Below are 72,089 nucleotides of genomic sequence, written 5' to 3'. Positions count from 1 at the left end.
CAACTCCGAGCATCAGTTATGTCCCCTAATCATGCTTTTTTCTTTTGCCACTGACTGGTTGAAGGTGTTTAACAATTCCTACAAAATTAGACCTTTTGCTAGAGTGTAAGACCCTTTTTGTAAGTCTTGCTCTGAGGTGAGGTGAGTTGAGGTGAGGTGATTGTCAAAATCAGTTTAATATTCAGCCGTGACTTTGGAAAGAAATTTCAGCTGGCAATCTCTGACTCCGGTTTCCACCGTTGTCTTCCTGCAGTGACTCACCTCTCATAGGATTTCAGAGTGAGACTTCTCCTTGATTTGTGTTTCTGGTAACTTCTTATTATTCAACAAAAAGGTCTATCTGTGTTATACATGTACTGCATGTTTTAAAACCACTTTTTGCATTGTTTTCTCAGCCTCCTCGGGCAGTTTCTACAAATTCACTGGCTCATAGAGTAGTGATGTCCTCCGGTAACCTTCACCTGCCCTCTGTGAAAAGTCTAACTCAGTGAAACAGCTGGAATATTTTCACGATCTTTGCTTTCTTCTCCTTCAACAGATATTTCTTGATTATATTTTGATACTACACCAATCCAACCCTATCTACTGTGTATTTATCCTGTGCAGGGTTTCACAAACCATATTCACACCCCTGGAAAACCTCCATTATACCAAACCCACACAGGCACATGGAGAACATGAGCGCTCCACACAGAAGAAGAAGAAGACGGTGGTGCTGTCCTCTGGACAAATGCTCTGCTGATGACCATATGTTGCCTTTAGGATCAAAACAAGATGACACTGGATTTGGGCATGAGACAGTCCGTACTATTTGGGAAAACATGTTTACTGTTTCCTGGTGTGCTTATATAAATCCACACCAGATTCATTTGTCACCCATTTTGTTTTCTCCAATGCTGATCAAGTTTCTCATGAATTTCACACTCTTTGTGGCGAATCTTTTCCCTTTTATCTACTTTTTGTTTTTAATTTCCAAGAAGCCAGCTGGATTGAGTTGAAGGGTACGTGGAAGTGTGTGTGTGTGTGTGTGTGTAGTGAAGTAAAGTAAAGCTCTTCTCCTAACGGTGGTGTCACAGAGGGTTCCCAAATCTGGGCTGACCACAGCTGCTCACCACGCCACACTCTCTACATGCACACACACTTTCATCTGCAGCTTAGCAGCTTATCTCTGGTCGGGGCAACCACAGAGAGTCTGCCTCTTGGCAATGTGATACGCCTTCCTCTCACGAACACGGCTATTTGTGTACGCGAGGCAGTGTAACCCACAGAACTTGTATCATCATTACAAATGGTTTTCTGTCCGACCACATATATCATATCATTACTACACGTTTCTGCTATTAGAAGCTTAAGACGTACACTGTACATATCAAGGGGGTGTAAAGTGAGTGCTTACAATTACATAAGGAGAATATTTAATATAGCTGGTTGTCACGTCACAGAATCTAATTAGATTTGTAATGTAATTGCAAACTGAAAAAAATATGTGAGCTTTTCTTTTGATTTGATATATTGAGGTGTGTGAATGCAGAATCAACCCGTTAACATTAAGTATCTAAAGAAACATGATCAGCATATTGGCAGACTTCCCAGCATGCACTGTTTGACAGCTCAAACCCTCCTGAGGCCTTTCTTTTACATAGTTTGAAAAACAGAAAACCATATGTGTTGGAAACTTGTCTTTTTTACATTTAATGATAAGTCGTGATTGTTGGAAAAAATACTAACCATGTAAAAGGTTAGTGTTGAGTCTTTATCCCCACACTGATTTAAGCTTAATGGGAGAGTATGTACACCTTTGTTGTAAAGCTGGAGCAGGTGAAATTTTCACTACTGCAATTCCAGTTTAAAGAAATTGAGATAATGAATCAACTCAACTAAAGAAATCAGTAGGAACTGAGCTGTGATTAAGTTACATAAACTAATATAAGATTATGTTTATATGACTTGAAAAGCTGAGTTGTGTTGAATTTTCACAAATTTAAACTAAACTTGTCTTCTCAGATTCAGTCAACTTAAAACTATTTAAGTAAAAAACATATTTGTACAGTGTATGTGAGATATTTAAGTCAAATAATTGACCTATTATTGACTTTTCTTGCCTTAAAACTGTTTTTAATCAACTGATGATGTGACATGTTTTATGCTATGGCTTTTAAATGAAGCTTGATGTCTGCAGCCAACTGCAAAGCAATCCTACATGTAGAAGCCTTTAAACTATATGATTTTGATAGATCACCGCGTGGCCGACCATTTAAAGTCATTTTATACACTTTTAAAGGATAAGTTCACCTAAAATAAAAATGCATTAATTGTTCTAGTAACTTCAGGTTGTTTTTATGGGGAGTGTATTGTACTGTAAATTATACTGGAACACCAGGATACACAGAACTGGAAGATGTAATGCAAAGATGAGATCTTCCAGCAAAAGTCAATACTGAAAACTTAAGGTTCAATGTGGTGATTAGGTCTATTTCTCTGATGGGTAGCACGATTTCATGGTCGATTTCAAGTTCCTTTGCTGTTTAATAGACTTTGAGAGCCATTTCTTTATTGTTTGTAATTTGTACGTGATGGTACAAGTCAGACCGGCACTAAAAGTTGCTCTTGTGTCTTTGAAATAGAAAAATCTCCAGGATAAGCACAGGTGAGGCTTTCTCATCAAAGTTAGTGACTTTAAAGGACTAAAAATTGAGTCATGGAAAGTCAGGTGAAGTTTTGTAGTCATTTCTGGCGCTTCACAGCTTCTCCTAAACAACTGAAGTAGATGGGGACGTTTTAAAACATATAAAAACAACTGCAAATAAACACAAAATGTCTCCATATGACATAATCCAAGTTTCCGAAAGCTCTATGATCCCATGATTTTTTAAAAAGACAGGATGAATGCTAATGCTTTGAGCCTAGCAGCTGCAAATAAGGTCTTTTCAAATCAATTTGTGATCTCAGGATTTAAGGTGACTACACCTGAAGAGCTGTAAGAAGCCATATTTTTTTCAGTGTTTTTTTCTCCATCTACTTCAGTTGTTTAGGAGAATGCTGCAACACCGTTTTGCTGTGAAGCTCCAGAAATGTTTTATGGACTACGAAACCTCACCTGACTTTACACGACTGAATTTTCATTTTTTGGGTGCACTTATCCTTCAAAGTCACCAACTTTGATGAGAAAAGGCTTACCTGTGCTTATCCTGGAGATTTTTCTATTTCAAAGACACGAGAGCAAGTTTTAGTCCCGGTCTGACTTGTGCCATCGCATACAAATCACGAATAATAAAGAAATGTCTCTGAAGTATTAAGTCTATTAAACAGCAAAGGAACTTGAAATCGACTGTGAAATCGTGCTACCCATGACAGAAATAGACCTAATCACTACTTTGAGTCTTACAAAGTCTTCAGTGTCGACTTTTGTTGGAAGATCTCATATCTTTGCATTGCATCTTCCAGTTCTGTGTATCCTGGTGTTCCAGTATAATCTACAGTACAATACAATCCACACAGAGACAAAACCACGTGAAGCGACTCAGATCATCACATTATTCAGTGTTTTAGCTTCATTTCCTGCTCACCAAAACGTTTTCTTTGTCAGCATTGTAGAAAGTAGATGAAGATAGAAAAAAAAAATATTTGAAGCGATTTAAGGATTTCACAAGCGAGCGTCACTCAGTACAAAAAGAAAGAGCTCTGTTTCATAAGCACTTGGCAAGTCTGGCAAATTCCTCGCTTGCTCGACGTTAAACTGCTTCGCAATAATTTTTGTAGAACTAATGAAAGCCGTAAAAGCTTCACATTCTACAGGGAAAACGTGTAAGGTCCTCCTCTGACAAATCAACTCTGACACGTCGACGTGAAGAAACTTTATGAGATATAAGTTCACAAACCGCCAGCTCGTAAACTACGTCGGAGTTACGACCCTCTTTTTGCTCGACGCTCTCTTCCTAAATCAGAGGATTCTGACTGAGTGCGCGTTGAACTGGCGACACATTGTTTTGTTGTTGTGTGAAATGCAGATTGTGAACTACAAACCCAGCATTTCTCTTTGTCCTCTGCAGTGATCTTTGAAAAAAAAAAAAAAAAAAAAATAAGATATGCTCAGAAACTTTCTTCCCTTGCATCTTCATTGCACGTCTCAGATGCCGTATAGCCAAAGGGGCCATTTCCTACTGTATCCTCCTGCATCCTCTCTTCTCTGTAGCTTGGCATGAGACTTTTTTTTTTTTTTTTTTTTTTTACATTTTCTTCATTTTTTTTATTTTTTTTTTACTTTGACTTTGATCTGCACTCCTTTCAACTCTTCACATATGTTGGTAATAGCCTTGGTGTTCATGGAGATTTTCTTCTGCAGTGCAGAGTAACGGTTGGATAATGCATTCACGCCTTTTGAAATGACAGCACTGGAGACACTGTCCTCCCTCTCATCTGTAAGCCCGTCTCTGCTGCTCAATCTCTTCGGTTCGGGACTCTTCATAAGTGTGTCAGGTAAGAGAGTGACGGCTGTAGAAGATGTTTTACAAGTTTTTCAAACTAAAGTTTTGCTTTGGAGTTGTGAAGAAAGGTGGACTACGTGCTTACTACATTATAGTACAGTTCAGCTGCTATTAAATTATCGTATTATTTGCACTCTAATAAAGTGCATGCATGGTTTTCTAAAAGTCTTTTCTTTTTGTTATGAAGACAGCAAACAAAACTGTCAGATCACTCTTGCACATAAAATATTGTTATATAAATATGATAGTTTGTTCTTGCCATTACAACTGTTTGCCTTTCCCTCCTTTTGTCATGGCCTAAGAGCCGAGTCATGACATGTTATCCATTAATTGGCCTTTGTAATTAATTAATTGGTAGTTGGTCTTTGCTCTCTCTTGAAAAGCTTCATTATAATAGCCAACCCAGGTTGCCAAAATGTTGGCAATGCACTTTTCTGCAAACCACAGATATGTTACTTTAGGTTCAGTTTTCAGTTTCATGTGGTGACAATGCTGAACTTATATTGTCTGGTTAGGTTTTGGCACAAAAAGCACTTGCTTACGGTTTGGAAAAGATCCTGTTTTCAGCTTTAAAAGATCAACGTTGATCGCCACAAACTCTGCTGGGAATTGTCCCGAGGTCTCTTGAAAAATATCCAATGGTGTCACGCTTACAAATGTTGAAACACCATCCCCGCCTCCTGATACAGCAATTAAAGTCAGGTCATAAACATGTAATGTAAACATGTAGTGACTGAGTACAGATGTGAATGTGAGCCTATCAGTAGTTTACAGAGATGTTAACTGCCAACATTTTATTATGGCGACTGGGAGGTTTTAGCGCGCTATAATACATCAGTGGAAGCAAATTAATCATATATAATAATATAACACTCACAGGCTTCTTTCTTCATAATTAGTTCTCATCTTTTCTGATAACACTTACTTTTACCTCAAGCCATAATACAGTATTTTGTGTTACCTGAACTTTCAATAACTGTCCACTTATAAAATAACTGTATAAACCTTTTATATAAAACATATGAAATATAGATTAAGGCTGCTTAAATAAAGATCCAAGTTTATTGAAGATTATTGAAGTTTGAGGGTTTTTGCCTCGTGAAGTTTCAATCGCTCTCAAGGAGAATTTACAGGAGAATATGCGTGTTAACATCTGATGGTTGGCAGGAATTCATACTTTGAATTTCAAGCTAAAGAAAATGAACTCACGGAGGAATTTCTACCACAGAAGCAGATTGCACACACCACGTATCCCGACCTGATTTATTACATTACCTGCCAACTGTGAGATATGTTTTATTGCACTGTGAGACAATTCTTATGTAATTATTCAGTTAATCTTTTATTACAGTTAACTTGAAAACATTGTACATACCGTACTGTACAGTGTGAAGGTTCACTCGCCCTGTCTGTTATCTTCTATATACGTTTATCTACAAAGCCGCAACATAAACGAGAACGTACGATCTGTTGGTGTTGATGGATTACTTAATTTTCAGCAAAGGTGAACAAAGGTCAGCAGCTTTACGACATGTCTGGGTAGAAGTGATCATTTATAGATGAACAGCAATTACAGCGAGCAATTACTGTGGGAATCATCCTCCAGAGACGTGAACGCCCGTCTACACTGAAGAAAATAAAGAGCAGCACCGAGGGGAGCAATGCCGTCTCTGCACAGCACGGCGGTATTTAAGACTACAATCTGATAAATGTTCATTCACTTACTCTAATAACTGCCGGTGCCCATGAGGATATTCATTTGTGTTATGGTGCGCATAGACTGTGTAATTACAGGTGACTAACAAGTACATCAAGGCATGAGGAGTTCAGCATTAAAGAACCACATTTAGCATTTATCTTTACGTTATTATTTTATTTTATCAGACATTAATAGTCGTATCTCTGTTTTTTTTCCATTTTCTGAGCTGTGAACATCAGAAATTCAACAGTCGATGGGACTAAAATGGGATAAACCTTCCCTGTGCATTTAAAAACCGTGTTGTATTCGTGTTGTTGGTCTTTTTGGGTAGAGGTAAACCTCCGTGCTGCTGTTGGCGAGAAAGAAAGCAACGATATTGACTTGAATATGGGGAAATGAGAGGATGCCATAATATGTTCTGTGTGCTTTGTTTCCAGCAGATAGGCAGAGAGCTTTGAAGTGTGGATTGGCACAGCGGGGTGCTAGCTTCTGTAAAGGCAAGATGCTAAACGCAAAGGATGAGAAGGACATGAGGTAGTCTATTACCAATACAGGAGCAAAGAGAGAGAGTGAGAGAGAGGGGAAAAAAACAGGCAAATCCAATGATAATGTACATCTGTTCCAGAGAATTTATGAGCTTTGAACATTTTTTCATGTGGGATAAGTGGATCCTTTTTCTTACAGTAACTCAGAAACTTCAAAGCAGATTCGCTCTGGATAATGCAAATGATCGGAATATGCCGGTTCCCTCCTACTCAAGAGCATGAAAAGGAAGAAGGGGAAGGGGGAGAATTAAAGCTAATTGGCATGGCGGTCTTTTATGTGCGGAAAGAAGGGCAAAAATAAAACACTCCAATTATTGTCAAGTTCATTCAATTAGGAAACAAGCTGACAAAGTGCTAAAAGTTCAGTGTGCCCGACCCGGTAGCCATTTGCATTAAATGTCACTTTTAAATGTCGCCATTCTCCTTGTTATATCTGATGAAATTCTAATTAGCGGGATTAAATCCACCCAATAATCACCAAGCTGGCACCGGAGAGAGCGAGAGAGAGAGGCTGCTTTGTTCAGCTCTTGATGCAGCGATGGTCCGGGGCCTGGGGGTAGAACTTATTCATCTGTTGGTCCAATGTTTTCGCTGCTACAATTAATCTCGTGCCCTCCAAATAGTCACTGAGAAAGAAAAATGTCTCCATAAACAATGCAATGGAGCAATACATACGACCACCTTCCTGGGCTGAGAGCTACAGTTGTATGATGGAGATTCAATGTGCAAACACAAACACCAAATTGAGTTTTTGGTCTTTTTTTCTAACAATCCCTCAGATTAATGACAGGCAACTGAGCCTCAAAAGAGCCATTTGTATCCAGGAGAGATTTTTCATCTTGCTGCGTTTTCAGCAGCCATTTGTATCAGACGGCTGGGAAAAGCAAAGCACAAACACATTTGTCATCTGCAAAAAATAGGAACGGTTACTTCAAGACTGGGAAGAAAAAAGACTATAACTTTGAAGTCGATTTCTTTTAGATGGAGAAGTTGTGCACACGTCAGGGTGAGTGTGATTCATATCCAGAGACCAATGAAAATTTGACTTTGTCCTCTCTTTACTGTATCTCTCACAGTTATTAACAATTTTGTTGCATTTCCTTCTTTTGAAACCAACAATGACTTGATCCTACCACCGAGTATTATCTGTTTAGCCAAAGTCTGATATATTTTCTTCCTCTCTGCCAAACAGCAACACATCAGCCTGCCATACGGATCTGACACACCAGACCGACGGTTGTTCATCGACCAATGACCGGAGCGTCGGTGAACGCCTGTGGCCCCAATTGTTGTGATGTGTCTCGCACAGAATCGGTGGCAGAGCCCACTGGTCGAAACATATTCTTCATTAGAAGTGCCAATATTAGCTACAGTATTGTGGAGAGTTATTGTCTCTCACGCAGGCGCAGAACCCACAAGCTAGTTGGCCTTCGGATGCAGCAGATCCGTGATGTTGGTTTGATGTGTCTAAGTGTTTTTAAAATCCCGTCTCTACAGGAAATGACAACAACACCCTCCAAGCCAGCAACCTTCATGAAATGGCAAATAAGACCTGTGTGCAAAGGGTACAAATCTAAACAAGCTAGCAGCTTTTACCTCTTCTTATGCATCAGTTAGTCATTTTAATGCCAAGGCTCGCCTCCCTACATGCAGAACAAGTTCCCCTCCTGACACTATTCTGATCTGATCTGGCATGTTCATCCAGCCCATGTACTGCCCGGAATGATGGCACATGGGACCAAATAAACCAGAACTGGGCCAGGTCTGGGCCAGATCTGGTGGGCTGGGTCTAACCACGATTTGGGCCAGTTCTGGTTTATCTGGTTCGCTCCTGGCTGACATCTGTCCATAGTACAGCCTGCTTGTGGTAAGATCTGGCAAACAGGGATGGACCGCCCAAGTGCAATCATTCCACGCGGTGTGTGGGCTGGATGAATGTGTCTGGCACAAGTTTGCTATCTGGGTACAATTTAGTTTAAAATAATTAAAGGACAAGCTCGGTAGCTTGCCATCACGATGTGTGTGCACATGTGTGAACGAGAGACACGTTGGAAAGTGCTTTGGATTGAATGTTAGATCAAGTAGTTGAAGTTTCCTGCTGCAACCGTCTCTTTTTAAGCTTTCTTCCCACTGTGAACCGCTGTATTGATGTTTTGACCTCACGACTTTCCACAAGCTTTGAATTCTCAAAATCATGAAGTACATCATTGGCAGTGGAGGGGAAACCACCCTCTGCCCAACTGCAGTGCACCAGGATGACTTCTTCATGCCCCAGGATTAAATTGAAGTCGGTGAAGTCGGCTGTAAGCAGCATGATGCCATTTCTGCTCTGAGCATGGATGCCACGATGAGTATGATCTTTGCATGGTTCGAGAACCCGGTAAAGTTTGAGATATCTCTGTGGATGCTGAGATCGTCCCTAAGTCTGACTATAAGGAGGAGGAGGAGGAGGAGGAGGAGGAAACTCACATCCTTATTGTGGAGGGCTTCCTGCTTTACACCTATGGACCTTGATCGACGTGCTGATCCAGCGTTACTTTATTAGCCACATGAAGAATGCAAACAAAGTGGGTGCTATAGGAGCTACGCCACTACACATCTACTCTGGTCATACAATATTTATAAGTACAGTAAGTAGCAGTTTACCACAGGGCCTCCTTCTTCAGCCAAAGCCCCCTGGTAGCCTCCTCTGTGGCGCCAGTGACTGACTTGATGGTCTTCGTCTTTGTTAACCCCACTAGCCCGGGTTTGGTCATGGCTTTCAGTGTGATCAGCCTGCAGGTGTTTCAGCCCTGCTTCAAACATTCTCTGTCCAATGTTTTCATGCTTGCCGAATTAGACGATTTGACAAGCTTATTAAACGACTGCAAAAGCCACAGTTACTGGATTTTTGTCAGAACATTTGCTTTATTGATTGCCGTCGGGATGTCTGCAAACATAACATACAGTAAAATGCTTCTAGAGTCGCCCTAGCTTTAAAACTGACACGCGATGAGAATCCCCTTCAGCTTAATAACATATGACATTCACCATAGGACATGTGACGCCAAGAACACAAACCCACCATGGCAATATAAATGGCAGCAGACTGTCTTTTCACCAGTCGTTCATCCACTTCATTTGGCACAGATCAGGCGCAGTTCAACTTTTCCAAATCACGAATATGCCGTGTGGACTTCTAGAGACGGACTCCAGTCTTCCAGAGATTGCAGATGAATAAAACAAGGCTCCAGAAAGTTGCATTGGTTTTTAGCAGATCATTGGAGCTCTTTCTTTTTGCAACATCAAAGGCAGCCGCGGCTCTTTGATGTGGCAGCATGCTGTTTAAGGTACAGAGTGAATGGAGAGATGTCAAGCTGCAAGGTGCCTCTGTAGTTTACGTTGAGTGCTGCAGAGAGCTGCAGATGAAAGGAGCAAACAGAGTTTGATAATGAATGTCCAACAAGTAGGACCCATCTCAGACAGCGCGTGCTCAGCGGGGTGCCCCGCGCTAACCTTGAGCGCAGCACCCCAAAGTTCGAGCAGACGCCGGAGACCAGACTCCTTCAAGTTGGCTGGCTCCTGAGAAAAAAGTGGGGGCTCTCAGATGTGAGCTTTAATCTTCCTGTCAATTAAATCCTGATTGACGCACACACCCATGCACACACGGTCGCACACGCGCGCTCCTCTGAATGAGATGCCATCCACTTCCTCTGTTGAATACCTCAATTTCTGGCTTCGGGAGGGCTTTCTAATTACACACTAATCCTTCCAACGTATGACTCAATCTGAGGCTTGAACATCTGCATTGCTATAGTATTACTGTGCATAATAATCCTGTTATTGTTAACGCGTCCATTAATCAAATGAGGTATTTCACCTTCATTTGCAAGACAATCATCTATGATACATCACAATATCTGTGCAACTGCAAAGTTTGACGCTGCAGTTACCCCTCTAGCGTCAGTTCTTGAAGCGCTCCTCTAATGCAGCAGTTTAAAGAGCAAGAAATGTCTGAGTTGAGTCAGCTGTCAGGGTGGCTGGTTGTATGTGTGGCCAAGAGTCGGGAGTGATTCGCTGTTAAGTTTGTAATGCATGTAAAAGACGTAACTTACGTACGTTTTGTGACGTGGATTACGTCACTCACGTAACTTTCTTTATGTAAGTTATTTTTAAAGTATAACCTAACCAAACCACAACCGTTTCACATTGTTGATAACAGTCCAAATGTTATAATATGTGACTTATATATCAGCAAGCTTTGGACGTTGCAAATAACGTATTATTGCTAACTTGACTGCAGAGCAATATATGTGCAAAACTTGAGGGGAAGGTAGAGTGTTAAGTCTGGAGCTTGAGGTCACTGACCCGGCTGCCATATTTGACACGTTGGGGCTGAGAACGTGTTGCTAATTTAAAAGATGGGGGGAAAAATCCATCATCCTTGTGAATGTATCTGAAGTGAATATCAGGCTTCAGCTGTGTGAGGTTAAATAAATCCTGAGCGTATGTTTCCAAAGTCTTTGTAGAATAAAACTCTGAAATAAAATAATAAAATAAAGTTTTGTTTTTGTTTTTGTTTTTGCGTCGGCTGATTGATTGAATCATCGCTTGTGTTTTTTATTCTACTATAGTGACGTTTTTACGGCGCTGCTCTTTGTGTGGTACGGTTGTGCAATCTTTCAAAGGTCACGATATCAATAAAAACAAAGGAACATGAGGATAATTGGTTTTGTATGACAACTCGTATGTAGATTTATTTCAGGATTCATCGAGGATGAGACGTGCTGATTCGCTCCTGGGAGTTCTGGGTCTCTGGCAAACCAATTAGTGCGCGCGCTTACACACACAGACACACACACACAGACACACACAGAGTACATCAGTGCACCTGGCCTAACACTGAGCTCACCACATGTGCTTTTGATATCTGCACTGAAAGAATGCACAGCTATGAAACGAGTGGAGCCAAACTATCCCGTCTCTGCTACGAGAGACGGGGTGGATCCAGCGTTGAACCGCACCGTTACTCACTGACATGCAGTTTAAAAAGTTGACTTGGGTGGACAAGGTTATTTAGTGCCGGGCAGCAGTTTTACTGGAGTACACAGAGCTGAACTGACTCCATATGGAGCACGACTTAACTTTCATACCCAATAAACTGCGGGCTGAGGAGTAGATCCTCCAGACCGACTTTAAATCAGCCTGTCTCTGTGTCTATGGTGGAAAATTGAATATCTTATAATGGATAATGGATCTCTTATGATAAGTTTCTGTAGATAGAGGAACGTAGAGACCTTGAATAATGATTTATCTTGTTCCAAAAGACTGGGAGTGAATTCTGTCGTGAGAATAGACGAAAAACAACCTTAAACATCAGACACTTGACGCCTTTAAGTCATTCGTCTTTAATCGAGGCTGTGCACAGTAATAATGGCAAAAATGGCACCTGGATATGTGATGTGAGGTCGTGCAACCCATCTTATCCAAACTGATTTTCTTAATTCGTAGATAGCTCACTCTTTGGAGGTACAACGTTTGCAGCGAGAGGACAAACACTCAGGAACACACTCAGACTTTATCCAGTGCTTTTAATAAAAAGTTAATGAGTTACAGTCTTTGGCCACATGTGCAGAAAAAGCTTGTTTTTCTTGGCTCGTCGAGGCCCTAACAGGTCCCAAATATTTCTACTCATTAATAATGAAAATGTTATATAGTCCAACTGGAGCCACATATATTTCTTACTTTGACACAAGGTGTTAAGAATTCTGTTGCAACATGGGACAGAAATACTCAGAGGTGTCTTTTGGGGATTATATCCGTATATTTTTTTTCTATTGACAATTTCTTACCTCCTTTCTTATCCATCCAAACTTGTCGGGACCCCCTACTGTGATTTGGATGACAGAACTCCACGTTAGAGTTTCGTGCAGGATGCCTGACGGGGAGCACTCTGCTTTACACTCCCCTTGGTGGAGTTGCCTGTGTCTTAAACAAGAAGAAGAATAGGGGGGGAAGGAGAAAAAAAAGAGAAACTCACTTTAGAAAGTTTTATTCCAGTCTGTCTTTGATTACTTCTGCCTTTTGAGTGTTTGAAGATTTTCCCCCACGGGGCACTGTGAAGAAACACAGTAAACTAATCACGGTACTCAGGAGGGAGCTGTAATAGCAATAATGATAAATCATCAGACTGTCCCAAAAAAAATCATTTTTGCACTTTTTAAAATCTTGACATCAAAGAATGCAAGGGGAGTAAGAGGCAATCACAACGCGAGCTGTTTCCAAGGTTGTGTTTTATTGGCACTTTTTGAAGTTTACATCAGATACACAGCACGCCGGCTGGGCTGCAGGGTCCCATTTTGCTGTAATAATATTACCATTATAGCACTGTTGAATTATTACCACGCAAAGATAATCACATCGTGTGTTTGCTTCCAACAAATCCTTCGAGACCCACTCGTAACAGCTTGTAATCATCAAAGCATTTCCACTGAGAAATTAACTGTATATTGTGCACAAAGACGGAGTTTGGGTGCAGGTGGGATGATAACAAGTCAGCCTCTAAGATATAAAGAGGAATCAAGAAATTACACAAGAAAAGAAAAGAAAAGGAAGAAATGTGACAAAAAAAGAGGAATTAAGAATTAAGAACTGTTGCAAAAATGGAAGAATATGAAAAAGGAGTCCCAGCCTCTTGAGCAAACCAGGTTGGCTTTTTTAGGCGATAGTTCCATCAAGTGGTTGCAAGACCATATTGCAACCAGTAAAGCACCAACAACTTGGACCTGCAGCGTTCCCTATCACTGTATTTCTGCTGACTTTCCTTGTAAAAATGTCAAATTGTAATGTCCTCTTTATTGTATTCCTAAATGCAGTACACACCCTTAAAACCTCTGAAAAAGAGGATGTGAAAATGTCCTTGCATCTCTGTGACCGATGGACATTAGCATGTGGCAAACTATGAACCCCATTTGATAATTGTGGAAAAAACCTGAGAAGTTTCATTAACTGTTGCTTAATGATGCAAGCAGACACGTCCGTCCTCTGGGTGTTGGAGTTTCACTTCATTTGCTGGCAAGGAACAGGCGATGCTTGGTTTTCCTTTTACAGGAGGGACTCGGTAGCAGAGCGTGTTTCGGTTTCAGTTGTGGAATGAGGAAGGAGCAAGTCCACAGCAGTGCTGCGTCTCCCCAAATGACAGATGGAGGGAAGAGAACTCTCAACAACAACACAACTGTTGTGGAGACTAATGTGAGTGATTATATTACAGTGCTGGTACTGTGCGTTACATGACTTTGTAGGTTAATCTTGTGTATTTGTATATTTGTTACGTGTTATTATATATCATTATTGGGGTGGTTACTGTGTATGAATACAAAAATGGTGTCTAATTTAACAGAATCAGAGTGAAAGTTTGTCGTTAGTAGTCACATAATGACATGTGGGTGTGTTTTCTGTGCCCGGTTGTCATACTGCAAGCAGCATTCGTACACGCTGGATGTCCCTGGTGTAGACGGTGACATGCCAAAAGCATGTCTGTCCAGGAGCTTGTGCTGAAACAACGGCCAGAGATACTACATGCACTGTGCAGCAGCGGCTCAGCTGAACAGCTGGAACAAGTCCTGGACATACTGCTGGCCCAGGGGGAGCTCTCATGGGAGGAATACCAGAACGTACAGGTACCGGGGAGGGCACTGTACACTAACGCCAGACAGTTGCTCGACCTGGTTTATACAAAGGGTGTGGATACTTGTGGACTCTTCCTCGCTGCTCTCAAACAGGTCCTTCCTGAAGCGAAGGGAGTTGGCCTCTCTTTGTCAGGATGCCTTTCAAACCTCGAAGGAAGAGAAGAATACCAGAGCACATCTAGTCAGACTCTTCAGACCCAAAGACCCAGCCTGGTCAGCGAGCTGCAAGGCCGCACTGATGGCGCTCTGAAAGCTCTCCTCGCATCAGGACTCTTCACTACAGCAGACTGCGATGACGTGCGCCTACCGATACACACCCCCTCTCAGCAGGTAAAAAGGCCTGCGTTTTATACACATCAATATAATGTGGCTTGACAACTTCCTGTTATTGTTCCTTATCTATTGAATCGTCTTTGAATGAAACTGTTTTTTATATTTCTCTTATCTTGCTCAGTATTGCTCTTATTATTTTAAGATAAAACTATTATAGAGATAAAATTAGATATATTACATATTATCTAGCTCTTTCTCCCCAAGAGCTAGATAAGAAAATTCATACCACTCTCATATCTGTACAGCTAAAGGGTAACGCCACCAATTTTACACATTAATGTGTATTTAGAGGTCTTGGAGAGCAAGACTGCATATGTGAAAAGAGAAGTGTAAAGCAGGCCTAGCTCTGTACAAAGGTCAGCATTAAACTGGAGACTCTTTTTTTTCAGAAAGTTACAGCGCTCCCAAAATGGTGAACTACACTAATGAATCTGTTTCCATTCATATATCAAACAGGCGAGGCGTTTGCTCGACCACGTCAGGTCAAAAGGAGAATCGGCAGCGAAGATTGTGCTGCAGTACATTCAGCAAAAACAGGAATCTGGATCCCCACTGACCCAGGAGACACCAACTCCTCCCAAAGGTACGGCAGGATTATAATCGTGTTAAAACACTATTTTAATAGGAGATTCGATGTGTAAGCCTGCAGCGGACGCATGTCCGTGTATGATGTTGTGGGATATCTGAAATATACAAATTGTATCCACTTCCGCGGTGGAGAAGCAAAAATAGCATGTGGTTAAAAAAATGACTCATTTAAAAGTGTGAACAGACCAACTGTCTGCACACCACATTATTAATATACTGAACATATACAGTGCTTTGATAAATTGTGTTTAATTTCATATTCTATCACAGAGTTCGTGAAGTATCAGAAGAAGCTCAGCAGTTCTGTGTCCGCCCAGTCCTGCTTCCTCAGTACTTATGGAGGGACCAGCCACATGCGTCTGGATGACATCTACACTGAAGGTCAGCTGGAACTAGGTCATTACAGTGCTCATGAATCTTTTGGCCTTGAGGACTTAGTCGGTACAGCAGGTACAGTGAACGAGGAGGCCGACACGGTGCTGGTGTCCGGGGAGGCGGGCAGTGGGAAGAGCACCTTGCTCCAGAGGCTGCACTTGCTTTGGGCTCGGGGGACAGCCCTGCAGGACTTCCTCCTTCTGTTTCCATTCAGCTGTCGCAGGTTGAACTCAGAGCAGAGGGAGCTGTCTGTCCAAGAACTGCTGTTTCAGCACTGCTGCTGGCCAGACAGGGAGCAGGAAGAGATCTTCCAGTTCATCCTGGACCACCCACATCTCATCCTCTTCACTTTCGATGGCTTGGATGAGCTCAAGCAGAGCTTTTCAGATGAACACAGGCTCTGCTGCCCCACCCAGCGTGCACCTGTTCACGTGCTATTGTTCAACTTAATCCAGGGTTCCCTCATGAAGGGAGTGCTGAAAGTGGTGGCTAGTCGTCCAGAGGCAGTGGGCCCTCTGCTGAAGAAACACCTTCGCAAAGAGGTCTTCCTGAAAGGCTTTTCCCCGAGTGGCATTGACTGCTTTGTGAAGAAGCATCACAGTGACCCCACTGTGGCTGCTAAGGTTTTGGGGTCCCTACAGACAAACACTGCTTTACTTGGACTGTGTCACAGTCCAGTCCTCTGCTGGATTGTGTCACAGTGCCACAAGGAGCTGCTCGGCTTTGGAGAGGGCAGCCCCCAAACAATCACAGACGTGTACCTGATGATCTTACAGCACTTTCTCCAGCGCCAAAGCCCCCCGAAGAGCACTGTGGGGTTAGGTTGGCTTCACGAGCACCTACAAACAGTCTTGCATCTCGGGCAGCTTGCCTTTGAGGGGATAGGAACCACCTGTTACATCTTCTCAGGTACAGACTTGGAGACATGTGGTGTAACTGAAAAGGATATCTGCATGGGCTTCCTCATTCAAAGCAAAGATATGTCCTCCACTCACAGTAAACACTATGAATTCCTTCATCTGACTATGCAATGTTTCTTTGCTGCTCTGTACATTGTTCTGTCGAACAACACTGACCGTTCAACTATCCCCAAGCTCTTTGAGCTGAAGGACATGAGGGAGACGGGTCTGAGCAGCACATGCTTCAGGTCCTGCTTGCCTTCCACTTACCAACAAGAGGGGGAAGCTACAGCAGCTGAAACACATAATCTGCAAATCACAGCCACCTTTGTGTCAGGGTTGCTGTCTCAGCGCCATCAAAGCCTGTGGCTCCACTGCTGCCCCAGTGCTGTGACGGAGAAGAGGGTCAGACAGGTGGTGAGATGCCTGTCCAAAGGCATGCAGAAACACTTCAAGTCCATCCCTCAACCTGTAGAGGGGGAGAAGAAGAGCATGCATGCAATGCCAGGCTTCGTCTGGCTTATCAAGTGTATCTACGAGATGCAAAAGAGCCAGATTGCAAAAGATGCCATGAGTAAGCTGGAGGTGGACCACTTGAAAGTGACCTACTGTAACATTGGACCTGTGGAGTGCACTGCAATAGCCTATGTGCTCCAGCATCTGAAGAATCCTGTAGGCCTGCAGCTGGACAACAACTCTGTGGGCGATGTTGGAGTGGAGCAGCTTCTTCCCTGCATGCACATTTGTAATTCCCTGCAGTGAGTATGAAAGGTTGCATTATTCCTCTCATCTATTCATTATCATGAACTAAGCATCCACATCCTTAAGTGCCTTGTATCTTTCCTTTTATCAGTCTTAGGAATAATAACATTACAGATGAGGGGATCCGCAAACTGATTGCTAAAGGAATCCAGTGCGACAACTTCCAGAAAATTGCGTAAGTATTGTCTAGACAATTAATCATTAACACTACCATTAAGTTACAAATGACGTTCAATAATCATTTTGTTTCCCTCTAGGCTCTTCAACAACAAGCTAACCGATGCATGCACACAGCACTTTTCTCATCTTCTGAAGACCAAGCAGAATTTCCTTGCTCTAAGGTCAACAGTATTTCAGGCGCTCGACGGTTGTGACACCAATAAGGAACTATAGAAATAATACTTTGTAGTGTACAATGCGTGCCAAATGAGGTTCTCGTTTTTTCTTTCAGGCTGGGCAATAATAATATAACAGCGGAAGGAGCAAAGCAGCTGGCAGAGGGCCTGAAATACAACCATTCACTGCAGTATTTAGGGTAAAAGTCTTTGAGAAAATTGAAGAAGTCTTCTGCCAAATCTCGTGCATCTTATAATATTACTCCTTTTGTTGTATTCACAGGCTTTGGGGCAATAAGATAGGCGATGCAGGAGCAGAGGCCCTTGCCAGAGTCCTAGAGAGCAGCAATACTCTGGTGTGGCTCAGGTAATATTTGCTTCAAATATTGACCTAAGACAGCGTGGAAAATGTTCAGAAATGAAATTCCACTTATGTGAGGTTCCACAATGACCACGATTGTACGCGTATGTCGTTATGTAATGGCAGCCTGGTGGGCAACGGCGTAGGGAGCACAGGAGCACGCGCCCTCGCCAACATCATCAAGAACAGTACGTCACTGGAAGATATTTGGTAAGTGTTGGAGATCAGTCATACTCGTATTGAGAATGCACAAGACATTTGAATGCGCCGAAATGGCTGATTTGACATTTGAGCAGTCACTGTACAGTAGTGCTTAAATTACTCCACCCTCTCTCCACCCTCTCATTTCCTGTAAAAGGTTGACAGAGAACTGCATAACCAGACCAGGGGTGGAATGTCTGATTCAAGCCCTCGAACACAACACTCATGTGAAATCAATATGGTATGTGATGAGGACTGAGCCATACATTCACAAATACAAAAGTTACCACTGTTTGTTTCTTATGTGGTTAGTGCATGTGATTGGTTGCGTGCATCCTAGATTTGGGTCAAGGCGCACGGCTGCACTTCTAGTTTCAGTGCCAAGAAAAACTGTGGTTGTTGAAGCCCGCATCCTACTTTAGCCATGTTTTTTTGGCTTTAAACTCGGTTTGTATTTCCAGACTGGCTGCGTACTGTCAGTGATAGATTTTGCCTTTCTCCATCACTACAGGTTGAAAAACAATGACCTCAGCCCGGAGGAAGTAGCGGAGATGACACAACGTGAATCCAGGCTGATCTTCTGAGTCTGTATTGCGTTGGCAGAGGAATGTATTGCTTTAAGAAGTGTTTCTATTTATTATGAAAATATTTTTTAATAAAACTCAAAATTTAAAACGTGTCTGCTGAAGTGGTTCTTGGATTTCTGCTTAATGGATGATCAAAATGCTGTTTTTCAGAATTTATTCAAATGTACAAAATCGCCACCTTTTTTATCTCGGGTTTCTTTTTTAGTGTAGGTGGTGATAGGATCACATAACACCATACCACAAACACTATTACTACTACTATCGCTACTAATAAAGATCATACCAAGTGTTAAAAGAAACAGTCTTCACTGAAAACAGGTTGTCTATGTTTAATGGATGAAGTAAACTAAACATATTCTCTTTACTGAGATACAGAGCTACTTTTACTGCTCTTGTATATTTAAATGTGTATGCTACTTTATAAATATTATATGCTTTATTGTTATACCTTTTATTTGAAAGCTATAGTATTATTATATATATGACAATTTTAGAAATTATTACATATTGATACTGTATGTATATATTATATCCAACACTATTTTTCAGTGATAAATAGCTCTGACTCAGCTGATAAAACGTTGGAATTTTTCATACATTAGACTGCATAGTTAATAACAATCTAAAAATGCAATATCACACATTGACATGTGTAATATTCAATGTTATATTGTGTTATTTAAAGATTAAATACTATATTGCACTGTACAATGGCCCATTCTGCATGCAGCCTCACTTTTCCATGATGTTTACAATAATCAAATTCTTGCTTTTAAATGCTGAATGCTCACCTGTTATCATAATTTAGTATTGCATCTCATATTATGAAAACACTGTGCAGTAAACACTCCTGACACCAGTGCTCGCAGTTTACCAGAGACAGCATCGTCTGCCCTGAAAGCTACGCTTCAACCTAACTACGTGCTCTATGGGAAAACCCCATAGAGTGGGACTTGGTTACGAACACAGCGATGAGCCAATCAGCGCTTGAGAAGGAATCGAACGACCAATGCCTGTTGAGGAGAGCAATGGCGTCACGCATTAAGTTTCGTCAGGTCGTCTCCTGTAAATAATATATCTAATAGCTGTAGCGGTGGCCTGTGTTATTTCACGTCTTTCCCACTGAGAACAGATGAATATAGATGCTGGTAACATACCGTAGAGGGTGGCAGTCCTCTGCCAGCCTGCTTGCTGTCGAGCAGCTCGCTAGGCTAACTTTAGCGCGATACTTAGCTCGTTAGGACGCTAGCATTAGCTAGCCATTTAGCTAATCAGAGGTTATAACGGCAGGATTCTAGCTTGTTTTCAGAGGCCTATGTGTGATTTAAATGGACATGTGAAATGACAGTCATCCGGAGCCTCTAACTGAACTGACGCGCATCAAAGGTAAGGTGTCAATATCGTTAGCGCTGAACGTAAATGGCTATTTAGTGCATTTTAGCTGACGGTGTGTTAGCCACTTCCCTCTCTCAAAGGGCCTTTGACTGACAGCGTTTGCTTGGAGATGACACACAGCCGCCGTGGTTGTCATGGACAATGTTAATGAAAGCGAGTCGTGATGTTGCGGTCAGTGATGCTGAACCTAGAATACACAAAACTGCGATTAACGTTGTGGTTGTCACGCTAAATACATGTCAGATCAGGTCAGGGCATGTCAGGTTGATATCACTTTCAGTCTTCTACCTGTGTTGTGTCATGAGCCCTGTGCTAATATCAAGCCTTAATGTCTATATTATTATTATTACACAATTCACTGAAATCATCAATATACCAACTCAGTTCATGGTGTACGAAACATGCTTGAAACAAATGACGGATGTAGTGTGAATGTGTGAATGTGCTCATGACTGTATCCTGTGGTTGATCACCACATCTGAGGTCATCAGGGGAAATCCATTCGTCTGCTGTCTTACCCTGGGTGTCAGAATAAGTCAACTGTCTGCTCACCTCCTGTTTTTAGTGTATTCAATTCAGTAGATGAGTAATGCTACACGAGGTCCTGCTAAAAAACAAGGGTACCTCATTGCACAGGAATGACTGAGCAGTTGAGAGAGAGAGAGAGAAAATACACAGACCGTGAGGAGCTATTAGATTTCTCACAACAAACCACAACCAGCAAAAAAGGTCAGAGATCTGTCACTTATAGATCAGTGATCAGCAGATGAAGACTTAAAGTTACCCTGCAGATTGGAATAATGTTTTGTCTATTGGAAAATTGTGTTTGTGTTTTTAATTTGTCGAATAATATATTTCAAACTAGCTTTCAATCATAATTTTAATGGTACGTGTCTCTTCCTCCTTTAATCCATTTGTTAACGGTGCTCATTTGTCACTTGTTCCTACAGAGGTCAAGCTCGCCTTGATGTTGGACCTCCTGCCTAGCATGCAGCCATGAGCTCTGCCCTCTGGAGCCAGGAGAAGCCCAGTGGGGGCTTCAGGGAGGACTGGCGCTTCTACATGGTGATAAAGGAGTGTACGGTGGAGAAGCCTCCCCAGAAGACCCTGAGGATCCCTCGTGGCAGTCTAGGCCAGGCCTGCCAAGAGCGCAACAGCCTGGGACGAACACTGCCCCCATGCAAGGGCAAGAAGAGTCTCCGCATCCTGGACCAGACCAACGTGGTTCTGAGCCTGGACGAGCGGGATGTCCTGGAGCTGGATGAGAAGCTGGCTGAGCTGCTGTTCCCCATTACCAACTGTGAGGAGCGTTACGCCCTGCTCTGCAACAAGTCACGGCTAGAGCGGGTCCGTGATATTGACTGTGGTTCAAAGGTGCGCGTCCAGCTGCGCTCAGGGGATGAACCTCTGCCTGGTGTGGTCCGCTTCAAGGGCTCGCTGCTCCCTGACAGAGCCCTCTCTGGAATCTGGTTTGGAGTGGAGCTGCTGGTGAGAACTGTTGTTGTTGTTGTTGTTGTTTTTTTTATTTATTTCTTTTTTATAAGAGGGTGTATGGAATCAGATGAGTCTCGATATGAATTGATGCGCACAGAAAGATTCACAAATGTGTTCTGTGATTTGTAAACAAACATATTTTTCAATGCACACAAATATTAAGCGTCTATGTAAATGTGAAGTAATCCACACATAAAAAAGAAGACAAGCAAGCACATATTTGGATGCTGTTACATTCATCTCCAGACTGTTGAACCCAGACTTGTAATCTGCTTGTCATTTGTGAACTTTACAGCATTTGTGTGTGGGTGTTGTGAGACTCCCTGCTGCGGCTTGGTTCACATATGATATTTTCAAACGCGAATCATCTTTAGATTTGCAAATGTCTCGTTCCTTTCCAGACAATCGTATGAGCGTAAATTTGAGGGTGTTATTTCATGTGATCAGTCGGCGTTACATCTGCACTATGAGGAGGAGAGAACGGACATGAAACAGCTGCCAGGCGGCTGGTAGTGATGTGATTAAATATGCTTGACTTATGAATGCTTGTCAAGTAGGTGATGTGGCTTTTATCACCAGGGTTGGTGAACAGGTTTGCTATATAATGCTAATAGGCAACCTAAGACCATTAGCTAACTTTACACGTATTTAATCATGCATAGGTTGGCCCCCAGGCAGCTGTGTGTTTTGGATTACATCTGTGTCTGTGTGGTTTGTGCAACTTCCTTTTGGTCATATCTTGAACAAAACAAGCAGCCAGGATGTTCTTCTTAAGAGCAGTCTGATACCAGGTGATTATGCTTGACCAAACAAACCCATAGTCCTGCAAACAAAAACAAACACTCCTTGCTTGTCTTTATTTATTAGGAACAGAAGTACAACCACTTCCACTACGCTTAGCTTTCATTAGTGAAAGTGCTCATGGCAGATGCAGTGCAATGAAGCGTTTGTACTCTTGTTCCAAATAAATAAGACACAAAGAAGTATGGCATTTTGTGAACACCACCGTTCATTTGCTGGAGTGTGGGTTTTGCTATTTTAAGCTCAATGGACTTAAGAACTTACATACACAACAGAGAGGGAAAAATGTCAGTACCACAAGATTCATTCAACCAGATCCTCTCTGCACATCTGAATGTTGCTGGTTTAAGCTGTTTGTACAGAGCAGAAGGCTGTGTTTTGCCAAGCCAGAATGAAAAGCTAAATATTCACATTTGTGTGATATTTGCAATGAGAATGCCAAATCTTCATCTTCATCGTGCAAAATGCAGGATTAACTGAAGTACTGGTTTACTTTCAGACTTTGTTGTTTGGCTTCAAGATTGTTGGGCCATGTTGCACAAATTCTAGGTTCATGGTCATTTTTCCTCAAACTTTCAAGATAGAGGCTGCCTTTATGTTGTTTTTAAAGTGGGCTGGAACAAAGCTGCAGTGTTTTTGACTGACGTGAGGGCGAGCAGATAATGACGGCATTTACATATTGTGTTAACTGTTCCTTTAATCGCCACACCAAATCTGTAATTTCATTTCATGCCACTCATTCTGTATTGTGTGTACAGCACTGTAAGTAACAAAATACAAAGGGTTGCTTATGGCAGCACAATGTTGTTTTTATTCTTCTGAATCTTCTTGAGTGGGCTGATGGAGCTCAAGCATTCAGACTGCAGCTCAATATAAAGGCTTCACAGTTTGCACATATGCTTCAGATAAAATTCTGATGTTATAACCTTCACCAAATACTGTGTCCCTTTTGCGAATATATGCCAGCAAAATAGAAATTCAGCACTTTTTTAATATCTAAAAAAAGAAGCAAAAAGTGTCATACTGTTGTTTGTGAGAGCGCACAGTATCTGTACTAGACATTTTATGATGTAGTCATCATCGCAGAAAGTCAAGTCATATTCCTACTGCAGTAATCGATCATATACTCTCACAGCTCTGTAATGTTGACTTGCATTCACTGAAGAATGCTGAGCAAGCAGCCGCGCTACCTGCCCTACTTATTATGAAGATAAGTTGCTCATCCTTCTTGCTCCTGTTCTGTCTCGCTCTCCATCTCCCAGGAGGAGGGCCGGGGCCAGGGCTTCACAGAGGGCTCCTACCAGGGCCGCCAACTTTTCCGCTGCGAGGATGAGTGCGGTGTGTTCGTGGCACTGGACAAGCTTGAACTCTGGGAAGACGATGATGATGAGGCATTGGGTGAGCTGGAGGTTGACCATGTCAGTTTGGTGGATGATGACCCGGACTTCCCTCCGCTGGAGATCAACTCCAGGGTCCTGGTGCAGACCAGGGACGGACCAGAGAGAGGCACCATCATCTTTTGTGACCTGCTGCCAGGAAATGAGAGTCTGGGCTATTATGTGGGAGTTGACATGGTAAGTTAGGCTCTCTCTAAATGAGTATGTCTTGACAGGTGCAGGAACAAATAGTAAATCATGATGCCCATAATGGTGCTAACAATAAGATAAAGTTAACCTGGCTCTGTCCGAAGTTAAAAAAATCCGCCTACCAGGCTGTACAAAAACCTTAAGTGTCTAATAGGAGTTACATATCGGACTATTTCTTATTACAGGTCAGTAACTTTCAGAAGTTTCTGGTGATTGCCTGGCAATTACCTGCAATTTAATGTTTTTTACACACAGTTTTTGGGTTTTGTTCACTGATTAAACAAAATAACTTTTCATTGAAATACAGGTCAATACTGGCCTGGAAAATTCAAGACACGTATGTATCATTTTATAACTTGATCATCCTAAATTTATTACATTTGCATCGTACAGACCTGAACATTTATTGTGGTTTGACTAAGAGTACGTTTTGCTGAGATCAAAACAATGACACAAGCCTGACCAATCAGGGTCAGTAGTTTATTACATCTATATAATAAGGTGTCAAATGGCATATCAAAAAAAATTATTTTATCACTGCAGCATATGGGCTTGGGAATGACCGCTGGCTAACATGCAATGTTTATGGTGATCTGTAATCTTAATATACGTATGATAATGCAACTATTTTTCGTTTTTACAAGTTTACTCCTCAGATTTCTCAGTTAGTAAGGAGAAAATTTACACTTTCAGCAGATGGATGTGAAAACCTGGCTTCTGGTGTCAAACTCTGCACATACATCATTCTATAGTGAAGCGCAATCATTCAACCGTAGAGACGAGGAGGAAAACAGATTCTTGACCGCAGGGAGACTTTAAGTTCATCAGATGTTGTGACTTGGTGTGACATTTACATTCAGCTAAATGGTTGTTAATAATGACGTGAGATGATGTTTCAGTCATGACTAAGGATGCTCTGCCGTCATCATTTAAATTGTCCTCGCCTCGGCAGAGGGCGGCAACGTGCGGAAAGTTACACATTTCATATTATCGGAGTTAATGTCTCGGGCTCTCTGTCATGACTTGCCTGTGTTCTCCGTCTCATCTTTTTTCATGACCGCTCCGCTGTATATTGACAGAACGTGTCTTGTTGCCTGGGATCACAGTAGCTGGTATCTATGGCTACTGTTGTCAGGCGGGAGTTGTATTGTAGTCATAGAGAGATTGAAACACATAACTGAGGCATTTGACTGCTGATCGTTAGCAGCAGCACTAACAGCAGCAGCAGCAGCCCACTCAGTGCATCTGAGCCACCCACACAAAGGCAAGGCAGTCACGCGGGGAGTGAGGTAAAGACTTAGTGCTGTATGACCCAACAGCGTGGCAAGGGGCCAGCAGGCAGCTGAGGAGAGCCCACTGCTCTGCCTCACTCTGCGTCCAGCCTCGCCCTGCCTTCTCTAGCTAGTGGCACCAGCCTCACGCTTATCTTAGATTATCCCGCTGGAACAGAAACCTGGATTCCAAACTAAAGAAGAAGAATGGTGTGGTTGTGCCTGCAGAGAAAGTAGAGCTCCCTGGTGGAAGGATTTGAGGTGGAAGATCTGTTGTTTTAAGTGAGAAGATGAGGATACAGAGGATACACAATACAGAGGATCAAGCTTAAGCATCATTTTTTAGTGATAAGACAATAAGACCTCTTTAATCACCAAGAAGAAACTAGAGGAAGAAGCACGTGTGGCGCCACTTATACAGGGATGACGAACGCCTGGGAGGGTTATATGGTTCTCATGTCTCCAACTCTTTCAGGACAATCCTATCGGGGACTGGGACGGTGTGTTTGACGGGAAGTTGCTGTGTAATTTTGCCAGTTTGGAGCACACTCGACTCGTCCCCATCTGTGACGTAATGCCAGGTGAGTCACCTAGTTATCTGTGTTTTTCCAAAAAAACATCCAGCCGTCCCTTTCTTGGACCAGTTCTGAGCTCCCTATGAGCGTTCGTGTTTGTGTTTTGCTTGCAGCGGGAACAGAGAGCCTTTTGTGTACATGGCTCACTTGTTTTTGAAAGTCAAGTGAGATACTCGGGCTCTTTGTTCTCCACATTGGCATATTGATTTGTTTATGTATGCTGACTGCTGCTTCTCTGACTATTCAGACTTGCATCGAGGGAATCTTGAAGATTGGGATTCTTAATGTAGATTTGTCAGTTGTCTTTGAAACCCTTCATTTGCAGCCCCCAGACAGGCTACATGGAGTTTATGTTGTCACTAAGTAGTTAGGTTGTCAAAAGTATTGATACTTCTTTTTCAATACCACTTGTTTATTACAGAGCCCCCAGGAGTAGTGCTTGGCTTTGAAGCCAATTTGAAATGGCGGCCAAAACGTGTAATCACAATGTCATGGTGGGGCCAGACAAAACTTACTTTCTTGTGAAAGAAGCTGCCGTAAAACAGTGGATACATTTCTTTTTTCTTTCTATGTCAAACCCCTGTGAAATTACTTGTTTCACTATCAGAAATTGATCCATTCATTCCAGTAACATTTGGAAAGTCCAGCCACACGATTAAATCATTTTATCCTCATTCAAGTCAGTGGAGAGCTAAACAGGAAGTTAGCTAGCTCAGCCGGTGGAAGTTTATGTAGAAGACCTGGGTAATCTTAAACCCGGACGTCAAACTTTTTTGGCTTAATGTGCCACTGCGCAGCTGTCATAGGAGTGAACAGGGCTCCACCTCGGACGCTGTATCCAGTCCTCATTGTTGGCCCGTGTTTAAAAGGATATAATATCCACATTCGATGGTATCGAAAGTACATCAGTGCCTAAAAAAAAAACAGATCTACAATCAGAATTTCAACCCAAGGCTGCACAAATGTGTTGGTCTGTGTTCAGCAACTTTTTCTGAGCCAACACCGTGTGCAGGTTTTCAATTAAAAAAAAAACCCATCTTCCTGTTTTCTGTGCCGAGGAGTTTAACTGGTGTCAAAAGAGGTATCCAGTACTGCTTTTTTTTTTTTTTTTTTTTTACACTTTCTGTAGAAATTGGTATTGTGACTCCACAAACAGGATCAGTTTGTCGTTAGTTCCTGATTTGTCATACTTGTGATTCTAGTCAGTTAAAAAAAACCCTGTGAAACATTTATGGTTAAAGATGAATGTGCAGTTAAAGGTGCACTGTGTATTTTTGGGAAATAAATTAAAACTCAGAAAGTTACTACTTCAATATTCATACGGTAATGCAAGAAAACTCACATATTTGTTTGATGAATATCTTTCCATAACTGAATAAAGAAGCTTTCCTCAGAGGGAAATAAGGTCAATGAGGACACAGTGCACCTTTTTGAATGCAGTATATTTATCCGGGAAACCTCCTTAAACAACACATCTGTTGTGATTGGCTAAATGTGAAGTAGGTTATGACATCACTGGCGTTATTGCTCATGGCAGACTACTTGTTAAACTTTCATACATCGAAATAATATCCTAAAGCTCAGACAACTGATAAACTCAAGACTTTTTATTGGATATTTAAATGTATTTATCAAACTTAGCATGAAGAGAAATGGTAAAGGCTTACTGCATGCATTGCAAATGGGTTGTGGAAGACATGAGGTGCATGGTAGTTTACGTAGGACAATAGGGGTGTTGTGCCTCTAATGTGGATGTATTTCTGGGCTGTGCAGAATATTCCATGCAGGACCAAAGGCTGCAAAAGCACAGTTTTGCCCCCAGAGGCACCAACAGTGACAAGGCGTCCTCTGGCCAAAGCAAACCAAAGAGCAAAGGTACAGCACTGCCGCTATTTTACAAACCTAACAGACCCACAGCTTGGTGTGATGATAATTCTTAAAGGGGCATTCCATCAAAATTGTCTGGTTGTGATCCTACAAATGAAATGAACAAACTTTTCCTCATGGGAGAAGTCTTTTGTTTTAGAGAACTCATAAAAATGATGAAAAACTTGGTCAAAGATGTTATTTTCAAGTCAGGCACGATTTTGGTGAAAAGCCCCTTTTTTCAAGAAGCAAAGAATAACAGGACATGCTAAAGAACATTTTGCACAAAGTGTGATAACTTCCTGTTGCAGCTGCTTTGTTTTGATGTGAATGCAACGTGTCTCTTCTCTGATTTCTTTCTCTTTCTTTTTTGTGTTTCTCTTATGGACAACACTGACTACACACACATGCACACACCCACACCTTTCTTATCTCTGTGTGTTTTTTTTCATGTACTTGTGTTATTTACAGGATTAGGTCATCAGTGTGGCAGTAGAAGCAAGTCTGAATTTTACTATACTTTAAATGGCAGCTCTGTTGATCCCCCAGCCCAGTCCAAATCCAAAAGCACATGGTACATTGATGAAGGTAAAACACGGGTACTCGTGGGATGTCGACCATCTTACTGGCAAGCTCCTGTTTACAACAAGCTACATTCTTAAACATTTCACGAAGGCACACTTTTACTGGTGCCGTATAGTTTCGATTTACTGACACTGGATCAGGGTCAGGATCAGGATCAGGGTTTCCATTCCCGCTGTTTACACTCTCTGGTACTGTGGGTTACTCCTAATGCAAGTGTCCTCCAAATGTAACATACAAGAGAATGTAAATAGGTAAAGTTGTGTATGATAACCTTTTTCTCCCACCTGCTTAAGACATGTGGCACATAGTCATTATGTTAAAGGTCCAGTGTGTGAGATTTAGTCATGTCTATCACTGAAGGTGCTGATTGCATCAAGCTGAACACCCTTTTCTCACCTTCCCCTCCTGTGGCTGCTAAAAGCGTGAAAGTTGTGAGAGTCCCTCTCTAGAGCCAGTGTTCGGTTTGTCTGCTCTGTTCTGGTCCACTGTAAAAACTAAGGATGTTTAATTGATCGATTAATTGCTGTAACAAATTTAACTCATTAAAAATGTCTTACTGACAATCAGAGATAGGCAAAAATACTTTGAAAAGTATCTTGTTAAAAATTAGAAATACTTCAAATATATATTTTGAATGTGTTAAAATGCAAAAAAAGTGGTATGAGAAAGTGTATTTAATTAAATTACAAGTAATTTATTATTTAAAAAATACATGACATTCTGTACATACTGATATTATTACATTTTAGCCATTTAGTAACGCGCCGCAATTAAAGTGAAGTCATAATTTTGTGTTGGTTAGTTTATTATTCGAGTAACATGGTGTTTACTATTAACTCTGTCAAATACAGATCAAGTCAGTGGTTAAAACAGTTTAAAATGTCCTACATATCTCATAATCTGACTAATGACTAACTTATCAATCAATTAAAGAAATTGCTTAAAATTTGCATCCCAAGTAGAAACACGGTGGACCCCGTCCCTCTGTAGATATGAAAAGCTCATCCTAGGTCGTGACAACACAAAGTTTCTTAGTTTCAGGTGATTATTCACTAATGAAAACATGATTATGAGTATTTTGTTCCATTCCTGCGAGTAGATGCTCATAAATCTTACACACTGGATCTTTAAGGATCAAGTGAGTCTTTTAAATTATTACTACAATGACTTCAGTTCCTTATTAAACTTATTCTTAAGTGTATCATTAACATTACTCAGTTAATGTATTTCTAATCTACAACTGTAGTGTAGGGTATAATAATGAGGCTCAGTTTCTCATAATTCTGATTATTATGATATCTACTGTATATTCTTTGTCCAGTATTTGACTTCAAGAGCAACTGAACAGAGTTGAGGTGCTGAAACAGTAGCAGTCAGCCGTCTTCACCACGCTGGCTAATATAAGAAATTCCACCAACACACCTGATCTGATCTGTGAACAAAAATAGTTTTCCAGCACTGTAGGTTTCACAAGAGCTACATTTTAGATGTATACAGAAAAGACGTGATGAACCAGGAAAGAAATGAAAACGTATCTGGTCAATTTTTTTTATTTTTTTTTTTACTTAACAAGTGGGAGAAACAGATTTTTAAGTAAACGTTTGCCCCACACATGTTTTTCAGAAGAACAACAATCAGTAGTTTGTTGCAGGAGCTTGCTATAAAGACCTTTCCACTAGTCTTGTCCTTCATCAGTATTTCGGTGTGATATTCCACCTGCATGGAGTAATCGGTGTTCCCTGAAGGCTTTTAATAATGCTCAGTGCTGCAAATGACACCTAAACTGGCCGTTGTCTTGTTTGTGGCTGCAGATGCAGTTAAAAGCTTCAAATTTTCTGTGCAACACAATTTGCAACACAAAAAGCATTAATAAAAACCTTTTGTTTCTCATGTCAGGACTGACCGGCTCAGTCAGAACATTGTGTCATCGTTTCCGTATTTCTGTTGTGGGGAAACAACTGTAATTTATTTTATTTTCTTTATCGGGGGGAAATTGCATCACTCATGTCATCACCAACATGTCAGTTGTGAGGAATTTGTTTAGTTAAACGATTATGTCTCCAGGAGTTGAGAGGATGGAGGCTGATTATCGCTGCGATGAGTGAATTTAACATGTACGCAGCATTTTGGATAATAACTCATTATTCTGTTTATTGTTACATTCATGATCAGGAATCAGTGTGTATTTCCAAAGACATCACAAATCAACCAATAAATTAAACGCAAAACAAGATACACAAGTGATGATGTGTATTGTGGCAAATACTAGCATGAGCAAGCTGTGAATGACCACTCGCAATCAAAGCGAGGAGTGTGAGATGATCGTAGCGTTGCCACCTGCCAGAGCAGAACAGAATCATGAGTTGTTGCTGTGATATTTTGGTGCTAATGCAGAAATCAGAAGAGGTCAGCCATAAATAGCCGACGTGCTGTTTTCACAACTGCTTACTCATCGTGTGAATGTGTAATCACTGTTATCTTCCTCAAGGGTCACTTTCCACATTTTGGGTTTTTTTTTTCTTTGTGGTTATGGTGCTTTCATTTCTGTCATGAAGAAGTCGCCACACTAGACTCCAAACTCCTCATGCTTCTGTCATCGAGGAGAGTATGGATGTACAAACTTGAAGGCGAATGCATCTTCATTGAAGAATTCATGTTGTCTGTCATGATAGTTCAATCAGTAAAAATGTGAAATTGTGATGATGGCTGTGGTTGACGAAATCAGGCGCTGCTCGGAGACAATAAATGTTGCGATGACTTTCTCAAGCCATCGATTAAACACTGTTGACGAGGTTGCTGTGCAGCTTCTGCCCCTGACGGGTTTCGTATTATGTCTGTAATATCACACATTCGTCTGAACAGCAGAGGAGAAGCAGAAACGCACTTCTGACTGTCGTTTGTTTACATTCTCATGGCACAAAAATAAAAAAAAACTTTGAAAGAGCAAAAAATAAAAAAGAGCAGCGCCTGATATTGAATCCAAGTGACATCCCAAACTTCCCCAGTCCATCAAAGAAGCCTGATTCCAACTGTGATATCTGTGAAAATTGTGAATTTGCATGAAGTTGTGTCATCGTAAAAGCATATTGCAGAACACCATCAGATAGGATGAAGAGTCTGCAGACTTTACGTCTCAAACGGCATTTTCACACTTTTCCAAATACTTGAGTCAGTACATTGGTTCGCTCCGTCACATATCAGAAGGCTCATCATTAACAGTTTTTACACTTAAGAATCTCTCTGAGCTGTGGATCAACTTTTCCACAGTACACCCTCACACATCACAGATATCTTTTTTGTGTGTGTGTGTTTTCTTCACACTTAAATATCAAGAAGACATTTCGTCTCAGCTGCAGACCAGCATGGCAGCAAACTGATGAATGGTAAAATACCTTTTTAAAATGCAGAAACTTTGCCTGCACTTGTCCAGATATTATTACAACTCAGCTTTGAATGGCTGTAACACCTCAGAGGAAGATGTTTGAAAAAAATGTCAGAAAAAGACTGTTGGACTTGGAAATCTATCAAGTTGGCCCAAGTGTGAAAATGCCCCAAGATGCAGAGATTAAGATTTTAGCACATCAAATGACATCTGACCATCTGAAAGTCTTGTTTTTGCTGACCTCCAGTGGTTGAAAAGGGCAGAAAAAGAGATTCTCAGCATGTTTTTTTACATTACTCATTAAAGACTCTTAAAGACCGGCATCTCTACAATAGTAAAGACAGCCTACATAACATGATGGGTTTTTACTGTCGAAGCGGATGTTAAGTTTTGCTTTCTTGTTTCTGCAGTTGGGGAGGACCCCGCCAAGTCACTTACCGAAACGCCCCCTGACTTCAACCAGTCCTCCCCGCCCTCCAGAGCCCCGCCCTCTGCCTCGTTGTCAAGTGACAACAAGTTCCACTCTCTGCCCTTCAGCCTGAACCGCAAGACCGGGCCCATTGACAGCATGAGTCATGGGCCCCTCTCCCTCTCTGTCCAGTCGGTGATGGGAGAGCAGACCGAGCCCCCGTCTCCTGCTGTCCCTCCCTCGCCGCGACCTTCCACGCCTCCCCGAGGACAGCCAGGTCTGGAGGTGGGCTCTCTGGTGGAGGTGAAGGAGAACCCCCCTCTGTGTGGTGTCATCCGTTGGGTGGGGCTGCCTCCTGGCCTGCTGGAGCCGTTGGCTGGGCTGGAGCTGGTGAGACAACACGGCAATGTAAACCTGAAAGTTAGGATTAGATCTCAGTGTCAGTAAGAGTAAGAGTCATTGTTTTACTGTACACACATGTGGTACCTGACATTAATTGGAAGATGTGATTTTGACTTTTTTTCCTCCAGGAGGAAGAGTGTCCCGGTTGCACTGACGGCACATTCAAAGGAACACGGTACTTCACCTGCCCACCCAAAAAAGCCCTGTTCGTGAAGCTCAAGTGCTGCCGGCCCGACTCCCGCTTCCCGTCTTTGCATCACTCCTCCAACCCCATCGAGCGCTGCAACTCCATCGGTGAGTCAGTCGGAGGAACGGGGGGATGATTAAAGGCACCAAATTAACTATCGTCCCCCAAAAGCTTTGTGTTTACACTCGCACTCTGTGTGTGTATGCAGCATTCGGAGGTTACCTAAGTGAGGTAGTACACGAGAACACGCCGCCCCGCACAGAGAATGATGGCCTGGATGTCATGGTGGGAAAAAAGAAAGGCATCCAGGGCCACTACAACTCCTGCTACCTGGATTCTACCCTGTTCTGGTCAGTCCTCAGTAAATACTTTATCAGCTACAGTTTACGCCGTTTTATATTAACGTCACTGGACTCCAGGCCTATTGATCGACTGTATGGTGCTTCCTCATCCAGCAGTGCTGTGTTTGCCCACAGGCAGAACTTATTAGTAAACTGTTTTGACTTTGCCCACTGGCTCTAACAGGATTCCCGCTGTGAGCAGGCTGCTGGATAGTGGATCTTTTGTTTCCGCCAACACTGCCAAAGGGCTATTGAACAAAGCAGTCAACCCAAACTACTTCAGCAAACTACGGGAGATCTCATGCTCCCAGTATCGACCAGTTTGGAGTTGTGAATTTTAGCTTTGAAATCAACTCCCAAATTAATTTCTATGGGAAATTGGAGGCTGAGGGCTTCACATACAAAGTATTTTCATTAACTACGCAATTAATACAAATGTGATTTAACAAACTCCATTTTATCAATCATATGAAGGTTTACACTATTAACATTGTTGGATGATATCTGTTTTTTAATTTCAGGTAGTTATCAGCCAAAGATCATTGGTAATCATTATTTATTTGTCAAAATCAGATTAAAGGTACGAGAATATTAATATTAATCCGTTGGTTGTGTGTTTGGCTCTGCAGTCTGTTCTCCTTCAGCTCTGTACTGGACACGGTTCTGTTGAGACCACGCTCAAAGACGGATGTGGAGTATTACAGAGAGACCCAAGAGCTTCTACGCACAGAGATAGTAAACCCCCTGCGCATGTAAGTTACTGCACACATGCTGCGCGTTTGTGGCTTTGACTCATATCGTTTTTGACTCAGTATTCTCATGACCTTTTTAACAGGAAGCTAAAAGCTACTCCAAAAGAAACTAGACTAAAATGATACAATTTCTCTATGACTTTTAAATAATGATGTACATTTACATAAGGGTCATTCCATCCATGTCATAGATTTTCTGGAAAATATTCATGCAAAAACTCCCATAGCTGTACTTCAAATACTATTTATATAAGTCATGCCTTTTTTTAAGTTTGTCCCTCAGAGCTAAATTTAATCATTTCTGTGACTGTGTATTCTTAGCATCACCGATCACTTGATTGTTTTTCACCGGATCTGATTGAAATTAGTCCCGCACATCCAAAAACCCCCCCAAGGTTTTCAACATGTATTCATTTAATTAGTTGTTACAGAATGGTTACAATAATCAGAGTGTTTACCCAAATGAAGAATCTTTCATAGCTACGCTAGTTTTAATTGAAGGATTAATATTGACAAATAGATGACTTTTTAGCTAGCTTGTAACGTGCTGGTCCTCTGTCCGGCAGACATGGGTATGTTTGTGCCACGAAAGTGATGAAGCTGAGGAGGATCCTGGAAAAAGTAGAAGCTGCCTCTGGTTTTACCTCTGAAGAGAAAGGTAGGAGGGGGGAGACGGATTACTTGTTTACCGGTCCTTCAACAATTTCTCATAATTTTCACTGTGCTGAGTGTGTGTGTGTGTGTGTGTGTATGAGAGTTCGACTTTATCATGATAATTGTTTCAACTTCTTCGTACCGGTGTTGCTTTCTAGTCTAAGTCCCCCTCGAGAATCGGGATTTTGATGTGATTGTTATTGAAAAGGCTGCTATACTGATAACATAAAAATCCCTCTATGAAGGTTTTAGAAACACAGAAATATATCGACTTGACAGTTTTACAGCGTCCTTTCTGGGTTGGCAGCATTTAAACAGGAATGTTACCTCATGTCTCATTTAAGCAAATCTTGTCCTGCAGATCCTGAAGAGTTCCTTAATATCCTTTTCCATCACATACTGAGGGTGGACCCACTACTCAAGCTAAGGTAAAAGTCACAAAATACACTTAATAATTATTGTTATTACAGTTTGTTACATTATTATGAAATGGCTGAAATAGTTTAATGATCACTTTTCACACTCACCATGTGAGTGACGTGGCGTATTAAACAGCTTGACTGCTTAACCGCAGAATTAAACCGGAGCTTTTTCTAAAATCTGCAACGTGTAATTTTAGAGTCACATAAAGTTTCACTTCTGCTGCAGTGTTCACACTGGAGACTGAGTGATGGACACTGTGGGCAAAAGTGGTTTAACTGTAGGAGTTTTTTGGTCACGCTGTGAAAAACTCCCCTCCGTACTCATCTTTGAAATCTGCACAAGCTGTTTTACAGAGGAACATTTCCATAGTAATTCTGTTCACCCATGATCAGGATACAGATGTTACAGAAATGTGTTGAAGGCTAAGACAAACTACTTGTTGGCTGAAATGCTTTAAAAGGGAAAACACATATTACTAATTGTTGTAGTAAGCTAAGCTATTTTTTGTTATTTGTACATATTTCATAGAAAAGTCTTTATAATCCAGAAAATCCACGTTTATTAACAATAATTTCATTGTTCATCCTTTACTTACATGATTAATTAAAGGCAATCAATGTCTGTGTACAGTTCAGGGTTGGTACATGTATTGATGAATCAAAAGAAAATGCTAAGTACATACAGCAAGCCTGAAGTGTTCGATCAAAATCTTGTTTTCTCAGGAAGCATTCAAGCAGATCTGCTATTAGTTAAATAAATACTTAAGTGCTGCAGAAAGAGCTTCAGATCACAGTTGTCTTGTCACCTTTTCCCCCTGAGAAAGAATGATGTGAATAAAGCTTAGAAAGATAAATGAACGAAGACTTTGCTGTTGTTGTTTTCCAGGTCAGCAGGACAGAAGGTCCAGGACTGTTACTTTTACCAGATCTTCATGGACAAGAAGGACAAGGTCGGAGTTCCCACCATCCAGCAGCTCCTCGAGTGGTCCTTCATCAACAGCGACCTAAAGTTTGCAGAAGTGAGTTTATTTATTTTTAACTTCAGCTTGAGTTGAGTAGAAAGATTGGTATTATTTTTGGTTTGATTTGTCTGATAGTTTCTAGTTTGGTACAGTCTCATAAGTCTTTGAACCAAAATATGATGCCACCCAAGTTTTTATTTTTATTTTAATTTTTTAAATTTTTACCTTGTTTTGAGCTACAAATCAGATTTTACCAAATGGTTTCAGTTGAACTTGAAAGTGTAAAGAAATTGAAATAAGGTGTGCAATACAATGTTGCAAGGTCTTAACCATTAGAGAGAAACATATTACCAACATTTCATACATTGTGCTGCTGTAGTCTCATATTTAGAGTGTAGTGGAGGTTTCTTCTTTGAAAATACTCCAGTGGTGCTGTTATTAGTGTGTCACACTGTAGGAATGGCTCCCTCTTGTGTTTATTGTTGGTAATTGGAAAACTACATTTGTCATTTTTATTAAAGTACGTGTGTATGAGTTGTTTCTGAATCAACGTTGATTAAATTAGATCAAATTTAGGGTTGAGTCAGTGCTGATGAGGAGAACAATATGCTTTTTAAGCTGTCATGGCCCATGCAGTGATGAGAGCTTTGATAAAGAGGGGAGAATAGTGAGAGTGTTTGTCTGTGTCTATGTTCTGTCTCGTCTGTTTCCTGCCTTTTAATTAACCCAGATAAAATAAAGTTTTAAAGCTCGTCTATTACCTGTATTTACTTTCAAGGAACCGTTAAGATCTTGCGTTGGATATCACGTCCGTGTGTCGACTCTCTCCAGGCAGCCTTTTGACCTCACGTTTCACTTCCTGTGTGCGCTGAGTTGTGCCGATGTGTCCACGCTGCTTTGTGGATAACTACAAAACTTCTCTCTCTGCCTGTTTTTTCCTGACCCCCCCCCCCTCCTCCCGCCCAGGCTCCCTCCTGCCTTATCATCCAGATGCCCCGCTTTGGCAAGGACTTCAAAATGTTCAACAAAATCTTCCCCTCACTAGAGTTAGACATCACAGACCTTCTTGAAGACAGTGAGTTGTAGATAATCATTTTTTCCAGTGTGTAAGTGTGACATGTTCTTGCCGATCAATGGTTGATTCTGAGCTGTGTGGCGTTCGGTAATGAAATCCCACTGAGTTGTCACTGCTGCTCAGCTGAGATGAAGGAAGCCTTTTTTCTTTTCTTGCCTTCAAACCGGCTCTTAACTTTTTTAAAGAACTACACTTCTGTGTGGTGTGTCAGATGGAATGAAATCATGTGTTTTTATTATCCAGCTCCGAGGGAATGTCGAATCTGCGGAGGCCTGGCTCTGTACGAGTGTCGAGACTGTTATGAGGACGGGGATATCACCGCCGGCAAGATTAAACAGTTCTGTGAAAAGTGCAATACACAGGTAAACAACAGCAGCAGCAGGCGTTATTACAACACCAGTTCAACAAATCTTAAGTTGTTAAGTGTGGGTCAGGACCGTCCATTTGGTGGCGCCAAATCCAAAGGAATCACACCGTGTGAGTGCAGAAGTTATGTTGCAGAAAAGAAGCTTCCACAGTAGATTGTAACACATTTCACTTGCCAATACTCAGAGAGTTGACTGAAGTATTTTTGGATTTTCATCTTAATTGCTTTCCTAACAGTATGAATCATCTGATCCACCTCAGAACTTTTATTTTCTCTGATCTGTAATCTATTTATCGTATGAAGCAAGTTGAACGTATTTCGTTCAACCTTAAAAACACCACACTCACAGACTGTCTGCGTGTAACTCATCGTTCCGGTTTAGGTTCACCTCCACCCGAGGAGGAAAACCCATCGGCACGGCAAGCTGTCCGTCCCCAAGGAGCTGCAAGACGGTACGGGGCGGCAGGGCAGTTTCCCCCGCCAGAGGATGGAGCTGTTCGCCGTGCTGTGCATCGAAACCAGTCACTACGTGGCCTTTGTCAAGTACGGCAGCGCAGATTCCGCCTGGCTCTTCTTCGACAGCATGGCTGACCGTGACGGTAGGTGTCACGGCCTTTGGACGCTGCGTTTGTTATGACATCAGACTGATCCTTGAAACGAAGTTGTGATGAACAGGATGTACAGGAAACTGTTTCTGTAACACGGGTGAAAGAATTTCACAAGGCTCAGTGACCCAAATACTATTAAAAGGGCCTCGCCCAGTGAAGAAGACACGAAAGAACCAAATAATCACATTCAGGCACTCTGGGTATCTGTTTAAATCTTGAACTAAACTTATGGTTTCACACATAGTTTTCCATTGTAAGGCTTAAGAATACATTTTAACTATTCATGCTTCCTGCAATATCAAACATGACTACCACAGCTAATGAGCACAGCTATAAATGTATCTCCAATCTGACCTGAGCAAATTATAAATTAATTTATACAATTATTTTTTTAACAATTAATGGATTAATTGGTGAAATGTCAGGAAAAGTGAAAAAAAAAAAAAATCTACGTTATTACAGAGAAAGGCAGCAAATAATCAGTATTGGATGCTTTAGGTAGTGTTTGAGATTTTTGCTTAAAGATGACATACAGTTGGTCGTTAATTAATAGTTTTACCTTTTAATTGCTGTTTTATTTTATAAGTGCATTGATTATGTATTTGGCAGCTTCTGATGGTGCAGTATTACGAACACTAGGAATACTTTGTGAACTCGATGTGACTGTGGTTTTGCTGTTACAAATGAGAACCTCGTTTATAATGATCGTGCACGTCACTTCGCAGGAGGCCAGAACGGTTTCAACATCCCCCAGGTGTCGCCGTGTCCGGAGGTGGAGGCCTACCTGAAAATGACCCCAGAGGAGCTGCACGCCCTGGATCCCAAGAGCATCCAGGGCCAGGCCCGACGCCTGCTGTGCGACGCCTACATGTGCATGTACCAGAGCCCGACCATGAGCCTGTACAAGTAGAATCCTCTCCCTGACCCCTGACCCCTTCCACCCCTCAGCCGCACCACCTCCCCCTCTCCCAGGGCAGGAGATTCTCAGAAAGACCAAAAATGAAAAATAAACTCGAAAGAAGAAAGGCTGCCTGCCAGCAGGGGTGCTGTCCGGAGTTAACCCTCTCCGCCCCCACCTCTCCTCAATGCCTGCCCGTCTCCGGAGGTCGAAGAGATGGAGGAGAGGGGGAGAAGCCTATTTGCACTGTGCATTAGTTGAAGTGTCGTGTTCTTCATGTAGTCCTATGTAGCTTCCCTGTGTCTCACAGCTGAACGTTGGTGGTGGATGACGAAGCAAAGGTAGGCCTTATGAAGGTTTACTCCCTGTTCAGGGAGGAAGAAGGGGGGGTGGGGGGTGCAACAGAAACAAGAGGAGCTCGTGGGAGGACCTCGGCCACCTCATTTACCTTAAGAAAAGAGGAGTCCTGCTATTCTTAATCACTGTAAAAGACGGGAGCTTTCCATAACGCCACATTAAGGAAGCAATGCAGTGCGCAAATCCTCATCCAACCTGTGTGTACTGTTCTAAAAATCTTGTGTAAACTCTCTTGGTAGCATAGATTTCTCAAGGTAGTAACATCAACGGTGTAGATGTCAACCCACTGTGCAGTTGCATTAAGACCAGAGTATTCTGCTCTTTGTGAACCGGTTTGCATATACTCCCATCTCCACGCTGTGTAAATGTCTTTTACAGTATATGTTTTGCAGAAACAGATGTAGCCATTGTAAAAGTCTCACATTTTACTGCATACTTGCTCAACCGATGCTGCACTTTTTTTTTTTTTTGCTCTATCCCCAAGTGGACCTATCAGGAAACATTTAGGTTTTGCTCTTTTTTTTTTCCACCCCCCCCCTCCCATTGGAAGTCACAGTGAGTGCTAATTTGTTGGTTGGGAGACATCAGAGTTCTGTGTTACAGAATACAAATTTGCCTCTCCTCTGTAGCTGTAAAGAAGGCTCTGCATTGCTAATGCAGAGTAGATGCCAGATAAAATGCACGAAGGGAGAGACTTGTACAATGGCTCCTGTTGTAGAGCTGGTTGGTGGAGCACTCCATGCATTCATAGGGTCAATGAGGTGAAATACTGGAAAAAAAAGTGCGGCTGTTTTCTTCAAAGTAGAGTGTGAAGAATTTCACATGCAGTGTTTTTTTTTATTTAGTTTTTTTTTTTCTAAGTCTAACCTAAATTATATTTTATGTTTACGAAGCCTTTTCTCTGCCCGTCATGGCAAGTATTGACTCTCGCTGCCTTCCATGAAGATGTGACATGCAATGTTTCCAGCCATGCACCAGATAACAAAAACAATGGTGATCAAATGTTATTATTTATTATATTCTAATCACATTGGAAACTCATCTGTCGTCCCTTTTTTTTTTTTTTTTTTTTCTGAAAATGAAACAGGGTTGATGATACTGGTTTGGGTGATCCTTGTTCCTCTTTCACTGTATATTGAAGTGAGTTATCGTAGTTTACGCTGTCTCATAGCAACTACTGAATGTTAATAGTGACATGTTGAACAGTGTAGAGTTAGAGGATGGGTGATGAATGAGGCCAAAGGCTGGTAACCTTGGGGCAACATATTATATGTATTTAAAGAAAACATTAAATTAAAAAATATCCTCGATTCCACCGTGAACCAATCATACCGAGCGTGGGGCGAGATATGAAGGATTGGTTGATTTTTTATATATATACGACACAACATTGGATCAAATCAACAAACGGCACATGTTGGCATCAGCATTATATATTTTTCCTAAATCACAACTTTAATCGTGGATTTGTTTGTGAGAATAAAAACGAGTGTGTAAGGGGCGTTTTATGAATTCGGTTCCAGCTGACGACTTCCATTTTGCTCTGTGGTGGTCTCCACTGTCCCAGGGATCCTGACAGGAGACCTTCCTGTGTGAACTTTTCTTCTGCACTGCTGAAGCTTGTCACTGACTGGAGCCTTGTTCTCTGTGAGAGAAGTCTCAGAGCGGAGGATGGGATTTTGATTTTTTTTTTTTTCTGTTGCATCTGTACAGTATAGACATATGTAACGGGTGGAATATTAATGTCAGTGATGTTCCTGTAAATGTTAACAAAATAAAGCCCATTTTGAAGGGTACACGGCATGTTCTGAGTGGTGTGATGACGAGTTCAGTGTAGGCGAGCGACGAGGATTGAGGATCGGCTTCTGCAGATACGTTGGGAGGAGGTGGTATTGTGTTTTCAATCAATTCTTTAACTTAAACAGCACAGAGACACCAGTGACGGAGAGCTACCACGGAAAATGGGTAGTAAATGTCACTGTATTATGTATTCTGTGGGTGGTGTCACTCCTGAACAATTATGGTATAACCGGTTACTACAGAAGCCCTGAAGGGCAAGGGAGATTTTTTTTTTTTCTGGTGCGACTTTTTCTAAGTTCTAAAATATGTTTTGTGAAAAAAAATTTTTTCGCAGATGAAAGTATTTTTTTTTTCATGTCGAGCCAAGGGAAAAATTTTTTTTTTTCAGGAGTGAAAATTTTCTCTTTCATGTGTCGAGCCAAGTGAAATTTTTTTTTTTTTTTCACAAGTGAAAATGTTTTTTTTTCACAAGTGAAAATGTTTTTTTTTCCACAGGTGAATTTTTTTTTTTCACAATGAAAATAAAAATTTTTCGCAATGAAAATGTATTTTCCTCAACACATGAAAAAACTAAATTTTCAATTGTGAAAAAACTAAATTTTCATTGTGAAAAAAAATTAATTTTCACTTGGCTCACCACATGAAAGAGAAAATTTTAACTTGTGAAAAAAAAAAACACTTGGCTCGACATGAAAAAATATTTTCACCTGCAAATTTATTTATTTTTTTCCTGTGTGTATGAAACCCAGTGAAAAATATATTTTTCCAGAGGAGCGAAGGTTCAAGTGAAATTTCTCAGTTGCCCCTCAGGGCATGTGAAGAAAAATATTTTTCGAGAGGAATTTAAGCCTGAACAGTTTGTTTTTGTAATACTCATTTTGACCACAAGAGGCTGCATTGTGGCGACTGGGGAAACTGGCGACACAGATGGTCAATTAAAGCCAGATTGCAGAAATTAAACATGAGACATTATTTAACACATTATGATGCATCTCACATTTAATTTCACTTCATATCAAATGTTAATTATAGATCCACGTTTTCATAAACGTTCAAACCAGCAGTGTTACTCACGTACTTGCAATTACGTACAGTATTTGCGCTTATAGTGAAGCGTGCGCACACCGCGCACTGGAGACGGCGCAGTCTCTGCACACATTCTGCCTTCTCCAGTCGGCTCATCTGGATCATCCTCACAACCTGCGAATATGGATTGTATGATTTATGAAAGCCCGTAAATAAAGTCAGTGACAGCTCTCACAGAATCGTTACACTCCATATCCTCATTGTGAGTCCTAATCATGATGCAGGCCGAGTTCACTGTAACTACACTGAAACGATATCCCAGGCTGAGGGATACTACTGATTGTCACGCATAATTTGGGCACGTGAAGCAGTCGGTCTGATCGCTGTAAACAAATAAATACTGTGCTGACGCTCGCGCGTAATATTGACGGATGCATGGATTTTCCCTGTCCTCGCGCTGCTGAAGGACAACGTGAATTGCAGAATTAATAAAGAATTTTTCCAACCTCCATCTCAGACACATACAACTTGGTTTCTGTCATTTCTTGCCAGGAATATACACTTTCTTCATGTGACCGTGATTCACTGTTCACTGTAGGCACCCGTTGTTGAGATGAGCTGATAATACCCAGAATTCCACCCGTGACACTAAGGGCAGCTTAGCGCCATGTTTGACATATTCCTCGCCAAAAGAAACATGACAGTCACGTTACATAACTTGTTAACATATAATAAATGCATGTTGTGTTTGGAGTGCAGAGAGAAATGAAAACTCTGATCGAACATGGATGCTTTTCATCTTATTTAGGACATGAATAGTGGCACACATCTGCCTCTTGTGGTCAAAATGAGTATTACAGAAAGAAACACTTGAGCCTTAGCTCCACGGAAAAAAAAAATTTCACGAGTGAAAATGTATTTTTTACTCCTTTCAACACATGAAAAAAATTTATTTTCACTTGTGAAAAAAAATGTTTTCACTTGACTTGACACGTGAATAAAAAAATATTTTCACCCAAGAAAAAAAAAATATTTTCACTCGACTTGACACATGAAAAAAAAATATTTTCACCCGAGAAAAAAAAAGTTTTCACTCGACTTGACACATGAAAACAAATGTTTTCACTTGACTTGACACATGGAAAAAAAATATTTTCACCCGAGAAAATTTTTTTTCACTTGACTTGACACGTCAATAAAAAAATATTTTCACCCGAGAAAAAAAAAATATTTTCACTCGACTTGACACATGAAAAAAAAATATTTTCACCCGAGAAAAAAAAAGTTTTCACTCGACTTGACACATGAAAACAAATGTTTTCACTTGACTTGACACATGAAAAAAAAATATTTTCACCCGAGAAAAAAAAAGTTTTCACTCGACTTGACACATGAAAAAAAATGTTTTCACTCGACTTGACACGTGAATAAAAAAATACTTTCACCTGAGAAAAAAAAAAAATCACACTGTTTCACACATGAAAAAAAATATTTTGGAACTTTGAAAAAGGAGCACCAGAAGCCTCTCAGGGCTTCCGTAGTACTAAATTTCCACAGTCAACAATAACTTATTATTTCACATCAGCAAGTAATTTCTGAGGAACACACAATCAGCAGCACACAAAAGAAAAGACTCGTCCATGGGAACATTTATTAAAATTGTACTTTTAAGTAGCAACTTAACACCAGTTAACTGATGTAGAACTGTGATCCTTTGCAGGGACCCCACCTGTGGGCAACTTAACCAAATTGAAAGTGGTTAAAACTAGCAACAATAATAATAATAATATATAATAATGCATCAGGGTCATTTTTTAAGTAACATGCACGTTTACTTTTGATACATGAACTTCATCAATGTGGATTTTCACTTGTAGAGTTTTTTACATTGTGGTATTGGTACTTTTACTCGAGCAAAGGATCAGACGACTTGTTCCACCTCGGGTCAGGACATCCTAACACCACTGTGGTCATATATTTAACCAGAGACTGCAGTGAAACAGCCTTTCAGCCTTTTATTAAGTTACTCTTAAAACCATGAGGGCACACTAACCTGCCAACACATCTAGTGACTACATTCAGTAAGACGATACAAACAGCTGTTTTCACATATAAGGTCTGGTCAGGCTTTGAAATTAATTGGTACATTTTATCTTTAATTTTATGTGAAGTTTTTGTCTTACTGTTGTGACTGTAAATACATCATGTGGGTCTAAAAACCAGGAGCTTACTGCATCTGAAGTGGCAACTGAGAGAGACTTGAGGGACCTGGTGACCTCCCGAAGTAGCTTTTCCAACTGTATATTGAGTTTTTTTCTCCTGAGATAACTGCACTTACACAGTAATCATACAGTTTTCAGTTTTTCTGAAGGCTGTTAAGTCTAAAACAGGAAGTTGTTGTGGGTGAAAACTTTGCTCAAAAACTGTAAGAAACAACTACTTAATCTTTCTCCGATGTAATATTTTATGTATATATATATGCATATTTTATACGTTTATTGTCATTATAATTTGCTGGTTATAGTGCAGCACCTGTCAGATTTCATGTTTTCCTGTGAGGCTGCATTTTCGTGTCTTTGCCTTGAAGTGAAATTCTCACACACAAAAAATATTAAAGGGGCAATATGGACAGGAGTAATAATAAATAAACCAACATTATCAACAGAATGTGAAGAAACAAACAGTGCTGATGTCATGTGAAAAACATCGTCTCCGTGCCGTATCGCCTGTCCTCACACTGCCGTCCATCGGTCTCGGGGGCCGTGTCCAGTCCCAGTCTGGTGTCCAGCCGTGTTCACTGGAAGTCCACTTAGCCCTGATTGAGCTGAACACCATCGTGGGCTGTAACTTACTCCAGTCAGTAAATAGGGCCATCTTAGCTGCATGGCTGCAGGTTGTGGTTATGCTGCCCCCTGTAGTTTTGGAGCTAACCTTAAGGCACCTTAAAGAAAATTAACATTGTATCATAAGTGTAATTATGTTGTTGTTATAACAAATAACAGCACATAGTGGAGTTGCAGGTCTGGCCTTAGAGTGGCAGAGCAGCATGTAAAAAGTGGCTCTCAACACGTCATCATTGTTTTTCTTTTAAGTCATTTATTATTACATGTTTCTTCAGGGGGAGCTTGTGAGGCTGCAGCAGTGAATCCATGTTAAACCAGGCTTTTGGGTGTATTTTCCGGTGTTTAAGATGAGTGTTATTCACCCCTAGGACGATCTGATCCTTTACTGATAGGATTACTATGATCGAGCCCAATTTAGGCCTCAGACACAGATCATCCACTGACTTGTAAACACACAACAACAATATGATCACAGGTTGTTTCGCTTACATGTGAGGATGAGAAAAGATTACAGTAAGTATAGTCTGTTATGCCCACTTGGTTGGCTTTAGTCTTCTATCTGGCCTATATGTTCAGATTAAGTGTACATCCAGTGACCCAATTCCCCAGACAATCACTGATAAAATGATACCCAGGGATAAATCAGCATGTATTATACATGCATCTCCCCCACAGGAACCCTATTCCACACCTTACCCCCGTTTAGTTTTTAGTCAAACTTGAAACCAGCTTAGCAAGCTGACTTCAGAAGTGCCAGATAAGTATTTGTCAACAGAACAGCTGGCACACAATGCCCTCTTGTAGCTTTATGCCACAGCATATGCCAGCCGCTCGTAGCGTGTGGTAATTTAGCCGGGGCTGGTTCTACGGGAACAGATGGGCTCAAGTATTGTTATTCTCGCTCCAGCTCAGGGCCCCTGGGGGGAATCACTAAATAAAATCAAAGCAGATGGACCTCTCTGGGCTAGGCTGTGTTTATGATAAACAGCCAGTACAACCAGTGTCCATCTAACACCTTAACCACCCCCCCCCCCCACCACCGCACAAACTAACAGGAAACAGGATTACAGTAGTTTGCCCTCACCTGCAGTGGTTTTCAGCTCCCTGTGCACCAAAAACAGCAGGCAAACCCAAACAGACAGATGACAGGAAGTACATTATGACTTATCTATATTCTGTGGAGAGTTTTAATCATTTCTATCCCCCCCACAACAAGTCCTCTCTTACCTCCTCTGACCTTAAACTGTAAAATTCTCTCAAAACAGAAACTCTTACTTGAGAAATGTCTGACGTCCCTGTTCCTTCCCGCTGACACAGGACTGTTTTGTTCTTTTATAACCTTGTCAAGATTTGGATTGCTCTAGTTCTCACATCCACGCTGTGGACACAGGCCTTGGTGGCAGTAAACAACACCATCTCTTAAGGTAATATGGTGCCCCCCCCCACCCTCCACTCTGTCGTTCTGCAGTACATGGGAATGCAGGACAGTTCCTCACTTAGCACTGAGCTCCAGATCTGCTTTCATTCCCATGGGAAAAGACGGCATTAAACAAAGGAATCCTATCAGCGCAGGAGGAAGGTAAATGTTTAAGGCCATTAAGACAACAGGAAAGCAGTGATTTCCGGCACTACAGATGAAAAAGAGTGGAGCATGAACGGTTTTAAGCCAATCAGTCCTAACTCAATATACCACTTAGGTGTTGTTTTAACTCCATCATGATAACCAGTTTTATTTAGTGTCTTCAAAGGTCAGTTTCTGATGAAGTCAAAGTAGTGTAATCAACCCTAAATGTTTATAGCCAGAAGTATTAACCGGGCAGTTACTCAGTCACTGTTGGGCTATCTTAAAATCTGTGTTTTGAGTTTTTCTTCAGGCCTCACCACACGGTAATTTTTCATCATTACCCACATCGGCTTTTCTTGCCGCGGACACATGCCCCTCCAAAATTACACTCAGTCAGACGTTTAGCCTATCAAACTATTCAATTCATCAGCAGGGGGACACAAGTGCCTCTGGCCTCGATGCTGTCAGGACACAAAATTAGCATTTCCACCTCCTGCCAGATTCTTCTCCAGCTTTTAGTGAGTTCTGCAATAGCCTTAATATACTCTTGTATTGTATATTTTCATAATTAATTAAACTGGCAATAAACACGTTTTTTGCTTCACTTTATCTTTATGAAGTTAATGTTGACTTCACAATGTAATAGATGGCGATCGGTTCCCTATAAATCTGGCTTTCACGTTGCTAATTTATCTGCCACTGGGCACAAAATCTCCCGCAAAGACGAAGGCTCAGTGGTGATGCAGTCAGGCTGGCAGCTTGGCACCATTTCTATCTGCTTTCACGTCTCTATTATAGACTAATTGAATGAATTATCTCACTTTTTGTTCGGAGTTGTTGGTAGAAGTGTCTCTAAAGAAATATACAAAAACAATCTAGTTGTCTCTGTTACTGCAGCTCAATCATACCACTTTGAAACACTAGAAATTATTACATTTTTTTTTCTTTTTCAAAGAAAATAACCCAAATCCCAACACTTTCTGGTGTCTTTGGGTCCCGTCAAATGAATATTAATGCCAAAAGTTTGTTGACATTCTTGTTTCACCAGTGGCCATTATTCTGCTGCTACTGAACTGCCTTGTAATCTTAACATTTGTACTCATCTAAGTAACACATCAGTCCTTCTCCCACATTTTCAGAAAGGACCCTGGCCGCTCGGATGAAGCATTAATTGCCTCTAAAGCAACAGCTACCAGATGTTGTTGCTCCTGAGAGCCAGGTGTGGATAAATTGCATATGCAGAATGTGTGTAAAATATTTAAAGTCGTATCTTTCACTTAAGGTGTGAAGTGTTTTTATTGCCCATCACTGCTTTGAGTATGTTGAGAGGAAAGGCCGGCGGCCCCCCTGGGCCTGTCATGCTGGAGCTCAGCACCTGTGGTGTCAAGACTACGGATGGCTGAGGCTGAGAGTGAGACTTGGCATGGTGGTGTGTCGTGGTGGGGTGGATGCGTGGGTGGGTGTGTGGGTGCGGGGTGGTGGTGGGAGGTGGGGGGTCCATCCACCTGTTCGCCCTCTAATTCCCTCCTGGCTGCCACCTTTAACACTGCATTATTTACAGGTGCTCTTTGGATGGAGACACAAGCTGCTGTCTGCTTTAAATATGGATGGTTGTGTGTGTGTGTGTGTGTGTGTGTGTGAGAGAGAGAGATGGTGATTGTCCATCCATCCACATCACAACATTTTCCACCAACAAATAACGTACTTACTGGATAAACCTGAAAGTGCTGAGTTTGCTGTAATAAACTCAGCAGTCAAATAATCAAATAATAAAGCATGAGTGGCACATTTGTTAGCTCACTCTAGGTTTGTTTAACACCAGCTAGCATGCCAGCCACTGACTACAATATAAGAAACTATCTTTGAGGAGGATAAACCGTAGCAGTGTGATTATTATTTAACTTTTATTATTTAAATGTTTTTCTTTCACAAACATGGTTGAGTTGGTTCCAAGTGGCAGTAATTTCGGTTGGCAATGCAGGTATTTTCGCTTTTTTGGCTTCAAAACACCACTGAGCAGCTTTCATAGGAATGAATGGTGCTCCACCTCCAACACTGTGTCCAGTAATAAACGTCCTTATTAGATCAACATCCCAAATTCCTTCTTTATTTACATTACATGCCACCACCGGATGTTGATAACGTGTCATCACTTCGCACGGCGAAATGTAACGTGTTCACACAGGTCTTACATTTAGATCAAAGTGGAGCCGAGGTGATAAAAACTGCCAACACACACATAAAAAATAATAAAAAATAAAAAATAAAAATGTGTTTGCATTCATTTATTTTTTAAATTGTTTGCATTCATTTAATGTTTTTTTGTAAATTTTTTTTTTTTTAAATGTAGTTTGCATTCATGTCATCCGTTTTTTGTAAAAAAAAAAAAAAAATATTAAAAAAAAGTTGTTTGCATTCATTTCATCCATTTTTTGTATTTTTGTAGACATTTTTTCATTTAAAAACCCGCAGTGGCAGTCCTCGCTTGCATGACGCCCTGGGTGAACCTCACCTTCAGCGCCCCCCTGCCAACACACATATAAAAAAAATAAATAAATAAAATTTTTTTTTTTTTTTTGCATTCATTCAATTTAAAAAAAAAGAAAAGAAAAATGTTTGCATTCATTTCATCCATTTTTGTATAAATTATTATTATTATTAAATTTTTTTTGTGCCACTCATTCCGCCCCTCCACAAATGCCACCCTGGGCGGCTGCCCATAAGACGAACTGCCCTTGATAGCACGTCATCACTTCGCGCGGCGAAATGTAGCGTGTTCACCCCGGTCTTACATTTAGATCAAAGCTGAGCCGAGGTGATAAAAACTGCCAACACACACATAAAAAAGAAAAATAAATATATATTTCTTTAATTTGTTTGCATTCATTCAATGTGTTTCGTAAAAAAAAACATTTTTAAAAAACGTAGTTTGAATTCATTTTATCGTTTTTTAAATTTTGTAGACATTTTTTGTTTTTGTGGGCGCTCATGTCGCGAAATGTAGCGTGTTCATCCCGGTCTTACATTCAGATCAGAGCTGAGGCGATAAAAACCCCCAGTGGCAGTCCTAGCTTGCATGAAGCCCTGAGTGAACCTCACCTTCAGCGCCCCCCTGCCAACACACATATAAACACACATAAAAAAAAAAAAATTTAATTTGTTTGCATTCATCTCATCCGTTTTTTGTAAAGTAAAAAAAAAAAAAAAAAAAAAAAATTTTAAAACTTATTTGCATCCATTTCATGTTTTTTTGTAAAAAAAAAAAAAAAGTTATTACTTTTAAAAATTTGTTTGCATTTGATCCGTTTTTTGTATTTTTGTAGACATTTTTTTTTCTGTTTTTTTTCGGGCGCTCATGTTGCCCCTCCACAAATGCCGTGGCTGCCCATATGAGGAACTGCCTGATAACGCGTCAAAAAAAAGGATATATATTTTTTTATGTTTGCATTCATTTACATTTTTCTAAATGTGCTTGCATTTGTGTTATCCGTTTTGTGTAAAAAAAAAAAAAAAAAAAAAAAAAAGTGTTTGCATTCGTTTCATCTGTTTTTTTGTATTTTTATAGACAATTTTTTTTTTTGCGGGCGCTCATGTCGCCCCTCCACAAATGCTGCCCCTATGAAGAACCACCCCTGAAAACTTGTGCCTACTGCAGAGTAAATTGACCTGGGTGAAATTGCCGAGTTTACCCGTTAATTTTGCAGTGACAGTAATCGATGTTTTTTTATAACAACATGTATCAAATGACAATGTGCGAACAATGGGACATTGTAGAAGGTGTTGCTCATAGCGATGAACCTTGAGAGAATTCACCAGAGTGCATCTCCCTCAGCTTTACGTGGCTTTAGTTAGCTTATTTTTGGCTAATGATTTAGCTGCCTGGCTGCAACCTTATCGGTTTGGTTCACTCTCTCTGCTCGAATAGCATTAAGCTTTTTCAGAAAAAAGCTCTAAAAACAAACTACCAAAAACAGAGCTAAAAGAGAGTGAATAATGGATACTGTTGCTTGATGTGTAAAGAATAACTTTGCTCAGTTATTGGAGGTTTGAAATAAATTACACAGATGTTTTATTTGCAGGTCATCGCTGTCCAATGTAAACTATGTGTCCCCAGGTGATAGAATGATGTGAAGTGATCATCTATATTAAAGAACAGATAAAAAAAATAAAATTAAAAAAAGACCAGACAACTCTGCAGTCTGTGCACAGCAGAGGGAGCAGTGCCAAGTGGTTCTGTGACCATCTACCAATGGGACCATCAGTCACCCCCCCACCACTCCTTAGTGTCCTTAGTGCTCTCAGGCCCAAGAGGGAACATAATCAGTACTTACTGTACTTAATTTCCACTATAAAGTTAAGTGATGCACAAAAATACTGATTCCGGATAAGAACATTACTGGATACAGTGTGTGTCATTATAAGAGCAACATATATAGAGACTGGACAGACACCAATTATTGGGCCCTTTCCAGAACCACGTCCTATGATCCACTGTAATGAGAACAAAATGACTGAGGGTCAAGTCCAGTATGTCCTGTTCTCCTCATCGATGACCTTTTACAAGCTCCCCTCACAAACTAAGCAACATTGGTCAGATTTGACAGATATGTTCAAAAGGACTCACAGTTATCTGAAGCAAAATCATCATGTGATCATCAAAGGCTAATTAAATGATCAGTCTGAGGGGAACCTATGATTATTACATTAGGAAACTTTTTTTTTGTTTGTTTTTAGTTTACTTTTAGAGGTAAATCTAAAACAGGATACTTTTAGACTTATTGGAAAGAAAAAAACAGACGGGAAATAAAACCAAACAAATGAAATGTGTATTTAAATACAATGTTTAAACATCTTAATTCATCAGCAGATAAAAATAAAATGGTTAATACAAACAAATGAAACAAAACATTGGACTTTTCCCTCTAGTACCATGTATATCATTAATATTTTTTTCACCACGAGTACCACTTGGTACTGAATCTCTCTGTTGCCCCAAAATGACTCTCTGCTGCCTGCTGGATGGACGTGGTGCACCCTGTACAGATAAATGCATAAACACTCCTTGTACCCAAACAAAGGCATCAAGCAGGCATTTCATTAGACCATTGTGTAATATGGCAGGCCGCTGCTGTGAATGTATTTATTAGTTTGCGATACATGCCTTTTCCTGTTGTTCCCGGGGCAGTGGATAATGCTGGTTTTGTTCGCGGCCCAGTGTGAACGGCGCCTCGGCTGCCAGCTGTCAGGGCTGATACCGTCTCATTTGGATTCCCAGCCTGCTTGCTGAATGGCTAATTAGATTTGCCATTTTCAATCCACTGATTGCTATACATGGTAGGACAAAGGAGCTGACAGCATGTAGCATTCAAGTCCAACTGTAACAATTAATAACTATGGTAATTAACATGTGTGTTGGGCACCATTGATTATGACATTACCTGCAGGACGGATGGCCCGGTCCCTGCCATTTCATTAAGGAGCACAGATATAGACTGTTATTAATAAACTGCTCTCTGCAGCTGAGGGGGGCTTATTAATTACACAAACTAGCGGGTGCATAGGGTAATCAAGTTAAAGCGGTTTCGTTCACAATAATTGATCTAATTTTTACTGACCACTCTTGTTGGATCGTGTCACACGCCCCCGTGTGAAGAGAAATCACCTCATTAACAAAAGTTTAATCCTAATCATAGTTCTTGGTCTGCCCGGCTTTAAGGTCATATCTGAATGTCAGAACCATTTGAAATTGATTGGTGGTAAATTGAATCAATGTCATGTTTAGAGAAAACAATAACAACTAATGGATGGGGCGAGCAGGCCCAACGCAAATAGGTTTATTGGGAGATGTGCACGTGCATGTGTGTTTGTGTGCGCAGAGAGAGGTCGAGCTTGGTCTGACACTTTCATAATTCATTATGTCTATAGTAAGAGAAATGTCAGGATCTGGGTAATTAGCAGCAGCTGCAGGGACCTGTTGGTTGGAGGAGGGTGGAGGGGGGGCTGCTTACTGGAGAATAGACAGAGATGGAGCAGAAACAACGACAGTGAGACTAACTGAACTCTGGCAATGAACCGAGAACTTACAGTTTTACTTTTGTGTTTTACAGTTTGTTTTTAAAAAAATGGCACAAACAGTGCTTGATGTCCAAGTAGCTTAAATGCAGAGGACAATGTATTTAATTCTGTGTTTCATAATACATAAAGGCAAATATTATGTATACAGAAGCTCAACTCAAATGTTGGCAATGGACGTTTGTGCAAAAGTTGAAACTTTAGGTTTGATATTTAAACTTTAAAGCTGCTGTAAGTGATATATATTAGCTCTCTATTCCAACAGTAATCACTTTAATAGAGTGATGGTCAGTAACACGTCTCTCCTGCCCCTGCTCATACAGCAAAAGAGAAAAGACATTTTCTGATATCCCTGCCAACTTTATCCAATCAGGACAGAGAACTCCATAAAGAGGCGGTCCTGTCTGCTTGTGAACGCAGGGTAAACACAGGCGTAACAGACAGGAACTTAGCTAACACGATGACACTGACAACACTTACAGGAGCTTTTTTCACTCAGTTTTCAATTTTTATGTCCTGGTTTGGTTTAGGCACAAAAAACACTTGGTTAGAGTTAGGAAAAGATCATGTTTCAGCTGAGGCTCGCTGTCTCGAACTGTGGTCCCTTGCTTAGCAGCAGTCTCGCCAAGAGGCCCCCTTTCCTCCATGAAAGTTAGCTCATATACATGTAGTCTGAACGTGATATGACATGTATTCTGGTTTGCAGAAGCGTAAAATGCCAAGATTTTACTCTGGTGACTGGGCAGAAATATTCCCTAACAGCTGAGTAATAATAGGAACCAGATTACAAAAAAAAAACCCACTAAATCTATGAAACAAGTGTCAGAGCCATGCATGTGACATTTGTCTAATTGTTTTTGACCCAACTCAAGTAGCAGACATTTGACATTTGGCACCAGTTGCGGTCGACTTGGCCACAACACAACCCAGAAGTCCCTTTCTTTTAATTGGCTTTTCTGTTTCAGGTGACGGGCGAGCTGCCAGCAGAAACAAATCCTCTTGATCCTTACAAAGCTGCAAAACATGAAGGGAAATGGCCGGTCTCAGTTTTTTCTGATGGGGCCTACGGTGCAGTTTATAATAAAAAAATCTGCATCTCCAAACCCCCCACAACACGTCGCCTCTACCTCTCTGCACATCAACAAATACACATCAGATTTTCTATTTCCCCTCCACCTGGCAAAACAGCAGCCACTTTCATCATCCGGTGCGTGTGAAATTTCACACTCATTTTTCACAACACATCTTTTAATATGCACTGCTCCCCTTTTCCCTTCCTCTCCCCTCCCGCATATGAAATCCTTCCATTCTTGGCTGCCAACAACAAAAGATGCAGCCAATCATCTCCAAGCGATGGCAGTTACAATTTTCTGTGAACAATTTGCTCCCTTAAGAGGAAAATTGCTTTCAATATAAGCTCCCTTTGAAAGACAACAACAATAAAAAGATACAACTGTAATGCCGTTGCCTCTGTCAGCACTTGGCTGGGACAGCTTCAGTAGGAACGTATGACTGGGGGATGAGGTGCTTACAAGTCAGCCTTGTAATATCAGCATCTGTGTGAGACAGTCCTGGCAAATGAATCCCACTTTGAACATAACAGCTTGGCATCACATGAAAATTACTGCCATGAGCAGGAGTTGTCAGATATGCTCTTGCCATTGTGATGGTGAATTGTCATTTATTATATGTTGTGCCTGGCTCTGTCAGCTCCTGTTGACTGTGTGTATTGATTTGCAGGAGCAGAGGGGTACAGAGGTCACTTTGATCAACACTCTGCAACACACGGGAATCACACCGAGCTGACATTCCATTACCTGAGACAAAAGGGACACAAAACAAAGAATATGTTAAGGAACGCTGGACTTCAATACGGCAATATGACTATAATTAACAGAGAAATGGATGGCTCATGTTGAAATGGCTAGAGGCCGTATGCTCCCGGAGGCTATTGTGCACCGGAGACAAGTGCACTGTCTCCTCGATATTACATGCTTGATCTTTTGACTCTACCACTCTCCGTGCGGCCTTTGTTGTATTTCCTGAGCTTCTTCAAATCAAATATGGTCCTTTCAGGTGCTTTAAAATCACCTGGCAGACCGAGCAAGGCAGTGATTGCACCCATATGGGTACAGACAAAAAAAACAAACTGTTTTCATTTACTTGTATTTCACTTTGAGCAATACCTTAAAAAAAGATTTCTACTGTCTGTCAGATGGAAATCTTTGGTTTTTACCAATGGTAAGTATGATGTGTGAGGTGAAGGACAAATGGAGGGAAAAGTCCAGTACAGATATCAAAAAAAGTTAGATGGTTAATTATATGTGTCATAAACTAAAGCTTAGGAATATCGAGCCTTCTTTGCTGTTTCGAGCTTTCTTCTCTGTGTACTTTAATAAAAACCCATAAAATCAGTTTTTATACATTTCCGTACAGATTTTTGGACGGAAATCCGTGGTTGGTGTGGACGAGCTTTAAATGTTATGTCGTGATTTCAGTGTGATTGTAGCTGTAACACTGCACTTTCCACTGTCCTTGGTTTGACTTTGTCCAAGTTTAAAATGCATTTCTCCAATACGCAGAAAAGACAAAACAGCATTATTTTTTACTTATTAATCAAAATTATGATCAAATTTAATACATACACAAAATAAAATGAATATTCCACAAAAGAACTGAGATATATCCTTTACTGGCATACTAGTTTATATTATGTGCATCTTGCACAGATAACATCCCTCACAGAGTAAACCATTGTTCTTTTACTTGCTCTAGAGATGTTCAGGCGTCTGCACATTAATAACATGTGTGTCCTTAATAAAACCATTCAAAACCCATCGTACTATTAAGAAAATTGCATCTTTGTTAATCTGAAATCCTAATAAAAAGGCCATCTTGAGGCACGGGCTACTGATCTGACAGCAGCAATATGCTTTTATTTATTAGCAAGCTGTTGGCAATAATTAGGCGCACGACCGTGTGCGTAGGTGTTTACTTTGACTGCATAGTTGCAGGTGAAACGCGTGTCTCAGTGCTGTGCTTTGAGCGAGAGCCTGGTTGACTGGCGTTATTGCGTGGGCCAGCCCTGCTGCTGTCTGTCGTGCCTGTCAAAGTCATGAGAGGATCACTTTATCATCGTTTGTCTGCCGTGTCTGACGCTATTGAGTAGGAGGGAGCCCTTAGGGAAATGGGGGGCTGGCTGCTGTATTTGCTGTATGCTCCGTTTTTTACTTAGTTGCTAGCTTGGCTTTATCAGGATTGTTGTTCCAGCCTGTCAAATTGCTTGGTAAGGTTTGTTATACGGCTCCAAAAACCAGCAGGCTGGCCTCATGTGGTATTATTCAGTATGACGGCTTGTCAAGGCCTCAGTGGCACTTAAACAAAGCTGCTCTGTGAGGCCTGGCTGCATTTACACACCATCACAGAGATCAAAGATATGATCAGAGAGCATTTATTGGTCAGAGACTGTGCATATTATTGGATTTTGCACACATACTACAGACACAGTAACTTTATATTCTGTCTGGATGATTCGGCAATTACTTCCAAATATTGGGAGAGCAGATGTTTTAAAAATTGATGTATAACATGACGAGTCTACGGATATGCTAATGGCTGTGGAGGGAGTCCTTTGGCACTGTAGCGCTGTGAGCTAAATGCTAATGCCAGCATGCTAACATGTACACATTTATGAGGCTAACGTGTGTACTAGCATATAATAGGTGCGTTCGTAAAACCAATCCAACTCTTGGCAGTAAAATAAGAGCATGGCTGTTCAAAGAAGTTGAGTGTGCTCTTTCCGTATCAATTAACAAACGAGTCATTTGTAGCTCAAGTTGAAATCAACAAAGTTACCCAGTAAAGCCATATTTACCCCAAAGCTTTACCTTTTCATCCGTAGTACATGCCTACTAAATGGCTATCAGTCAGTAGTTGTTCAGACATTTCACTCAAAACTACAAACACTAACCTAGGGCTGGGCAATACATATGATATCATTATCGTGATACAAGACTATATAAGGCTGCATAACAGTAAGGTGATCTAATTTTCTGAACTTACCAGACTGTTCTACTTGTTCTAATAGTTGCTTTTACCCACTTAGTCATTAAAGCCACATTACTGATGATTGTTTACCAGAAATCTCATGTGTTAGTATTTTGTGAAAGTACCGACACACATTCCTAAAAAAACTGTTGCAAGATCAAAGTGAGGCCTATTCAGTCAAAAGTATTGTGATATTTGATTTTGTCCCTCAGTCCAGTTTATGACGTGGCTTTGAGAAAATTTCGAAACAATGAGGTAATTATCATCTATTGCAATATGGCCTAAAAATATCCTGATATTATTTTAAGGCCATACCACCCAGCACCACGTTAACCTCATTGAGACACCATAAGAAAAGTCAAGTGGTCACCAAAGTCTGTAGGAAACATTTTCTGTGAACCATGAACATCTGTACAAAATTTGATGCCAATCCTCTTTGTACAGGTTGAGATATTCAGTCTGAACCAAGGTGGCCAACTGGTAGCATGGCTAAAAATACTCAAGTCTGTAATAATAGTTCCCTCTTCCTCAATCACCATATTTGAAAATATCTGCAGTCTCAACAGAAAGACCCAGCAGTGACTCAGTCGCCCAGAGAGAGAAGCTCAGTGCATACGGTACTAGCAGATGGACAAACAGCCTTGAATCCATCTCAGCTTCTAAAACTCAATAACAAGGCCAGAGCCAGTCTCTCCCCATCACCAGCAGATGATATTAGCGGCGCCCACCATATGAAAACATGACACAACATTGGGAGCTCATTAGCGCAACATGATGATTGCCGAGAAGCAAATTACATGGGCTTTGAGCCTGAGCACAGGAAATCACACTATTATTCCAACGCATTACACTCAAGTGAAACTGATGTAGCTTCCTGTGAAACTGAATAGTCATGCTGCGGCCCAGTGGAATGAGGTTAATGAGTTCTGACTGGTATTAACATTAACGGACCATGTCGGCTGAAACGGGCCGGTTTGCATGACTCAGGCAAACTTCAGCCTGTTTATGAAAGATTATCACGAGTGACTCGGTGGGTATTATGTACTAAATAGGCCGTGTGTTAGATGGACGATATGGATGATTCAGTGTCAGTTAACACATGTGCCACTGCCAGGAACCCAACATGCCAGCTGGCTCTGCGGATACTTTGTAATCATTCATCTACAAGTTTGAAACAAGTGCAGTATTTTCTAATGAACAGCAAGGAAAATAAGTTCTTCTCTAATGCAAGGAGAAGGCAGACTGTCAACAAAAAGATACCAAGCTGAATCACTGGACAGTATCTAGTATAAAGGGAATTAGCATTAGCATAAAAAAAAGGCCTCCGTGTGGGTCATAGCAGGGCAAGTGTGCACCTAATATGATAAAGCTCAGTGATACAGCGTCCTCTTAAGGGTGCAGCAGTTATCATCAGAAGTTTGAGTGGAGAAGCGTCTGCGAACATCCATCCTGGCAGAGACACCGCATGTATTACACACTGCTCCGGGGCAATCCACAATGCAAAATTGATTAATATTTGCTTTCAAAATGACACGGCTTGATGCATGGGGGCTCTCCACATGTAAATGAACACTTTAAAGGAGATGAATAGCCTCAGCTGAGGATTGTAAAGTTCAAGCAGCAGATTTGCATATTTATATTACAAGTTACTGATAATAAGCAGGGCAGGAGGAAGTAAATGCAATCCGTTTGTCAATGTACAATTCCTGCATTACAAAACTAGGTCTTATTAGCTTCTGTGAACTGATATGTTCAATTACTTGCCACGAGAGCTGTGCTGAAGATGTATTGTACTGCGTTTTGACTTTATAATACAATTTAGATAAAGACAGAGAGACAATTGATGATTCATTTAGGATGCCACAGCAGACACGGCGAGAGAAAATTAATCTCATCTCAGCAACATTATGTTATTTCTCACAAAAGGTGTCTAAAAAAAAAAAGTATGAATTGAATTTCACAATATACTAATATCTAAAACAAATCATGATGGTGCTTTAGCTTATTTCTTTGCTGTAGCTTAGATTTTGCCCTCATGCAAAATCATTACAGCAGCCCAACCTGACCGGCTATGACTGTATTTATGTTAAAAGGCTTTTCCCTGCAGTCATCACTTTCTTTTGGAGTGCCACAGCGCGCCTTCAGCATGGATTTCCTGTTCCTGAAGAGACATACAAAGACTGGACACCACTAGAAAGACAAGCTGCCATTATGTTCTGTGAGGTGAAAAAAATAGGGAGGTTCTGGTGTCCAGTAGTGTCCAGGATGATGTCACTTTCTCCCTTCAGCAAAGCATTATACCAGTGTTTCCAGTGCTCTGTTGTCTCTGCTGGTGCTTCGTTGCACTTTGTGAGAGTGTTGCTACAGGCTGCAGCCAACAACATCACTGACTATCGGCTGGGTTGGCTCAGATTCAGACAAAGTTATATAATTCATGTTCATCTCAATGAATAGGCTTAATACAAAACCTACTAGATTATAACCATCAGAGTAACAGTCATAGTACTGTACAACTAGTGCAACAAAATCATAAAATCCAAATCATCCATTTAGTTGTAATTGTAATTGTGCTGTGACATTAAAGTGAGGAAAAACAAATCCTACTTGTTCATTTAAAAACAAAAATAACCAACACATCCCCATGCCTAGAAAGTAGAAGAAAACTACTTGGTTAGGTTTAGGCAAAAAATATGTGGTTAGGTTAAGGTAAAACAAATTTCTTGGGAAGGTTGATGCACTAAAACTTCTTGGTAAGGTTTAGGCAGTAAAACTACTTGGTTAGGTTTGGGCACTAAAACTACTTGATTAGGTGAGGGTTAGGAGTTTGGGGGGTTAGGGTTGGTTTTTTAGCTATGCTTGTGGCCATTGGTCTAGCTGTTACTTGGACTGAAATGAAATTTTGCTCAGACATTCTTGGTCCTCAGAGGAAGAATCCAACTAAACATCACCACGAGGTTGTTCGTTTTGTTTTTCAGTGAAATATCATTTTAAACAACTTTTCATTGGACTGTCATTCTCTTAACTCCATCTACCAAATGTGTTGGTTTCATCAAGCTTCAAGCCTCACAAAGGTGCTAGCGTGGCAGAAGACTCTTGTAAATGGCACGAATAGCTGCTAGGAGGATTTTCTCACTCATCAACCACCACTGAAGTGCCATTAGGCAAAGCACTGAGCCCCAGTGGTTCCAGTTAATGTGCTCAATTGATATAAAATGTTAGGCATCTAGAGTCCTCATCTTCATAACAAGTTATCAGCTAACTTTTATGCTCTAATAGGAATTCAAAAACCTGTTAGTGACTCAGAGCTCAGTGGTCCTTCGTGCAGATATAAAGTACTATAATAGCTGCTATCAGATACCAGATAGACTTCAATAGCTGGTGTGATATGAGGGATAGGAGAGAACATATGTTGCATGAAGCCACTGGATGAGAAAGATGATACTGCCAAAACAAAACACAATATATGAGTAATCTAATATGTGCCATATGTTGACCATACATATAGGACCTCCTCTCTTTGCCGAAGTGAAAAATGAAATCAAATATCACAAACGAGAAGAGCCCATTAAATTAAGATGATAGAGCCTAACCCTAGTGTAACACACACCATCCTTTGAATGGGACATTTTTGTGTTTGGCTGACACTCAATAGCTCAAGTTGTTTTTTTCCCCCCCCTCTCTTTTTCATCAGGTGAATTGCCTCTGCTGAGCTCCTTAACAAGTCATTATAGTGCGGTGCTTGTAGAGGTCCGAGCCAGGACTCCAGGTGTTAAAACGCACTTGGCCGTGTTAGCCGGCCAGACCAGCAGGAGAGTCAGCCAGCCAGACTGCTCCTCCCTCACCTCCTCCACCTCTACACACTGTTAGAGGGCAACTGCCTCAGAGAGAGACACATTCAAACACATGCACAAAACAATGCACAGTTCATTTACTATTTGATAATGTACCATCAGGCGAGGACATTGATTTATCACATTAATTCCCTCTCTACTAACAAATTAATGTGAAATCTAAACTAGCTCCGTAGAAAAGTATGTGTAATAATACAAGAGCACAAACACAACTATGAGTTCTTAAGTGGGAGGCCTCCACTTACTGAGAGGGCTTATTATAATATTAAAGGTGCACTATGTAGTTTTGGAGAAGACATTTTAATTTAATAACATTTAAGAACTTCATTGACAGATTTTTTTATGCCTAAATAAACAAACTTTCTTCCTTTTTTATGACTGAATAAACAAACTAAAGGACAACACAATTTCATGCCGTTTTACTTGTTTATATTTGGCGGACCCTGCCACCTTTCTAGCTGTTCTGGGGACCTTATTTTCCTTTTGAATTTCTTCTTTTAAAACTACATAGTGCCCCTTTAAACATGTTCCCGACTAAACCGCTCCGCAGACATTTAGTCAAGTGCTCCACTGTGCAGCCCACACACTCTCTCAGCATCTAATAAGAATGTTAGTTTTGCTAATTAATTGGACATAAAAACTGTAACGGGAGACAGATGCAGATTTAATTTAATTTGGCCGAATTGCTGCGACTATTGGAGGAATGAAACATTGTTGTTACATTTATGAAGCTGATGTTGAGGACAGGCTAGCTGTACAGACCTTCTGCTGTGGCCTGAGCCATAAATCTCCATCATCTTAACAAGAAGAGACAGCAACCAATTTGTGAGATTTATGTTTTTATTCCCTCTCAAATATGAATGAAGAACGGACATATCTGTGAAGCAACGATGATAACGCTAAATCTAATCAGAGTGGAAAATGAATTTTAACGGGCTTGTCGTTACAATTTAATTCTCATAAGGAGCTACCCTTCTGTCACGTTAATTCAATTCCCGATCACGATGATCTCCGTGGAAACTTCTGAACCATAAAGACGGTCTTTGAGGGCAAGCGTCGCATGTTTGAGAGGGAGAGATATGTCCTGTAATTGAATAATAAACTATGTCTAAATTGCATTATAGACATCCAGGGTAATTGAATTAAGGGAAAAATGCAAGTGAACCACATAATAATAACACATAAAGAAATGGATTGAGAACAGTGTGCCGCTCATTGATGGGACAGGAGGGGTCTGTGCTGCAGTTCCCTGAATGTGCCACTTTGAGCTCGCCTTGTCTACAATAGAGGTTTCATAGCCAGGCCGAATGAGTATGGACAAGCTCCCTCACACATGCATGCAAACATAACCCACACTAGAAGTAAAAAAAACAGAAAAATTGAGTGTCAACTTCAGGTTCTGCATGTGAAAGTTCCTTCACAGCCTCCGATTCCAGTTTAAGCTAATATTATCACAGCACAATCTGTAATAAATGTATTCTTGTGAATCAGAAAATGCTGAAATACTTGAAAGACCTCATTATCTAAATACATCTCTAATGACGAGGAAAAGACAGAGGAAGTGTTGTTTCCAGAAGACAAGAAAAACCACAAAACCATAAAACAATGTTAATGTATTGAGGTGGAAGAAAATGTGAGGTGTCCAATCCAATCATTACACTTGGGAAGCTCATATAAATGTGGTGGAAATAAATCAATGAGGGAATGCACCAACTTAGATTTCAGCGGAGCTATTAATTTACTCGAGTCGAGCAAAGTAAAGTGTGAGGGTATTTTCACACCTACTGCAGGAGAGGTGGAAATGTTGCCATGCAGCCTTCAGAGCTAACAGTGCTAGCATGGATCTGCTGTATCAACTTCATGGATATGAGGATATTGGATTCTAGTGTTGGAGAAACAGTTCACCCTAAAGTCAAAAGTAAACATTTTCCCTCTTACCTGACTTGTCCAGTTTTGGAGATATCATTGAGATGTCTACCTTCTCTTTAATATAATGGAACTAGATGGCACTGGTATATAAAGTGTCAAAAAAAGACTTGTTGTGAGCAGTAACATGTAGGAACTATTTTCTTTCTACTGAACTACTCCAACCATATCACCGCACAGGAGGAAGCGTGCAGCTACTAATGGCATGTCAGCACGGGACATACACATTAATGGTGTCCTCCTCGGCTGAGCTTTGTCGTTAGCTCGCTTACTTAGCTTAGTTAGCTAGCCACTCGTCCTTGAGTAGATGCACACTTCTGCGCAGTAATACAGTTGGTGGGTATAGTTTGGTAGAAAGAAAGTAGTTCCCAACATAACTTTTTTACAGTCTGTATTATCATGAGTAACCAGGTCATGATTTCTAGAAAAAGACATTTGTGTCATGTTTTTCAAATGTATTTTCCATTTTTAAGAACCTCAAGCCATTTAGGTCACATTATATTTGAGAGAAGGTAGACATCTCTACGTCCAGTATCTCAAAACTCAGCAACTCACACCAAAACAATCCAGATGGATAAATAGCACTACAGGTAAGAGGCAAAATATGTAGTTTTGATTTAGTAGTTTTGTCTCTTTTTATATTTAAAAGCTAAGAATGTTATATTTCTGAAATTATCCTGATGAAAGCATCTTATACATGCACCAACTCACTACTTACCTACACACACAGGTATCGTTTACAACCACGTGCACCTTCACCCCCTTCACCACGGACACACCATTTTTCCCACTGGAGGAATTAAGCGCGACGAACCGAAAAAGTGAATACCTCAGCTCGGCTCACCCGGCATGCCTTGTCGTGCATGGCGTAATCTGATAATATCAATCATAATTGTGTTAGATGTAATCCATCTGACTTTCAGTTTGTCGGGGTCAGGGTAGGAAGCAAGGCCCCACTTGCCATCAATTATCAGACATAAGAGAGTGGTGGATGGAGCTCTCCTCTATAAATAATATGGTGGGGCCACGGCGCTGCCGATCGATGCTGTACAGTTCCACTGTCATGGCTTTAATGGCAGCTGGCTTTCTTGGCTGTGCGGATCAATAGCGTGTCTCCTCAGGGCTCAGTCTGGGTCCAGGTCACGCCTGGTGACGGGGACGTAAATGACACCTCTGTTGTGATTGGAAAAATGCAAGCCTTTTGGGTTATTTAGTCCCACTTCTGGGTGCTCGGCCGTTTTCCCAGCGCCTGCAAGAAACACCTGTTGAGATGAGTGGGATCATCTCTGATTATCTGCTTCTAGTTTTAACACCAGAACATTCAGAAACAAGGCACTTTTTAATCCTTTCAAAATAAAATCCAGTTTTATGTGCATTTGTGTTCCACTAACAAAGAGCACCTTCAGCCACTGATGAATTGAATTATCTTTTACTCTTTCTATTTGACTGACGGGGGCAGGCAAACACCACAGGTACTGAGTAAAGTACAGTACAAGGTCACAAGAAAGAAATGCTGCATATTTATCTATATTTCTTCAGACACAAACCCTCACCACAGATTTTTTATTCCCTGTGTTCCCAGGGTGTGTAAACAAGGAGTGAGCCCTTTAAATTCCAAACAGGCTGGTTTGAAGTGATGTCTAATTGAAAAACATGAAGAGGCACAGCTGCTCAGTCTGAATGTCAATGGAAGCAAGAATGACAGACAGCACAGCAGGCAACCAGGCCAAGATTGCTTGGCCAAGACTTACGAGACACATAAACAAACACACACAAACCGAGTTAACATGGAGACACAGACACAAAGCCAAAGTAGGTGGTATCAACTGCGGGGGGAAAAAAAGGGAGCAACAGACAAATAAAACCAAGAAGATGGGGGAGATGGGCCAAAGTGTTCTGTCTTCAAAGGAAAAACCAGGAGAGAGGTTAAAAAACCTGACCCTTGAAAGCGAGATGTTTATCATAAGGACATAATGTTGGTTGCGTGTAAAATCCTGAAACGATTAATCAATTTCCGCTGCACACACACAGACTTCTGAAGTGTTTCTCCTTGAAAGAAAAACAGGAATATATCATCAGCATGAGGCTAAAATATGATATTTAGCAGGAGGAAAACATGTTCTCAAATGTCAGTGTCACATGTAAAATGCTGCAACAACATCGGCAGGGTGGACAGATAGACAGGAGATAGGAGTGTCACAGAAAGGCCACGGAGCTGACACAAATCTGCGTCCTTGTCCGCTTTTATGGGGGAAGTGGCCTCACTGTAAGAGATAAACTGCAGTGTAATTAACAGTGATATGGGTCAGTGGGCACCCAAGGCCTCTTTTGCCAACTTTGCCTTTGTGCTGTTCAACTAATCTTCCAAAATACGGACATTTTCTGTTTCATTTTGGCAAAAACAAAACAAAACAAAAAAAACACCCTGGTGTGAATGAATCAACCTGTGGAGAATCACTCAGGGTGGGGAGGAGTGTGTCTGACTTTGATGTTAACACCACTTTTCTCTGTTCAAGTGTCCCACATGCCTTTTGTTCTCCAGCAGTTAAAATGCTTTGACAAAATAGTATTATAGAGCTGCTTCACACTCACTACAGCTCCCGGATCAGTTTCATTACAGAGGAGTTGCACTGTTGAAGACAGGACAGAGTCATCAGATGCTTAAAGTTCAGCTTGTACTCTGTCGATGGTTCATGTTGTGTAGGCGTGACGTGTGGTAAGACTTCCTTCGACTGATTGCTTTTTCAGTGATATAATACTTGGAACAAAATACAAGGTTGACACTGTTCACAGTCGGCGGCCTGCATCAAAGAGAAACATGCTGTAAATAGCTCTCAGGGCCTTGGCCACACTAGAAGCAAGACTCAGGTACAATTTCCCGGCTCAGGTACAATTCTAATGCACGCTTTTCCAAAAGCTTATTTCACTGAGAACATGAAGAAACTTGTGTAAAGTTTAAATCAGTGCTCCAGAGCCTGTGTTCATTGTCCGTAGACCTCTTTCCCAGAGAAGTAATTGAGTGTGGAGGGTCGCTGATCATGGAAGAGAGTGTGTTTCTGCTCTGTTGCTGCCATCGGCCACTCAGGGCCCGCGCTGCCCCTGGAACTAATGGAGCTTCCTCTGGGCCGCTTTTCCCCTCAGATGGGCACAGCTGGGGGAGATCCGCCACCCAGAGCTGGGGTTACACCCCCCCTCCGCACCCAGCTGCCACCTCCTCCCCCCTGCTCCTGCCTCCTAGTCCTGCTGAGCCACTGCTGGGCCTGAGCCTCCAGTCTGCTGCACAGCGCTCACTCTTAACAGGAGGGGAGGTGAGTGTGGGAGTTCCAGACGTGGGTGGACCACCGTGATGAGCACTCGTATCTGCCCTCAGAGAAGGGCGGATGCATTGCCTTGCCCGCTCCTACATAGCGGGTCCCCCCACAGAGGCCAAGAGACAGGCATGCTTAAATAACACGGCCATCTAACGAGGGCAATGAAGCCAGCTATTTGTGCTGGACCAGGGGGTGGTCGGCCTTTTGATACGCCTCTGTGGAGCAGCCCTATGGGCTCGCTCAGCCCTCCACCTCTCTGACATTTTACATGGCCTCGGAGAGAAGGCCGGGAACAAGGACCTATGTCATAAAACGTTACAACAGTGCTGTGAAGCAGACGCACAGGACTGTTTGATGTTTTCACCCTGCATTCTTTGTCAACCAAATAAACATTTCCATTTCACTCTGTACTGGGACTTATTTTACTTTAGACCTCACCAACCTCTAAAATTTGTGGTCTGTTATAAGAAAATTATACTTAAAAAAATGCAAATAATATTCACATACAACTGCTTTAAACCCGTCACACAACTAAAGGGCAAAGTTAGTTTATCAAACATCTGCAGCGACCATCTTTCTCTACCACTACCACGAAGGACTCCCCTCCCACTCGGTGTGTGACGGATGGTGCGTGTGTGTGAGCGGGTTATAAAAAAGTGTACTTCCACACCGTGGAACTTGTAAAACATAGCGAGGGCTACACCCTCTGCAGCCACACAGCAGGATCCAATTAGGACTCTTATCTACTAATTATGTCCCTTACACATCTGCATTCCAGAATTTAAAAAAAGCCTGCTGTCCTCTCTCTGTAACAAGCTCTCGAATTAATGAGATTGCTCTGTAATTGAACCTCTTCATGGGTCCCTTGGCAGGGAAAATACGCTAACTTAAATTTGTATTAACAGAGCATCAATCATAGCTGATCAAACGATAAACAGTGCTGATGATCACAGGGCTTGCACCTTTATGGAAATGTGCTGTCCACCTTGGAGCAGAAGCTTCTGCAGTGAGGAGGACAGAGGTGATGAGGGGGGGAGAGGATCACCGTTCCGGGGTGGGCCACTGTGGGGCGCTGTGCTCCAGATCACAAACTGTAATCAGACAAGAGCTCACATGAATACACAAACACATCCAGTATGTACATGTTTTTGTGTGGTGGTGGTGACACACACACTCACACAAACAAGCTCATATAGCTATGGTGATAAGTTGAGCCAGTTTTCTTTGGATATGGTGCTTCCAGACTGAGCCTGAATACATCTGATTGTTATCTGACAGCATACTACACACACTAATGGTGTTGTTTCTTTCTTTTATTGCCTTAATATTATGAGACTGCATGTAAAACATAAAAAGTTGCTTTGTGCCGGGGGAATAATATAAGACAAGGACTTTTTTGTACACTGTGGATCAATTTCTTCTTCTTTTTATTTTTCAGTAATTCTGCTTAACTTCACACTGCAACTTAAATATCTCTCATGTCCTTATATTAGGATATAATGATTACATTTAAAAAACAAACAACTACTTTATAGCCTATCTATGCCCGATGAAGTTGTATTTAGCACTAAGGTTCACATGCTAACACACGTTTGTGCATGAATTTGAACTCCAGTTAAACAAAGTCTCGAACAAAGTGTCAGTATGACGAAAAACAGTAGAGTTCATTCAGTTTCCATGAACATTTATTCCGTGAATGTAGATTAAATCAAACAGGTCTTATGTAACTTGACCTCCATGTGCCATGCAGATAGGACTGTACTGTCCACATGTAAACTAGATACAACAACATGAGGTCGCATTAGACTTTGAATATTCCAGTCAATACTCAAGTGACAACAAATATAAAAATTATTTGTTATAACTTATATGGAAAAGTCTGTTATCGTCCATAGATTTACAGATATATTTTTACACATATATACTATTGACTGTTTCCACATTGACTTTAAATGAGTGAAACAGCAGAACAAGTTTTAAAGGAGAAAGATCTCCATTGACCGATTTTTTTTTATGCCTAAACTCTTTGTTTTCATAACTGAATGAACAAACAAGGAAAACACCATTTCATACTGTTTTACTTTGTTTACATTTGGCGGACCCTGCCACCTTTCTAGCTTCAAACAGTGTTCTGGGGACTTTATTTTCTTCTGAGAACAGCTTGTTTATTCAGTTATGGAAAAAAATACATATTTCTGAGTTTGTATTATTACCTCATTATTATTGCCAATAAAAATTTAATTTCTTGATTTCTGTGTCATTCTAACCATAAAACTATTGTGACGCTTACAAAGACGCTGTTGCTTTCCCAGGCAAACTGGCAATTTCAAGATTTTTTTTTTTTGAGTACACCTTCATGCACTCAAGTGTTCTCACAGTTTAACACGTGCTTGAGACTTAAGAGAGGGAGACATGCTTACAGAGCGGAGGTTAGCACAGGTATGTAGAGTGGAGTCCCGGCTGTTAGCGCTGGATTAACACCATGACAAGAAGATGCAACAAATTCATCACTTTGCACGAAATTTAACAGTACAATTTCCTTAAAACACTGCAAGTATATTGTTACTTTGCTTTGTTTTTAAGTGGAAAATTGTTAATATGCAGTACACAACATGTTTGTTTTTTTGTGCTTCCTTCTAATTTGAAAAGCGGCGTTTGTTGTAATTTTATAACTGCTGCGGTCTTCCTGGCAATTAATAATTGTTAATAGATGTGATCCCTGACCTGGACCTTGTGTCACCGATAGTCGACCGTGTCTCACATTATGCCTGGACAAGGAGGACAACGACTCTGGAGGTGAATGGAGGGGGCGGAGGCTTTCTGGCGAGGCTGAGCTCACTTTATTAGAATTGATTCCCGTTTTTATGTATTTTGTCACAGCTAATGCTATCGATCAGAGCCTCCGCCAGCCATGCCCCCTTTAAAACTTACACAAATTCTGTTTTTGTGTGTGCCATTTAGCCTCAAAAGTGCCTGACGTGCTTTTAGAGGCATTAATCATCCTTGGAAGAGGATTGTGCTCCTCTTGCAAACAGAGCATGGAGGAAGTTTAACGAAGGCTTTGATGGACGACGTCTGCTTTGGTTATTTTAGAAATGGTGTGAAGATTTAAATTATGAGCTTTCCAAAGGAAAGTTGTGCAATTCATTTCAGACTGCCATACAAAACATTGATCAAAACATTAGGATTTCTTACTTTGTGACTTCTGTAAAATATCAGTTTAATTGTCTCGTCATCTGTGGTTATTTTGGCACACAGGCGGCTAAGATACTGAGCTTACTCCGAGAAAAAGAAGAAGGAATGAAAGGAAAGCATTTAAGATCCCTGGCTAGCATTGGTGTCAGCTCTCCTCTCCTCCCCTTGGCCGAGCATGTTGACAGTGCAGCGCGGTTCACATGTCCCCTCCATCTCAAACAGGATCCCCACTGAGGAGAAGAATAGCTATTAGCATGCTAAAGGTAGCACTAATGCGAGACCATCTTTGAACCCCCTCTGAACCAATCTGCCCATTACTAGCCTTGGTAATAGGCAGATTGGGCTCAGTGTTTGTGCAGGATAATCGAGCATGTGGGGTTTAGTGAGCAGAGTTTGGAGGCTAACTTGTGTTAAACTGAGGGTCAGAGAGTCAGTCAGCAGGAGGTGAACTGAAGCTTCACATGTAGCCATATTAAGGGCACTTATTTACTAAAAGAAGGACATATTTACTGCTAACGTTTAGACAACATGCATTGATTTTAAATCCATGTCATGATGTTTATGAGCTTAAAGACACATTATGATGTTGAGAAAGTGATACATTTTCTGAGATGTCAAATTTGATACATTTAAAAGTATGGCTACGTTTGAAAATTGCGCTTTTGTGTCACAAGTGGATTGTTGTCTAAACCTTCAGTGTCCACATTGAAAGATTAAAGGGCAACTCCACCAATTTCCCACATTAAAGTATGTTTAAAGGCATTGGGGAGCACTACTGCATGTGTGAAAAAGTAGAATAAAGCTGCTTGTTGCTCCAGAGAAAGCTGCACGTAACCTGATAAATCGCCTCCAGTGATGTCACTCAGTGGTTCAGATGCATTGTGGGTAATGTAGGCACCAGATTTTGAAAAGGAAGAAGAATACGTGGGGGAAAAAAGGCATTATCTGTGGTTCTGCTGTATCGATTTTGATCATTTGGGTTTTTAAACTGTCCACAATGAGTCCAACAGTGTTACAAACTTTGCCCTTACATTACCCACAATGCAACTTAGCCAATGAGTCAGTGGAGGCAATTCAACAGATCGCATGCAGTGTCCTCTGGAACCACAACAGGCTGTATATTACTTTTTTCAGAAAATTAGGAGTTACCCTTTAAAGGTAAATAGTTATTCCTCATGTTCTTGTTTAGTTTAATGGATGATGTAGGAGATGAAGATGAAGAAGTGAGGCGTTGTGTTGAAAGGATGAATAGTTATACGATGTATTTGGTCTGAGCTAGGGCTGAGAGAGTAGTAGTTTTACATAGTATGAAGAATTATTTTCATTGTTGATGAATCTGTTGGTCATTTCATCAACTTATTGATTAATAAAAAGCCCTTCTAGTTACATCATGGGTTATGGTGCTCTGTCATAATCTGTGTCCTCTTGTGCACACAGAGCAGCAACCAACCCAGTATCAACCTGCAGAGGCGAGGAGATAAAAACAAACTCTCTGTACACAGAAAGTACTGACAGCCGCTGATTCAGAGTACAGACAAACACCGACTGATGAAAGTTTTGATGTGTCAGCAGCTGCTGAACTTGTTGCAGCTTCAAATATTCTCCATCATATGGATCATATTGTTATATTATCCTGCTCCATTGTTTCAGATTTAACTAAAATAATTTATAATACATCTGTGAGTTGTTCATTCTAAATATTAATGCATAAGTGCATGTAAGTGATTATGTGCATGCACATATCTAGGGAAACCTCACTCTGAAAATTGACCCCATGCACATGGTTAAATGTACGTTAAACAAGATAATTGTGAAAAAAAGGGCCTTACACAACAACATGATCCTTACATTCTGGATAAACTCTACTCCCTGTGACGGAAAACGTTATTTCAGAGTGAAAATAAGCCCAAAACTGAGTAAAAAAAAAAGCAAAAAAGATGGGTTTTCAGATTCATGTGCTTTGGAGTTGACATGGTCTGAGTGTCCCGTGTGACATCAGAGCTGCGGATCAGACTGTGTGTGCTGAGACGGGCTTGAGCGTTCCTCATCAGCTTATGGTAATGTTGTGAACAGTGTGACTGCTCCAATAGAAAGCCAGCTGACAGCCAGTGACATGGCCTGCCCGTCACCTGACACCTGCCAATAGAGGGGGAGGGCCACACACACACACACACACACACACACACACACACACACACACACACACACACACACACTAACACATATATAAACACACGCACACATACACACACCTGATAATCATTGAATTATACACAGCGCGCCTCTTTCACTAACCTCTCCTCTCCCGGGACCCAGCTGTTCATGAAATACCTCCCAGTAAGACAGTGGGGATGGAGGATGGAGGAGAGGGGCAGCTGGGGGAGGCTGGAGGGAGGGGTGGAGAGGAGGAGGAGGAGGAGGTGGAGAAAAGGCATAGAAGAAGAAGAAAAAAAAAAAAACCTCACGCCTCACTGGCTCCCAATACCATGCACATTTTTAAGAGAGCCAAAGTGAAAAGATACAATTTCACTCAATGAGGCGGGCTGCAAAGGCAGGCACAAAGGAGACAAGATAGTGCAATCTAGAGGTCACTGACACTGCCTCTGCTGTAATTACTACACTTCCTTTAATACTTCTGCAATGCAACTGCTCTCCCACCCCCAACACACACACACACACACACACACACCTCTCACAGACGAACATGAGCATATACGAGAACAAGTGTTCACTGTTACAGCTGTATTGTGTGAGCTCTCTGAGGATTTTATTGTGCTGATCTTGTTGATATTAGATGACAAAGAGCAGGTTTGTGACCCCTTCACCCCAAACCTCTGGATCATGCTAGGAAACATTTCTTATCATCATTTCTCACTCCGCTGACTGCCAATAGGGGAATAAGATACATCATAATACCGGCTCTTTGGATTCTGGCGGCATTAAACCCTGAGGTCACAGTGTTGATCAAGAGTATCACAGCTGAAATAGGTAAACTGAACCTGAACACACACTAACACAAATGGACATAAAAGCTATTGCAGACCTATGGGTTTGGTCTGGTCTCCACTGGCACTTTAAAGTCTATTATTTGGCCTTATTCTGTGTTTGTTCAAAGTATAGGTCTACTGAAACTTTCCCGTAAAGTACAGGGTTACAAGCCAGATTATCATGGAACAGTTTTCAATTGCGATGCAGGCTCAGATTAGCAATTTTCAAACAGGAAAGTAAT

At 41.1% G+C, this 72,089-nt stretch overlaps 2 protein-coding genes and 1 long non-coding RNA gene across 9 annotated transcripts in view; 2 read left to right on the top strand and 1 right to left on the bottom strand.

Moving 5' to 3' along the window:
• The first annotated feature begins 13,836 nt into the window (after positions 1–13,836).
• On the top strand, positions 13,837–18,896 carry nod2 (nucleotide-binding oligomerization domain containing 2). Its single transcript, XM_084379086.1, has 11 exons — positions 13,837–13,958; positions 14,190–14,725; positions 15,185–15,311; positions 15,587–17,348; positions 17,444–17,527; positions 17,610–17,693; positions 17,804–17,887; positions 17,971–18,054; positions 18,175–18,258; positions 18,407–18,490; positions 18,761–18,896. The coding sequence occupies exons 2-11, from the start codon at positions 14,240–14,242 to the stop codon at positions 18,831–18,833; spliced, it is 2,952 nt and encodes a 983-aa protein (XP_084235212.1). The 5' UTR covers positions 13,837–13,958; positions 14,190–14,239; the 3' UTR covers positions 18,834–18,896.
• Positions 18,897–19,865: 969 nt separating this feature from the next.
• Positions 19,866–41,021, top strand: cyld (cylindromatosis (turban tumor syndrome)). Of its 5 annotated transcripts, XM_084357672.1 has the most exons (18): positions 19,866–20,222; positions 21,182–21,719; positions 23,789–24,100; positions 24,420–24,449; positions 25,859–25,964; positions 27,732–27,833; positions 28,296–28,412; positions 32,202–32,590; positions 32,731–32,896; positions 32,998–33,139; positions 33,760–33,882; positions 34,449–34,540; positions 34,898–34,964; positions 35,845–35,977; positions 36,887–36,995; positions 37,239–37,357; positions 37,745–37,961; positions 38,696–41,021. In XM_084357672.1, exons 2-18 carry the CDS (start codon positions 21,228–21,230, stop codon positions 38,878–38,880), a joined length of 2,901 nt encoding a protein of 966 aa, XP_084213798.1. In that variant the 5' UTR covers positions 19,866–20,222; positions 21,182–21,227; the 3' UTR covers positions 38,881–41,021. The 5 variants fall into 5 exon arrangements, with proteins under 5 accessions (XP_084213798.1, XP_084213799.1, XP_084213800.1 ...); XM_084357673.1 differs by lacking the exon at positions 24,420–24,449; XM_084357674.1 differs by lacking the exon at positions 28,296–28,412.
• Positions 41,022–51,339: 10,318 nt separating this feature from the next.
• Positions 51,340–72,089, bottom strand: part of LOC311271213 — a 23,896-nt gene continuing 3,146 nt past the window's right edge. For 2 of the 3 annotated variants that reach the window (XR_014624372.1, XR_014624374.1), the window contains exons 2-3: positions 66,628–66,756; positions 51,340–54,347 (exon numbers count right to left, since the gene is read on the bottom strand). This is a non-coding gene — a long non-coding RNA (uncharacterized lncRNA). The remainder of the gene's footprint in view (positions 54,348–66,627; positions 66,757–72,089) is intronic. The other variant, XR_014624373.1, reaches the window with a different exon arrangement.

The sequence above is a fragment of the Pagrus pagrus genome (genome assembly GCF_965226575.1).
Source record: "Pagrus pagrus genome assembly, chromosome: 1".
Lineage (NCBI taxonomy): Eukaryota > Metazoa > Chordata > Actinopteri > Spariformes > Sparidae > Pagrus > Pagrus pagrus.
This window is presented reverse-complemented; position numbering and strand designations above follow the sequence as displayed.

Excerpts from the sequence above, each read along its gene's own strand:
- nod2 (XM_084379086.1), top strand. The coding sequence starts at position 14,240 with ATGTCTGTCCAGGAGCTTGTGCTGAAACAACGGCCAGAGATACTACAT. Across the intron at positions 17,528-17,609 it reads GACAACTTCCAGAAAATTGC|GCTCTTCAACAACAAGCTAA; the intron begins GTAAGTATTGTC and ends GTTTCCCTCTAG. Across the intron at positions 18,491-18,760 it reads ACTCATGTGAAATCAATATG|GTTGAAAAACAATGACCTCA; the intron begins GTATGTGATGAG and ends CCATCACTACAG.
- cyld (XM_084357672.1), top strand. The coding sequence starts at position 21,228 with ATGAGCTCTGCCCTCTGGAGCCAGGAGAAGCCCAGTGGGGGCTTCAGG. Across the intron at positions 21,720-23,788 it reads GGTTTGGAGTGGAGCTGCTG|GAGGAGGGCCGGGGCCAGGG; the intron begins GTGAGAACTGTT and ends TCCATCTCCCAG. Across the intron at positions 24,101-24,419 it reads ATTATGTGGGAGTTGACATG|GTCAATACTGGCCTGGAAAA; the intron begins GTAAGTTAGGCT and ends ATTGAAATACAG.